Raw genomic sequence first — 69,985 nt, forward strand, 5'->3', positions numbered from 1 at the left:
TTAGCATAAATTATATGGGTCCCACACAAACAGCAAATTGAGTTTTAATATTACAAAACATGTTGTTTATGCGATTTGCTTTGAAATTTAAAGCTGCTGTGTAAACAAACACCCTCTAAGGTGCCATTTAGAACGGTGTTTTATGAAAAAAAAAATTAAATTGCTTAAATTTTTTTTTTTTTTGAAATGTTAATGTAAAAAATATTTTTTAAAAAATAAAAATATATTATTTTAATACATTTTCAAACAAAAAATATTTTAAAAAATAACCATTAAGATACTCTTATATACTTTTTTATAAAGCTTGATCCTTTTTTATGTTTTCATTTTTATTTTTATGCGACTCCCCTTCCGTCCTCTCATCTCCTTCACTCGCTAGGAGCAAGGAGATCCTTGATAACAGGGTGAGAGTTTTGTCAAGGGGGCATGTAAGAATTATAATTAAACTTGATGAACATTATTAAGATTTTAATTTTTTTGAGGGGGCCTATTAATAAATTTTAAGAGACAAATAAGAAAATGAACCTGAAATGTAGGTACTATAGTGGATTTTAAAAAATCCAGGGGTGGATCTAGTGATGGAATTTGTTTTGAAGCGGTAATTTGATAAATTGAATTGTAAAATTATAAGAAATTATAGTTTAAGGACTTATTTGAGATATATATTGTGAATAGAGGACTTAGTTGTAAGTTGCCTTTTATTTCAAATATTTGAAGGTGGTGATTAATGCTGGTTGTCACTGTTTGAATATTTATCGGTGGATAGGATCGACGTTTAAGAAAAAGGAAAAGGAAAAATTAATGCATAGAAATTCTCTGTTACTATTACGGTGACGTGTAAGGTTGTTTTATTTTTTTTTGAATGAAACGAATATTTTTGCCCGTGCCGTATCGTTTTCTTTGGTCTTTTTGGCATGGACGGCGTCAACGACGCTCCCTGTAGACGCGTAGTCTTTCATGGCTGGCTCGATTCTAGTTTTTGTGCCATGGTCAACTCGTTATGAGGCGGTGACTGTTTGACCGTAATATGTCGTCGTTTTACCTTTATTTCCTTGGAAATAAAGAAGAATAACAGTGAGTTTGTAATGTTTTTAAATTTGGAAAGTACGGTTTTTTTAAAAAAAATTCATATATAAAAAAATAGATTTAATATCTTTCCTATTAAACAACTAAATAGTATCTGGTTATTTTTTCTATTTTTTTTTTAATATAAAATGCCTAATAAGTAGTGTAGTATATTAGAAATACTCTAGAAATATATTTTATTTATATTAAATGATCTGTGATTTCTTAAGTTCATATGACATACGTGTGTAATTACTAGAATGATTCTTAAAAAAAAAAAGAAGAAAAAAAAGGATGATGCTACACACACTCTCACTCGTATATACACATTATTTCAAAAAAATTTAACGATATACGAAATAAATTTGAAATAAAATTATGTAAAATACTTGCATATTTTGTATATGTAATTAAAGAAAAAGAAAAAAAAAGTTAAAAATATAAAATGACTAATAAGTACTATAACATATTAAAAAATAATCTAAAAATATATTTTACGTATATTAAATAATGTATGGTTTCTTAAATTTATACAACATGTGTATATGTTTGTTTTACTAGAGTAATCTTTATTATTATTATTATTTTAAAAAAAAAGATGATAACACACACAGAGTCAATATTTAAAAAACATCAATTATATACAAAAGAAAATTTGAAATACAGGAAGTAAAATACTAGCATATTTTTTACATGTAATTAAAAAAAATTAAAAAATATTATTTTAATTAAAATAAAATAATACCTAATAAGATGAGGCATCTTGCTTTGTTTAGAAAATAAAGCAATTTGTTTTTAAAGAAACACATGCTCTAGTTTTAAAGCAAAATAGACATTAATTTTAGACCGAAAGTATCTAAAAACAGCTATTCTAAAAAATATATAATAATATTAATACGAATTTAAAATCCTTAGAATCGCCATCCATTTAACTATGGTTTTTAGATCTGGTTCGGTGGCTAGCCCGATTTAAGACCTGAGTTTCAGGTTTTGACTGTGTCACTGGGTTGCTCGGGTAAATTTTTGTTTTTTTAAAAATTAAAATAATGTTGTTTTAATAAAAAAAATAAAAATCAACGGGTTACAATCAAGTTTTTGACTGGATCTTGCCAGGTGGCCGAGTCAACCCGTCGTGTTAACCGAGTCACACCGAGTTTTTTTCTTCCTCTATTTTTTCTTCAATTCGACATGGTTCCAGTCCTAAATCATCGAGTCTCAGGTTGACCTACTAGATTAGATGAAGTTTTAAAACTATGTCATTAATATTAATATTTCAATTTGATTTTGATTTTAACCCTCTCAATGTTATTAAATTGATAATGTAAATTGTCATTGACACCTTTTCCTAGATAATAAATTATTTTAATTGGCAAAGGAAAAATATTCTTGTTTTGACCGAAATTATGATCTCGTTTATATTTTAACAAAACTATGGCATTTTTTTAAAATAAAATAAAATAAAATATGTAAGAATAATAATGTAATATATTATATGGCGGGTGGATGAAATTGTAATATTTTAATATTGAACGTGGAAGAAATCTTTATAAATAGAATATTTTATTCATTTTGCATGTTTTTTTCTATTTGTTTGGCCTTTCTTTTTTAATACTAATCCGATAAATTAAAAAAAAAACTGATTTTTAGTCAATTAAATAAAAAAAACCCTTCAAAAATAAAAAAAAGAAATGCATGAAAAGCACGTGCACTGCCCTTCTTCTTTTTTTTTTTTAGATTTTTGTAGCCTAATAAAATAGCTAGCCCATCCAATAACCGACCTTGGCTAGCGTGAAGCTACAGACCAAAAGCACATGCAGCCCACCAAAAAAACCGGACCAACTTTAGCCACCCACCGGAACTCACCGCCCCCCAAAAAACTACCGATCACAACATGAGCAGATTCAACCGGCGAGTCCAAATCCCCGATTTACAACTCCCCAAATACGACAATGCAGAAGAAGAAGGAGATTATAGTGATAATTATGGAGTAGCGCGATTAACAGCAACAGGGAGCAATGTGAGTGACGATCAAGAACCAGTCATGGGTGTTAAAGTTCTAAGACAAGCTTCGCGTCATAGAGATATTAAAGGGGATTATCTTGATGTTCCTTCTCATTCGTACTTGATGAAGATTTTTCAGAAACAAGGTCAGTCTATCAGTCCTTTTCAAGTTCTTATAACTTTTCTGGGTATTTTTTTTTGTTTTTTATCTGATAATTGATTTCTGGGTCTTCATTGTTTTTGGCCATTAATCTGTTTAAAGTAGTCCTAGAGGTCTTGCTTTGTAAATGGCCAGTGGGTTTGTGATTATTTTTTTGTTTTATTTATTTGATTTTGCTCTGTTTTTTTTTGTTTTTCTTGTTGATATTGTATAGTTAGAGAATGCAAAATATTTTATGTGAGAACATTTAGTTTAGAAATCAACTATGTTGAATCTTGTATTTATCAGGATTGGTTTCGTGTTTTAGAAATACTTCAAGTGAATTTAATAAGCTTGTGTGCTTAGCTAGTTGAGGTTGATGACGGGCAGTCGCAGATATTCTTCGTTGATTGCACAATGTTTAAGGCCATATATTCAAAGCTTTCGTGCTGAATTAGTTGGATCGGTTCCTGTAAGTGTCAAAATAGTGATAATTTTTGTTGAAACAACATTGTTTTGTTGACTTGGAAAGAATGGTTCTAGATTGTTGGAAATTCTTGGATTGAAGAATGGTCTGAGCTTTCTTGCTGGTAAAAGTTGTTGCCTGCAGTTTATGACTTGAGTATTTACAAGTCTTGGGGCTTCTCTGTTCTCCTTTTCAAGAATAGTTTCATTACTGTTCATAAACATTTTTTTTTTCATGGAAATTTTTATATTTCATTTCAATTTCAATAAAAAGAGAAAATCAGAAAATACTCATATGGTATGCATTTGTGTTTTCCTTAATATTGATTCCACGCACCATCTTAGAATATATCATTGGTTAGAGACAAATACCAAATTACAATTTATTTTATGTTCAAGTAGGCTGGGGAGGAATAAGCAGCTAATTTGGCTGCATCTGATCCATGTACTGGCCCGAAACATTCGGGGTTCATAAGCATTAATGATAAAATTAAGTCCTTCAACCCCCCAAAAACCAACACAAAGTAGCGAGCATTGATTCTGGAATGAAAGGATTCTGCTCAGAAATTGACTTGGAGCTTTGGTGTCCTTTAAACCTCAATCCCATCTCAGAGTTCAGGGAAGACTTGTTAATCTGATACATATTTAAACACTCTTCCTAGCTTAATATATCTTTAAACTTTCATCATTTTTATTTTTTCAGGTGATAAGCAAGTTCTCTTTGCTGATAAAGTTTTGAAATTCACTGCTTCAGGAAAGATGAAACACCGCATATTGTTAATAACTGACTTTGCCCTTTACATTATTGACCCGGAGACTAATGCGCTTAAACGACGAATAGCTTTGGCAGCTGTAGAAAAGACATGTTTGAGTGAATTAAGTGATAATTTCCTTGCAATTATCATTCCAACAGAGTATGATCTTCTCATGGCCAGCACTCGAAAGACTGAAATAGTTGCAGTGTTAGTTGAAGCTACCAAGAGTGCTTCTGACTTTGAACTTGAGGTGGTTTTTTCCAATAGGTAAAATCGATGAACTGATATATTTCACTGTTCTTGCATTGGTATTCAATGTTTTACTTTTCCTTTGATTTCTTAGAAGATCCTAAACAGATACTTTATTGAAGGATAATTAAGGTTTAATTTTATAATCCATTTATCCATGCGACATCCAGATTTTGGTTTGTTGTAATAGATGCTCATTGCTTTATCATAAATGAATCTTTGGTACTGTCCTTTGTATAATGCCTATGCCATTGATTTTCAAAGCCAGTTTGTTAAATGCAAACATGTGCATAACCGGGGAATTTAGCTTATAAAAACAGTCAAGTGACTGGATATGATATGTTTGTCCTTCTGTAATCAGAGGTGACAGAGAGGTTTTCTGACTAATTTTAGAGGAAGAGAAGACTGTTAGCACTGTGAATAGTAGTGCTTTGGCCTTTTAGTGTATGCAAGTTATAAGATATCTGCAAACATGAGATTGCTTAAAGATCAATGTTAGGAAGGCTATCAGTTAGTTGATATCTCCTCCACCACCACTTTCTTTTCCCTGCTCCATGCAGGCTGAGTTGCTTTTGAAATTTGTTTTGTAGGATGCTCTCACTGAAATCTGACTTGATTAGGCCCTTTACCTTTGCAGCTTTGAGTATAATGCAGATGCTGAATTGGTAAAGGAAATCCAGTTCGAGGAAGTTGAAGGTCCGTGCTTCTATAACCTGAAACTATTTTTTATCTTATAGGCTAATTGTTCTATAACAACTGTCATACAGGTACCCACTATTACATAGTAATCGGGTAAATCAGTTGCATGTGCTCGTGAGGCCTTCTGTTCATATCCCTTTTTATGTGCATTTCAGGTGGTGTTAAAACCAGAATCACGAGGAAATGAGTAGCGGTCCACATATGTTTTCATTTGTTTATAGACTACACAGGACATTCATACTGTTCATTGTAAAGCGGGAAGGTCATTGCATTGGCCCATTGCGTTGGGAGGTTCCACACAGCATCAGGGTTGATATATTGTTTTGTTGACGTTGATTTTTTTTGTGTCTAATCCCATTAGTAAAAGAATTGAAGTTTTTCTCTGCGGAACTGGTTTCGGTTGTATGAAATGAGGTTATTTTTTATGTTCAAAAGCATAAATTGCTTTCTCCAAGAGACATCACCAGTTTCAGTTTGATTCTGCAAGTTTTTTGGGGGCACGCAGCCGATTCATTTGCTATATGCACAGGATTCAAAGGTGTTGATTGCTCAGCTGAGTGCATAAACAGGCTCTGCAGGGATAATAAACTAGTGGATCACCATTGACTAGTCTCTGCAAGGCAACTTGACCTGATTTTCTTCTCATATTAAATTACACAGGACTGGAGATTAGGAGAAGATGCATGTGGTCATGATTCTTGAAAGCATCTAGTTAGGTCTATCCACTTATTATTTAAAGGGGCAGTTTATATGGTTCCACACCACTGATTAGGTAGGTTTTGGCACGTGAAGGTATCAATGTAGAGCCACGAGTCAAGGATCCTGGACCCGCTCATGTACATTGAGAGATTGAGTTACATCATGCTGCAAAAACTACATAAACCCATAGGCATAACATTGAAGTTCTGACTAAATAATACAACAGAAAAGAACCCATCTTGTCTTTGCCTTCAGTTGGGGGCTTTAGAGCAGGTGGCTAAAAACTAATTCTATGACAAAATTTGCCACGGAAATATGAGGATATACAAATAAACTCAATTAATTGAAACCAACAGCCCAATTCAATTAATGAAAAACAAAAATTGTATTGCAACTAATAGCAAGAAGAAACAATCTCACTGTTGAGCTGAAGAGGTAGAAGCTACTTCAGCTGCCTGTGGTGATGGGGTTGCGACTGCAATTTCTAATTTACTTTCAGTGGATGGCCGGTCGTCGGTGCTCAGTCTCCGAATTTCCTCCACCATTTTCACCACATCAGGCATTTTGGGTCTCTGCTCTGGCATCCTCACCACACAAGCCATTCCTATTTGTAACATCTCTACCATTTCCTCCTCGATATTGGGATACCTTAAGAGCTCTAAATCAAATACTTCAGCAGTCCACTCCTCTCTTACCACAGAATTCACCCACCTCACCAAGTGAACAACTTCATCACCACCTGTGGCGTGCATGGGAGATTTTCCTGTGAGAAGCTCAAGTAGCAAGACCCCATAGCTGTAGACATCAGATGCATGGGCTGCTTTCCTACTGTCTGTAACTTCTGGGGCTCGATAGCCTGCAGCCCTCATCATTGGTGGGGGAATTGGGCTCATCAGTGATGCCAAACCGATATCGGACACACAGCCATATCCTTGGGAATTGAGGAAAATGTTTGAGGATTTTATGTTTCCATGGACAAGTTTGCCACCATTCTGCGTGTGGACATGAGCAATGCCCCTTGCTGCACCAATTGCGATCTTCAGCCTTGTTTCCCAGTCTATAGGAGTGTGGCCCTCCCCTCTCTTTCCTGCAAAATGTAACATTTATCCATGAGTAATATCCCTGAAAGCTGGAAAACAGAGTGTATCACTGTAAAAGGTTTTTGACATACCATGTAGCATTGAAGACACACTGCCCTGTTCATAGAAATCATAGACCATAAGTCTCTCATCCTTGGAATAGTAATATGCCCTCAGTGGAGACACATTCGCATGCCTAATACTCCCAGCCACAATCATTTGCTGCTCAAACTCCTTTTTTGGAACAGTCACTTCCTTCAACCTCTTCACCACCACTGTGGATGCATCCTCGAGCGCGGCCTTATAAGCTATTCCAAACGTTCCCTTCCCAAGCACCTCTGCAGATGCTCTCAACAAGTCCTCCAAGTCAAATGCAAGACTACAATGCTCGAAGAAAAATAGCCTGTTGTTCTGCTCTTGGCTCTTTGAGGCTGTTTTCTTCAAAGAGGACTCTTTCTTCTTTGTTGCGAACCCACCTTCCCTGTTTTTCTTAAAGCGGCACAAAACCATCAACACAGCAATAACCACAAACCCAAGTACACAGCCACCTAGAGCAATCCCCAGGATTGCAGGTTCCCTTAGTTTTGAGGATTTTTTTGATGGTTGAGAACTTGGTGGATGAACTGGAAGAGCAGGGGGGAGGGCATTTTCTGATGAAAGATTGTTACCAGATAATGCAGAACTTGGAAATCTTTGAAGAGACTTGGGCACACTTCCAGTAAAATTATTGTTGGCTAATTCTAGCTGTTGCAAACTAGAGACATTTATATCAGGAATATTGCCTGAAAGGAAGTTGTTAGCAAGGTTCAAAGATGAGAGGTGAGTCAAATTTGATATTGAAGGAGGAAAGCTCCCATTGAAGCCATTATTGGAAAGATTAAGAATTGTGAGATCATTCCAAACTGAGAAATCTGAAGGCAATGGGCCAGAAAAGTTGTTGGATTGAAGAAAAAGGATGGTTAAGTTCTTGAGTTTGGAGAGTTCATCATAAGGGAAAGAACCTGATATACCATTAGATCCGAGGTTCAGGATCTGAATTGCTGACAAACGCCTAAGAGTGTTGGGTGGAATTGGGCCACGAAATCCTACTCCTGGCAACACGAGAGCTGTAACTCTAGAGCGATCATTGCTACAGGACACTCCAGTCCAGTTATTGCACACAGAAGTGCTCTCCTTCCAATTGACAGGGCGAGAGAGATGAATATTGTGAAGGAAATATAGTAAAGCTTCCTTATCTTCAACCGGGTCAGCGGTGGTTGGCAAGAAAACTGCTCCAAAGAAGAGAAAAGCAGATAAAATGAAGAACAGGCCCTTGTTCATGTTCATTCTCTCTCAGAACCAAACTGTTGAGCACATTTGCAACTGAACAGCAAAGTTTCTACACAAATCACGGTCACATCCACATAAATTTGGTTAAAAGATGTACTATAATTAGAAACAGAAACAGATATGGCCTTCGCTAGGATATGCTGGTTGACATAATTATGAAGCAGATAAATGTCTTAGAAATTGTCTAGAAAGATGACGACTAATAGCCAAGACTTTTAGTATTAGGACACATCTAGTCAAAATTAGCAGCTAAAGCATGATTAGGAGACCTACTAGACACTATCATGGTTCTTTATTGACTTTTGCAGCTCTCTTCACCGAACATCCTTGGACGCTGTGAAAGTGTGAGTAAATAGAAGAAATCAAGATTCAGAATCCCAAACACTGGCACAACTATCCCTTGTCATTTTCCTTTGCTTTCCTTCATATTTTTTTCTCGGAAACCAAGCAGGCAGCATTAAAGGACAGAAAACAGAAAGCAAGATATTGAAAAGGGGGGGTTCAGTTCTAAAGAAACGAAACTTACTGATTGAATGAAGAACACTTCAAAACTTGCCAAAGATCCACCACATCTACAACTAGTCCGCTTTACTGTTAGTCCCCCTGTCTTCCCCGTAAAACAATCTTAGCAATCCCCATGAATATTCAATACCAAGAAGCTAAAGAAGAAGAAGAAGAAGACAGAATCAGTTACATCCTTGGGAAATCAGACTACAGCGAGAAAAGCAAAAGTACTAGATGACAATGATAAGTGAAGATGATTATTAATGATGGCGAGGACTGATGAATATGAGCTGTTTTTGCTTGAGAGAGCAGCATCACATGCAAGAAACTAATTATATAATAATTGAGAAAGCAAAGTCCATGCGCACGAACAGGAGGGTGCATGTGGAGACAAAGAGAGACAACGTTTCATTAAGGATGCAAATAACCTAATAATAACTAGTCACAACCCTAGCCACTCTAACCATAGCCAATCAATATATATATATATAGGGTGAAGCTAAAATCAATACAGGGATCTACTATATATATTAAAAGGTATCTGCAGTGGTACCATGCTATGCTAGAGTCCGTCCACAGGCGGTGGCAGAGACACAGTAGATGGATGATAGGATCCAAGTGTGGATACCACCACCAGCTCCAACCTTTATCAGCCAGCTTCCTGCAGTGGAACCCGACAGAATTGTCACTTCCAAGATTTAAAATCACCCATCCACTCACGCACAGTCCTTTCAGAAAACCACCAAATGCGGTGCCTACCCTATTCCATGCTACTATGCTACAAGTTAATTTCTACCCAAACTCTTTTGTTCTCGAGTTAAAGGTGTTTTTATTTAAAAATATATTTGTATAATACTTAAAATAATTTAAAATAAAAAAATTCATTTCTTTCAAACTATTTTTAAAATGCAAAAATTAACATGCTCTAAACTTATCTTTATGTGTGTTTTAAAATTATATTTGGTTTGAAAAATATTAAATTGATATTTTTTTAATAATTTTATATATTAATGTTAAAAATAAATTATTTAAATATATTTTTAAATAAAAATAATATGAGTACAAAAACCACACCAAGCACTCATAGAATTATTAAACTGGCATTGTTTGTTTTTAGCTTAACCATTCAGACTCCATAACTCCATGATATTTTGTTTTGATCATAAATCAATTTATTTTGCATACATTTATATATATCTGAATAAAAGATTATATAAAAAGCTTCTATACTCATATATTTTTGAAAATTGAGATCAAGATTTTAAATATTTTTATAAAGAAGACTAGTTTAACATAGATATATGTATTTAAAAAAAAAGAATGACAAAATACAAATTTGAGACCTTTATACCGATGTATTTCTCTTTAATTTATCGTCTCATGGCTAGTACCGATGTGTTTCTCTTTAATTTACCGATGGGTGTAAATTAAATTGATAAATTCCTTTTCATAAATTAAATTGAGCTGATAAAAAAATTAAATTTGAAACACAAGCACCTGCGACAGCCTTTAATATCGTTGATAAAAAATTAAAAAAAAAAAAAAAAAACTTTCATAAATTTGAAACACAAAGCACCGGTGACAGCCTTTAATATCGCTGATCAATGATCAATGAAAAAAAGAAAGAACCAATCAATGGTGACTGTTATATCGGTGGCCTGACAGTGTTGCACTTAATGATTACCACGTGTATTTATTACCTCTACCTTCCAAATTTAGCTTCCTTAGGATGGCATTCTGACGTGGCTCCTAGTTTTAGAGATCCCACGTGGTCACTGCGACAGGTCAGAGACGCTCTTCTCTGCTTTCACTTTCACAGACCCATTAACGTGTCATTTTTACGGATTAATGCTTACATCGTTGTATTTTTTATTCTGTACTAGAAAGTCCTTTTATTATTATTTTTCATTTCATCATCTTTTTGTATCCTTCTAGTAGCTAGTATTACTATTGTGATTAAAAATTGATATGTGTGGTGTGCTCTCTAATATATATTTTTATCATTATATTTTCTTAAAAAAAATATTTGGTCCATTTAGTATATGTTTTACAAATAAATCCTTAATTGAACGTTTTTCTCATTGTATTTTTTAGTTGTATACAATTTAGTCCTTTAACAATTCTCTTAAAACTAAATCCCTCAATGTCAAATTTTAATTTTTTTTTAAAAAAAATAGTATAATAATCAAAACGGAGTGATGGATAAAGTAAACGTTGAGTGAATTTAAATAGGTTTACCATTTTTTTTAATTTTTTTTTATAATATCATGTATCTATTGTTATGTTTTTTAAATTTTTTTGAATTTTAATTCATTTTCTTGAATCAAATCTAAAAAAATTCACCATTTATATTTGACATATGATATGAGAATACTTATTTACTTCCTTTTTTATTAATTTAAATAGTTATACCTATTTAAATCCACTGTACTCTTATCTTACCAACCCATTTAAATTATTTAACTAATTTTTACTAACTTTATTAGTAAACTGTACTCTTTTTAAAATAAATTGGATTTACTATATATGACTTTATTAGTAAGTATACTATTAGTGTACACACACACATTAATATATAGTATATCTTTTAAAATTAAAAATATAAATACATACATACACTAATGGTATATTAGTTCTGAAATTGATACATTAAATTCTCCTTAGAAGAAACGAGAGAGAAAAAAAGAATCTTGCCATGCAAAAATAAACAAGCAGACATGAGAAACTCCCATAGGTTTATTTAGATTATTGACATTTTTTTAGAAGTAAATTATTGATATAACGGGAAAAGGATATTTCCTCATTGATAGGTTCTCTATGAAATCTCAATAATCTATTATATTATAGCATGCACGAAGCACGACCTAAGTGCCTTGCGGACAACCGATGAGAGAGTAATAGGCAGGGGTGAATGAAAATAATTAAAAAACTAATTAAATCAAGAAAATTAAAAAAAATAACTGAAAAAAGTTGACATATAAAAGAAAATAAATTAAAATTTTAAAAAAACCAGCCAGTTTAATTTGATTTTATAAACTTAAAACCAAACCAAATATAATATGGTATCAACAATGATGGGTTCAGATATTAGATGCCAGTTCTTTTAATGAAGGGAACACGGTTTGAATATTTACGAGGTATTTGAAAGTTTGACAATAGTTATTCTTTAAAATATTTTTTATTTTAAAATATATAAAAATAATATATTTTAATATTATCATATTAAAATAATTTTAAAATAAAAAAATAAAAATTTTAAAATCTTTTGAAATGCAAAACAGGTATTACTTATAATAAAACTTGTTTTAAAATGTTTGGCGTTACTATGAAAAGGATCGGTCTCCTAATCTGAAAGGGGTGAAGAATACCCTTACATATATATAAATAATAATAATTATATAATACATTATATAAGCAAATTCAACCGTGTTGCAATTCCAGGGGCATAAAAACAACGACACAACACGTAGACCACCCAAGGCCAATGAGATGTGATTTTTTTTTCCTGTTTTAATTGGGTTTTTTTTTTAGTTATTTGGTAAAATTCTCTTGCTCTTGAGGCTGCCAGCAGCCCGAGCCTAATAGTGACAAATAGACTAGGACGCGAGAGACGAGGCAAGGAATGGATTGAAAATGGGTCGAGAATCAAAATTTGTTAAAAGTCAATCGCTAGACCTAGTTAGGTAGATTAATCAACGATCCCTTTGGACTTTTTGGAGGGTTTGGCGATGAACTTTGATTCCCATTTTTTCATAATAATAATAAATAAAAAAAAACACCTCCTCCAATAATAACATTATATTTATTAAATATGAAAGGTGTATTGATTAGATTTTAGATTTGCTTTCAGGTCAACAGTTCGAGTCTCACATAACTTATGGTTGTTAAAAACTTATATGATTGTTAATTTCAGTACCCGTGTGATTAGTCGAGATGCACGCAAGCTGGCTTGAATATCCACGTTAATCTAAAAAAAAACATTATATTTAATGGAGTTCGTATAGCTCAGCTAGTTAAGTATTGAGCTTGTTCCATAAAGATTACTAGTTTGAGTCCCATAAAATTTAAAATCATTGAAGACTTACTTGATCGTTAACTTAAAGGCTTTGAAGAATTAGTCAAAATATACATAAATTGACCCAAACATCTATAATATTTTTTAAAAATACATTATGCTTAGCGGTTCACATGGTGCACCAAGGGGATAGTGAAATTCTTGGGCCGCATGAAATCAATTATATTTTTTAATACTTAGTGTATCTTGAATCAGCTTACATCTATCAAATTAGATTTTTATACCCATGATTTGTAAAGCATGATTTACACTCTAAAGCCCACCATAACCATCAATATTAATAGGATGAAAAAAATCAAACAGAACACATGAAAAACATATATCTTGCTCCCATTCACCCTACCAACTCAACCACCCACAGTGGTTAGATCATTGCTTCTCTCTTGCTCTCTTCCCTTCCCTGACCTGTAAACAGGGGCCAAATTTACGATGCCGTAAATTTCGCATAATTACTGTTTAAATAAACTATTGTGGATACTACACTCAACAGATCAGAGTGGCGCAGCGGAAGCGTGGTGGGCCCATAACCCACAGGTCCCTGGATCGAAACCAGGCTCTGATAAAAAGAGTGGCTTCCAGCGTTGCATTTTTAACGACTTGAAACTGACGTGTCGAGATACGGGTGGAACACGGTGTCAACGATATATCGCCAATGAAGGAAAAAAACCCAATACGAGAAATAAAAAATACTCTCACCAAACATATAGTAAAACGAGAAGAGAGACGACAAACCAGGAGCGAACAGCTTGGCAGAAGAAGAGAAGGAAAATGAAAGAAGAAAGATGATAAAACCTAAATCTTTTAGTATAACCGTGTTTTAAAAACAATTTTTTTTTAAGTTTTAGCTTCTTTTTTTTCAGTTTTAGTATTAATATCAAAAATAAATTTAAAAAATTATTATTTTAATATATTTTTAAATAAAAACACTTTAAAACACCTTAAAAAAAAAACACTTATAAAAAGACCCTAGTAGCAAAGTCCAAAATATCACATGATAAATAAAAAGAAAAGAGAAAAATCCCAAATCTGCAACCTCGGATTATCTCTCCGTCGACTCTCCCCTGACTCTCGTTGTAAGCTTCTCTTGGTTCTCCTCTTCTTTCAATTATTTCTCTCCTCCTTTCCCTTTTAATTATTTATTTATTTAATAATTAATTTCCATTTCAAAAAATTCTCTCTATTTTTTGTTTGGTTATTGGGAAATGATGTCCCTACTAAGTTCTTGAAGCCTTTCTATTCATACAATATCATTTAAGGAAAAAAAATGTAAATCAAACAATTATAAAATAAGTTGAGTATTAAGGGATGGATTTTAATGCAAAATTTCAACTTGTTATATTAGAATTGGAATTCTAGATTAATTTTATTATTTATATTGCTTAGTTACATCAATGATTATTTAAAATTATTTACAAATGCATTGATAGTAATAATATTGCCATTTATCATAAATATTTTCTATTCCTTTGAATTTGAATGAATAAATGCTAATTTTTTTGTTTATTTTTTTAGTTGACTACAAATTTTCTAGTTAATCAGAAAGTTAAATAAACATTATTTTTATTGTTAATCTAGTCTATCTCTTAAAATAGTTAAAAAAATAAAATAGTTATTATTAAATAATTATATTAAATCGGGCTTGATTTAATAATTATGTTTGTATTATTATTTTTATTTCAAAAATTGATGATAAATAATAATAATAATAATAATAATCATGATGATGATAATTTCTCATTCATGAATGATGGAGATTTCCTATCTAATGTTCGAGAATAAGAGAATTTACTCTTTGTGGGTAGAAGTTACCGGCAAACAAAAATTAAAAAAAAAAGAAGCAATATTCTTTATTTTAATGTTGGACCTTAGTTAAACTTATTTAGTTGATAATTTCAAAAAGTGAAGGTCAATGGGCTTCAACAAGCTCAAAAGTTAAAGCAAATACGCCCAGTGTTGAACCACAAAAAGCCCACCAATAACATAATTTCTCAACCCATCTTAGAATAATCTTAACCTTCAAAACAAACTAACCTCAAACACGTCATCCTCCCCCTCCTCCATTTTCTTCTTCGCTTCCTCCCCCCCCCCCCCCTTCACTTCTCTCTCTCAACAATGGACTACGATTTCAGAAACAGGAAAGGCTCACCGTACGACACACCATCGACGATGCACAGATCATCGACGCCGTCAACAGCACCACAACATAGCCATCCGATGTACGGACCACCTTCTCTCTATCCAACAGTGAATCAACCTGGTCACACCGTAATCCCTCACGCACCCCGCCACCATTCTTTCACTCAACAAACCCCCTCTTCTCCTTCCTGTAAGTAAACTTACATGATCTTGATAACCAGTATTTGATTATTTTAATCAATCAATTAGTTAATTTGTAAATTTGATTTGTTGATTGATTGATTGATTGCAGCAGGATTAGGGATTCGGGTTATGATTAAACCGGAATACCGCATCACTCCTCCAGTAATGTTTTTCTTTCTTTCTTTTTTTAATTAATTGATGATTATTTTTTTTATATTTTTGTTAATCTGTTATTTAATGTGATTAACTTGATTTGCGTTATAGCCACAATTGACACCACAAATAGTGGAGATTCCGCGGAGTAGTTTTCAGTTTGATTTTGAGCTTGAGAGACAGATTTTAGCGGAAGCGGAGAAGGATAGCCCGAATTGGAGTAGGCTGCTTGGTTTGGAAAATTCGCCTCCCAAACCGTTACAGTCGACCTCTTCAATAGTAAGTCTTTTATATATATATATATATATATATATATATATATATATTTTTACGTGGAGTTGATTGAGAGAATTTGGTTGTTTTTGGAAACATGATGAGTAATTTGTTAATGCTGTTGTTTTTTATTAGTAATTCTCATGTTGGATGAAGAAGGAGAAATTTGTATAATTTCCTGGTACAGTGGACTTCACTGTTTATTATTGTTTAGAGGGAGTCTGGATAATTTGATTGATTTTTGTGATGATTACCTATGAAATAGGTAAGATAGAATTGTTGTTGTTTAACTTGAAATTGGAAACTTATGGAGTTGTAAAAACTAAGAGTGGTGATTGAGAATTTTATATACATTTGATTAGGTATTAGTATAAGAAAATCAGGAGGATGAGAAATGGAGGGAATAACGTGTACTAGGAGATGGCTAATTTGAAGCCTCTCTTTGTCACAATCCATGCTACTTTCCTCAGAATTGTCTTCTCTTCCTTTTATGTTTTCTCTGCACATACTCTGCCAAGTCCTCCAATTCTTGGTTCCTCTCTCATTGTTGGAAAATGTGCATCCAAAGCTGATAGCATCAACTCCTCTGTTGGTGATATTATATGTGTTTGAGATATTTATAGTTTCAGTACCGACTTAATACTATCCTAAGCTGGTTGACATTTTGATTGAGTGGGTTTTGGATGTGTTTGGAAATGAACCTTGAGATATTTAAGCAGGTTTTCCCTTGGGATTTATGTGAATGAAGTAGGAGGGGTTGTCTATAGGCTTGGTGCATGTAGACCAGATTAATTAAATTGAATGGTGTAGTGAACTCCACTGTTATATTTGGTTAGACTCCAGATAAATTTGTTGTTACTGGCAATTATTACTCATGAAGTAGGAAAGAATCCTTTTTGTGATGTTTGATGATTGTATGTTAGTTTATTTTATGCATTTGAGAAACGCATGTGTGGACTTGATTAGTTAACGAGGCAAGTTTTCTGCTGATGAGTTGTGAAATGGATATTATTGATAATGCAGGGTCCAACTGCAGATCCTGTGGTGAGAAAGTACGTTGCATTGGGACTCAATCGAGATGCTGTTCCTCATGCAGTTGCAAACTATGGAGATAATCCACCAAAGGTATTTTCCTGGGTTTAGTTTTGCACTTGTTAATGCAAATAGATGTTAGGGAATCAGATAGCTGCTATGGTTTTATTATTAACTGATAATGAGTTCTTTCTTCTTTGAGGGTATATCAAACAGTGAATCGTGGTTTTTGTGAGGGTCTAGTCATGGCAATTGCTTTACCTCTCATTTCTATCTTGAGATTATTCATTCCTGCGCCTTCATGTGTGTGTGGCTGTGCTAGTCTTGGTATTTACCTCTCCTTGTGATTATCTTAGCCAATTCCTATAGAACACCATTCAAAGAGCAGGGTTTTTTTCCATGCTTCAATGCATCCGTACATTAACACACTCACGTGAGGGGGGGACAGATGGTTGCAACTGGCTTATAAGAAAATCTTCCTGCAAGCAGTTTAAATGAACGAATACTTTTATGCTCCTTTCCTCCAGGTTCAGGAATTTGTCAACGGCTACACCCTTCTACAAGAAATGGGATTTCCATCAAACAAGGTAGCTGAAGCTTTACTCATGTACGACAACAACACGGACGAGGCATTGGCACATTTCCTTAACAGTTCATAACAAGCATGCCTTAACTAGACGTTTGTGTGCCATGTAAAATTGACGCTACAAGATTCTAGTATTGTAGCCATGTTTGCCAGACTGCAATATGATTGTAAAAAAGATACCAGATCGGTTTTTTCTGGTCATTTGCTTGTATGTAATACCCTCTTTTGTTTTTGTATCTTGTAATATTTTAGGAACCCATGTTGAATTATCTTCACTGAAATCTCATTCAAGGATGAACACACTCCCTCCTATTTCATCAACGAAAGAATCATCAGCATGCATGTTGCATTCTTCATATGGGTACGGAACACTATCTCTTCTTACTAACTCGTATAAATGATACAAGATTCAAACCAAAGAAAAAGAAGCAGCAGCCTCTCTGTAGCCAGTTTGTGTGGATCCTCAAGTCCTCCCTATCTGAAGTCTATCAAAACCCGACAAGCATAAAATCCTGAGGGCCTAGATTCCTGAAAGTGATTCTAAAAAGATCAACCCCTTCTATCACATTCACCTTCAGAGAACTTAAACCAGCAGCAAGAGCAACTCCATCTGTCTATTCATATTTGCTTCTTCCAATTCCGGAAACAAATCAAACCCCAGAACAAATCGCTCCTGAAAAGGGAAATAGTAACTGTCCCATAAGAAGAAAAAAAATTTCAATCTGGAAAAAACAATATTCAAATTTCTATTTATTTATCCCAACAAATTTGAACACCAAAAATTCTGGTATTTTTCCTTTCCAACACAACTTTTGGCCAAATAACACTGCCAAAAAAACATCTAGAAAATAACACAGTTTTAACAAAGATGTAATTGAGAATAGCGACGACTTTCACAAAAAAAAAAAAGTCAAACCGCAAACTAACCCCAACTCCAAGCCCAACCTTACCCCAAATACAAATTTTAAACAATACCTGAACCCTAAATCATAATCCTAAATCTAAAAAACAAACCATAAACACCAACACTAATTACTATCCTTAAAAACAAACACTAATTAATAACCCTAAAAACAAACCCTAACTACAATAAATTTTTTTGGCTTTTTTGACACTTTTTTTTATCTTTTGATTTTTTTAGGGTTTACCATTAACCCAATACTAGAGAGTAAAATTCAATAAAAACACCACACTAAATGATGGAATTGAAAAAAGACAACCCAAAAGATTTTTTTTAAAAAAAAGGCCAAAAAAACCAAAAATATTTTATTATATTTAGTAAGGGTTTGTTTTTAGGTTTTATTGATTAGTGTTTGTTTTCAAGGTTAATAATTAGTAATAGTGTTTAGGGTTTGTTTTTGAGATTTAGTGATTAGTGTTAGTGTTTAGGGTTTGTTTTTGAGATTTAAGGTTAGTGTATTGTTTAGAGTTTGTATTTAGGGTTAGTTTGGGGTTAGAAGTTTGCGGTTTTATTTTTTTGGTCAAACTCGATATTCCGAATCACGTTTGTATTAAAGTCACTATTCTCAATCGTATCTTTGTTAAAATTGTACTATTTTTCAAATATTTTTTTAGCACATGCTACTTTGTCAATATTTTGGTCAAATGTGCTAATTTTAAAAAAAATCCCCAAAAATTCTTCGAAGGCAAGCTAAATCTGGTGTGTGTGTGTGTGAGAGAGAGAGAGAGAGAGAGACCTGATGACCATGATGAGCAGCAAAACTTCCCTTCATCAACATGTAGGACATTAAGCCCAAGAAACCAGGATCCAGCAGTGACATCATCATGTGCATAGGTTCGAAGAATAGATCTGCACTCAATAATTTCGGATTCAGACATTGCTCCATGCTGGTCACTGGTCACGTAACAGATGCAACAGAAGAAGAAAAGACTTTACCTATTTATTGACACAAATTTTGCTAAAGCTCGTGATATGACATACATCTCGCCTGAAGCATGGCGAAAATACCTGTTGAGTGGAAGAAAGAATGTTATATTTAAAAAGACAAGCTTGGAGTAGTAAAACTAAACAAAAACCTAACAAGCCTCTTATCCTAAATTCTGCAGCATTGCATGTGTAATTGATGCAGATAGATTACAATAGCACACATTCAAATTATTCGAGTATTGACTGGTTATTAAAAAAAATAGCTTGTATTGATGTGAATTTCAAACCAAGAGTGCTCGATCAACTTGAAGGTTGGTGTTACTTGCAGCCAGGTACCAAGTTTCAATTTTTATAATCATGCACTACAACCAAGCTTAATGACATTTAGTTTTCGACATGATTTCACAGGGTTAGTTAATGGTGAGAAACAGATCAAAAGGAGAGAACCACTTCCTCATTTCAAACAGTTGTTCACAACGCACAGGTTTAGGTATGCTGCGAGTTTATTAAGAAGATTATGAACAATGTTGATGCCCACTAAAATAAAATTGAGAGAAATTCATTATATTTATATCTTGCAAAGATGTAAGAAACAGCTTTATAAGTTGGAGGTGTCAGAATCTTGGTATGTCGAGAACTTCCATGTACTTGAATATACATTTCGTTAAGGTATAACTTACGATTTCTTATCACCAAACTTCCACCAATCTGGTTCATACCATTTATGACTCCTGCCAAATCTCAACAGTAGAGTTTGAAAATAAGAAATTAAATGATAAAGAGTCACAAATCCAATTCCACTTAAGTCGTTAATTGACTTTTAAGGAGAAACTCACGGTTCAGAGAAAACTTGGCCTGATTTCATACAACCAATATAAGCACGAGGCTTGTCAAAATGAGCTGCCAGTGCAGTTCCTAAAGCATCTGTGAAGAAGGAGAAGTGATAAGACAAGTGCTTTCATAACAATACTTTCCTAATGTCTGAAGGCCTTATCAATTTTCCTAATGTCTTTTCAGATTAAAAATGAAGAATGCTGACAATACTTTTAGTATGTGACTATCTATAATCAGTGTTGCTAAAAGGACTGCGCACAATAAATCCACAATATCTCTTGGAGCCTAGATGCAAGGTGCAAATCACAGAGGTGTGCCTAAGCAAAATTAGGCATGTATTTGAAATATAACAGATAACTATTTTCACAGTTTTTTATTTGCCAAAAAATAATTTAAAATAAAGAAAACATAAAGAACTGCAAATTTGCCCGGAAGAGAGAGAGCGAATAAAAGGAAATAAAAACAAAGGCAGACATTTCCCCGTGAAAGAAATGAATTGCTTAAGTGCTTCTCATATTGCGTGCCTAATTTACTGGTTCAGAAGCACATCAACCCTGAGTCAAAGTGCCTTGCATGCCTAAGGTTCATTTTCAACAACACTGGATATTGATTTATATTGTACTTTTGCGAGAGAGAAAAAAAAGGTTTACTTCATCCTTCCCTGCCCAAAAATGACATAAATCATCAGGTTGGGTTTTGCACTAGAATCCATGCCTTAGAAACTGTAGATTTGCAATTCAAAAGGAAGTGTATCTCTGAACCTCTAAAAACTCCAAGTACCAGCATAGAATCTTCAACATGAAAACATGTCTTAATCTTGGTAAACAGCAGTTCTACACCCTGGTGATTAAAAAATCATCCTCTATTTTGTAATGGTTATACCATGCCATACTCAAGTCAGTTTTCCATGCTAAAATTATCATTCAAATGTGTGTGTAAATATACATGCTTATTGATAGACTGATATTGACTGATAAAGTTGTTTAGCGTAGCATATAAGCTTATTGAGTAAACAAAGAAAAAAATAAATTATTTGGTCATGCAAACTATGCAACAGAGAACCAAAACTCAGAAGGCCATGATGTATTAATTCATCTTTGATGATACTAACCAATAGTCACATAGATATTGTCATTAACTTTAGCATAAAACTCCGCATCCCATTTATCTGCAGCATATGCGAAGAACAATCTAGCCTTTTTTGGAAGGTCCTCTGTTCCCTCCACAAGGTCATCCTGTGAACAAAAAGCACCAAGTGGTTGAGCCTATATAAGAAAGGGCTATATGTAACAACGAGATGAGTCCATATATACAAGGGTTGCTTCTATGTTTTTGGACCTTGCATACTTGTGGTATTTTTATTATATGTTATGACTTCTTATCTCTGCTTATTTACTCACAAAAAAATATTCAGTTGGCCTATGGATCATATATTCAAAAAGTTAAGCACCTTATACAATGGCTTGAAAACATCCTTATTCAATGGGTTTTTTTTCTCTTTTGATGAATAATTCAATGGGTCTGTTAAATTATAAAGGGAAAGAGTAAGAATAAGAATCATAAAATCATGGCATTCTAAAATCACCACATATCTCATGAACATACAAGAATGATGAAGTCATTAGACTGCCTGTTTTCATTGTCAATACCACGATCCAAATTGTCCCCATGATTTGCACTGCAAGAGAACACAGAGAACCATTTTTTATGTTTTCATCATGGTCCATGATAGTGGAAATGAGTACTGAAAGGAAATATAATACGAAAACATCAACAACAATTATGCATGGATACCTTTTACCAATGACAAAGCGTGCAACTATTCCCTTCTCATTCTCCATTTTTTTCAACATTGCACCTGAAAGGATGGACGTTGACTTTGAGATTCCCAAAGAAAATCAAAATACAGAAACACCATTGCATGTTTCATACTGTGTTTATACGAATATGATTCACAGGTTAATAAATCCTAGTACAATATATCAATCTTAAGAAGAGAAGGTTAATCAAATAATTTAATGACAGTGGCCGTAGCAAAATTCACTGATGCAGTCAAGAGTTCCATGAACAACCACTATTATTCTGCAAGGGTACTGTACTTCTTATTGGAACATGTCTATTACTTGCTTTACTGCTGCGATTGCCAACTCTATACCTCCATTTCTCATTTTGAGTCCTCAACTACCCAAACTATGGCTGCCGCTTTTGTTGTTATTATTGTTTTTTTTCCTACATGTCTACTTTCCAAATGATGCCCACAGTACATTCAAAGGTTATAGTTATACTGTCTACGACTCCATCTACAGTTCAAAATTTGGTCCATTTAAAATGTCATTTACATATTTGGAAACATGTCTCCGGTTGATTGCTGCCATGAATATAAAAAATTGTTTTACACCATTTAGGGTTTTTATTTATTTGGTTAAAAAGAATAGCTACTTATATAATTACCATGAATCCTAGCACTGCAGCATCACTATGAAAATTCTTCCCATCATTCCTCTCTTATTCATTTTCTGAGTGCACCCCAAAAACCCATAATTTTTCAAAAGAACTTGAGCAAGATGACTTCCATTTTCCAACCTAAGCAAGCGAAATCTCACTGAACCAATACGAACAACAAAAGCAAAACCATGAGACCACACAATATCCTACCAGTTCCCATCCATGCCTTTCGGACTGCATCCCGATTGTTCTTATTGCCGAACCTTGTCATTATCCCAATCACAACAAGATGCCTTTTCTTTGCATGAGCCCCATCATTCCCTGTTAAGAACTTTGAAGTAAAACCCTCTTGCTTAGCTGCGGCCAATTCTGTCTCAAGAGCTGATAACTTCTTCTGTTGTTCCCTAAACAAACCATCGACCCATTCAATAAACCACAAAACAGGCAAAAGATATTGCGTATATCAAACCAAACTATCAATCAAATTACCTGCAGGCTATTATTTTCAATGTATCATCCACTGATATTGCAGATTGGCCCTAAAATGAAGAAATCAATATTACTCTATATAAATTTCAAACACAATACACCAAGATCACTACTTTGTAATCAAAACCCAATCTAAAAAATTGATCAAGAATCCAAAATCAACAAATTACAAGGAAAAAAAAACACAAAGGAAATATCATTCAAAGCCACTAAATAACAGCAAAATTGAAAACCCACCTGCCCAGTTATCCTATCAAGCTCTTTAATCAAATAAACCCTGTTTTGTGATTCCTGCCATAACCTATAATCCCACATCAAACCCAGCACACAGTTCAGACTAAAACAAGAACACACTAAATAAAGTTTCGATCTTTCATTAGTCAAAACACAAAAAGTTTCAATATTTCTTAGTGATTGAAATGTCGGTCAATGATCAAGATAGTAAGATTAGAGGAGGAAAAAAAAATACCTGCCAGAAACATAAATGGAAGCAAAAGTAGCAAACATTGAGAGTAACAAAGTGGAGATTCTTGATCCAGAAGCCATACTTGATGATGCCCTGTTAGTATTAAATCCTTTACTCCCACCAAGCATCTTTAATGCCTTCGATTGTCAGGATTTGATGGGATTATTGCGAAAGACTTTTATGTTATTACAAAGTAAAGCAAGGAAAGATTAAAAATGCAAATGTGGGTTTTGTAATTAGAGACAAGATCGAGTGAGTGAGTGAGGGAGGGAGTTGAGTTGATAGATTAGTTGGTGATCTGTTCGTTGGAACTAGCCAGCTGTTGGTGTTTTTGAGTCTGTCTAGAGTCTAGCGTATCGTGGGGGAGTTTCATTTCTACGAGGATGCTTGATTTTGCGGGTAAGGAAATGTTTTTGATTTTTTTAAAAAAAAACAAATATTTTAAATTATTTGTTATATTTTAAATTATTTTAATGTGTTTAAATTAAAAAAAAAATTTTAAAAATTAAAAAAAGTATTATTTGATATATTTTTAAATAATTTTTTTAAAAATAATTGTTACTACAATCTTAAATACTATCTTCAAGAGCAACAATACTTTTTTTTTTTTTTCATGGGTGTGTGAGTTTCATTTTAATACCAAAGATAGTTTTGTTTTTGCTTTTAGACTAATTTTTTTAAAATAAATTTTTTGGTTTTAAATTTATTTTATTTTTTAATGTGTTGGTATTAAAAATAATTTTTTAAAAAATAAAAATAAAACTATTATTTTGATTTTTCAAATAAAAATTATTTTAAAAAGTAATATTTATCACAATCTTAAATACATCCTCAACATACCATTCCACTATTTATTACCTGTATGTTTGACATAATACTATTTTATGCGGTTGTGGTAAAATTTTAAAAAATATATTTTAATTGTGATTTTTTTTTTAATAAATGTTCGGTTAAAACTATTATGAGATGAATTTTTACATGAAAAATAAATAAAAAAAATAAATTATTTTAACTTTTATAAAAATTAAGATTTGAAACACAAATAAAAAAACAAAAACTATTTAACTAATAAAATAATTTTTTTTATATAATTTGGTAAAAAAAATGGAAGCTATCATAATACAGACTCTAAATTATGAATCTATTTATTTTATTAATTTTATGCCGAATATCACTCAATCCATTCATCATTAGTAATTAAATAAATTATTCAATTTTATACTCTTTTAAGTGATTGTACTTTTGGAAGATAATTTGAACATCAAATAATGGGAAATTTCCCCTTTTTTCCATTTTAATGGCTCGTATAATAGGAAATCTTACTATGATTCAGCACTAAAATTTCGTTACCTCATTTTGGAATTTATTTTAATACTTTTAGGCCCCGTTTATTTGCAGGAAAGTGGTTTCCTTTTGGAAAGTGAATTCTGGGAAAAGTGAATTCCTGGAAAGTGAATTCCGGGAAAGTATTTTCTGATGTTTGGTAGTGTTATGGAAAATGAACTGGAAAATACTTTCCAGTGTTTGGTTGTGTTATGGAAAATGAATTGGAAAATAATTTATTAATGAATTAAATTTTTTTTCAAGTTTATCTAATATATATAAAATATTTAATCACTTACAATTGTCATAACCCAATTTTTGACCTTTTTTTATTTTTTATTATTAAATAAAAGATGATGAAAAATAAAATTTGGTTAAGGGCAACATGATTGGAAGTTTAAGATTTTAATTAAGCTCTTGACTAGTTTAATTAATTAAATCAAGGGTTTAATTGGAGAATTGATTTAATTAAAATTTAGATTATTTTAATTAATAAAATCAAGAATTTAATTGAAGAATTAATGAGTTTGAGGAATTAATTAAACTTTGATTTAATCAAAAACCCAGGACTTAAATAAAATAAATCGAGAGAACCGGCTTCGTCTTCAAGCAGCAAACCACAAATAATCCCTCCTTTGCATTTTAATTCACTGCTACAGTAGCAAGTGAATTATATCACTTGCTACTGTAGCAAGTAATAGCAATAATACAAGTTATTAATTTCCTTCGAAATATTACCATTTTTCCTTTTTGTTGCCAAACATAGGAAAAGCAGGAAAGTAATGTTTTGAAAAATTAATGGAAACCAGTTTGATGGTCTGAAGAATGACATTATCTAAAGTCTATTGCATTTGAAGCAAAAATCAGTTCGAAACTTCATAGGGGAAATCCAGTTTGATAGGGTAAGAAAAAACTCAATGTGATCAGGCGAGTTGACCTATCAAGACCTGTTCAAAAATCTAATTACAACCCGTTGAATTTTCTTATTAAAACGACGTCGTTTTTTTTTTTAAAAAAAAAATTGATCCAAGTAACCCAGTTAAAATTTAGTGACCCGATCAAAATTTGGAACCCGAGCTAGATTTAAAAACAATGATATTAGGGGCTAAATTAATATTTCTTCTTTAATTTTTTTAATTTGTTTTTTTGAGAGTGATATATTGGATGGTCACATAAACTTATGAGTAAACTCTAACTAAAGGGGATGAATTTGCACTTTCATTTTTAAACCTTAAAAGATATCAACTCAATGAAGATCTTGGTTAGTTGTTTTGTGTACAAGATACCAAAAATATTTAATAGAATTCGTTGGAAAAGATTAAATTTCAAAATACCTATTTTTTAATAATTTCAAAATATTTCCTTTTTACCTTTTTTTTTCCTTTGTTTTTTTAATTTCCCTTCATTATTATAGTATATCCTTGTATCATTATTAATTTATGTGAAATTTCTATTCCAGTATATATATATATATATATATATATCCACTAGAATCAACATGTAAAATAATTATATTTTTGCCTCTAATTTCCCTTCCTGTAAAAAGCCCTTTGCAGTTTGCACCATGGGTTCCAGAAACCTCGTGCAAGTTTCTTCTCCTTCACCAACAAGGCCTGCTTATGTGGTTTGGGCCTCAGGATTAGAGTAAAGTGAGTGATTTTTTTTTTTTGGCATTGAAGGCTCAATGAGTTTCCATATAGCTTTATTATTATTATTATTATATCATAAAAGATATTTTAAAATTAGTTTTTATACACCAATTGGAATTAAATTTAATCTTCAAGGGATATTAAAAGCTCGGTGAAAACTGATTTAATAAACAAAATTTATCACGAATAATTTTGGTGCACCAAGTTAGTGATCAAAATGAGAGTAAAAAATAACATTATTCAAATAACTTGATAAATGGAATTTAAGTATGCTATCTAAATGAAATTTAAAAAATAAATTAATAATCCTAATGATAATAAATATGTTGAGTCAAAGGTACAAATTGCTTGATTAAAAAGGGCCCATCCCTTGGTAGGATTTTCAGGTAAAAGTAAAAGCACGTGCCTCATTAAATTGCTTTTCAGATGCCATCACTTTCACTACTTGAATGATTGACTGGGGCAATTGTCCTTTTCATAGATTTCTAAGGTCATGTATTATTGTCCGATTTAACACACACAAAAAAACCTTTAGTCATGATCCACATGTTACATTTTATTTTTTAATTTCTTTTTGTTAAAAAATATATAAATAATTTTTTTTATTTTTAAAATTTACTTTAATATCATCACATTTAAACTATTAAAAAAAATACAAAAAAAATAATTTTAACAAATTCTTAAAAATACAATTGAATCACAATAATAAACACAAAAACAGACTTACTAATTATATGTTTTAGTAGGACTTTAAGTTTCATTTTTACTAGAATTTCCTCTCAAATTAAGTGTAAGGGTTTTTTTTTTTTAGTTTAATGTGGGTGTCCGGGCTAGCTTGCGCGCACCTCGACTAATCCCACGGGCCCTGAAGTTAACGACCATGTAAGCCTCCAGTGGCCATCATATGAGCAACCTAGGACTCGAACCTGAGACCACAGAGAGAGCAAACCTCTTGGTTTCAAACTCTTACCACTAGGCCACCACCTAGATGGTTAAGTGTAAGGGTTTCTTGATCATGATTCATGTAGTATTACTTATTATAGTTCCATGCCTATTTTTTGAGTGTTATTTTTATTTGTAGTATTTAATTCCTTCTATAATACAATAATAAAAATAAAAATAAGGGTTTGTTTGGAAAGGATGTTGCATCAACATGCGACCTTATTTTTTGGATTTATTTATTTTTGTGTTATAAAAGTATTTTTAAAAAAATTTAATTTTTTTTATTTTAAAATTTTTTTTTGATGATTTTAGATTTTTTTGATATGCTAATATTAAAAAAAAATATTTTTTAAAAATAATAATATTTTAATATATTTATAAATAAAAAAATATTCTTTTAAACAATTATCCTTACACCATCAAATGAACTCTTCATAAAAAGCATCATTTTAATACTATTTAAAAAAACCTTTTTTATTTTTTAATGGATTGGTAACCTGTCATTGTCCACCTATTGCAACCCCAAGGCAATTTCGATGATAAAGTTAAAGAATAAAATGACTCTATAAAAAACACGTGGCGAATGCCCATATAACTCAACTAGTAGTAAGGTCTTTAGAGAACTCTTTACGTGCCAAAACGAGATTAAATAGATAAATTAGAGAGAGATTAATTTGAAGTTTACTAATAATAAAAGAAAAGAAAACAAACACTAACATCGGAACATCTAATATATATGTTTATAAACTCGATCAACAGGTTCAAATTTAATAATAAATAATTGAATAAAACAAATAAATTTACTAACAAAAATAAATATAATTTTTATTTTATTTGTTAAATCATATTAAAATTTTACAAGCATATTTAGTGGCCAGTGTTATAAGTTTTTGGCTTGTATTTCTTGTTATTTATGAATTATTTTTTTTTCCTAATTAGGTTTGAGCAAAGTCAAATTACTATTTTAGTATATTATGGTATTTTTCATTTTTTAAAATATTTTTTATTTAAAAATATATCAAAATAATATATTTTTTTATTTTAAATTTATTTTTAGATCAGCATCTCAAAACAGTTAGACAACATTAAAAAAAATTATTTTAAAAAAAATTAAATAAATATATTTTAAAAAATAAAAAATAGACATAATTATAATCTAGATTTTATCACTCATTTCAATTTATTTCATAGGATGTTTGTTTACAACGTAACTTTAACTTTTAAAGCAAACTGCATATACAATATATTTGGTAATATATAAACTCAATTTATTGTTTGTACGGGATTCATATATTTTATTACGTTGAAACTACTGATTTGTCCAAAGCAGCTGAAAGTTATTTATACCTCTGCCATGTCTGTACCAAGTGAATTAATTCACCTGAATATTGTTTACTTTCATAAAATGATTTTTTTAAAATAACAATTATAAAAACTATCACAACACTATATTTACTATTAAAATACTTTATATGGTTATTAAATTGGAATTTTGTATATAATTTTAGAAAATGGGAACCAGAAGCACGGCTTCGTTGGACAACCAAAAATAAGCAAAAGACACACACAGGAGTCAAAATGATCGGAGATCGTCCGTGAGCCATGACGACACACACTCTCTTCCACAGTCCACACCACAGCTCCGCTCACTCTCTTTCACGGCCACATGTATTTTTATATTTTTCAACCGCATTTTCAAATTACATCTCATGTGCGAATATATTATGGAAGAATAATAAATGTCTCATCGACAAAATCCTGAAAAATTAAAGTTCCTGTGGTGATAATTTATAACCCAACAATTGAGAAAAATATTATATATGATTCAAAAATACTAAAAAAAATTTAATTTTTACAAAAAACAATATGCTAAATCGAGACTGCAAAGGCCACTGTAATTTGCCCCCCTTCTTTCCAAGTATAACCTGATATCTTGATTAAAGTGATTTTATAAATGATTTGGCTGTTGTTTTTCTAAAATAGCATGCCTTGATTGGATTTTAAATTAAGAAGAAGAAGAAGTCCTTCCTTGGATGTCCCTGTTTCTCATTGAAGATAAATGAAAATTTTTTAAATATTTTGGGAACATTTTAATGTATTTTAAAACAAAATATTTTAAATCATCATCACTACTATAATCTCATATACACTTAAAAATTCTTACAAGGATGAGAACAAAAATTTAATTTTTAAAAAACATATTTATTAAAAGGAATAACAAACCAAATTAATCTTACATTTTTAAAATGTGGAAGGATATTTAGATAATAAAAAAAGACACCGAAAAGCATGTGAGACTCTGGTGGGAGGGGCCTACCATCATCTTCGGCGCCCGAGCAAGGTGCTATTCTTTTTTAATGGGGTGGCGACCACCTGTAAGTGATCTTTCCATTTCAATCCACTGGCAAATTTCTATGAAAAAGTCAGGCTTTTTTCATATTAAAAAGCATAGCACGCCGTTGCATGGCCTCGTTTTGTGAGAGTGATTTCTAGCAAACTTCAGTCACAAGAAGGATCGAATCTAACCCAGAAAGTTCTAACGCACCGATATATCCACTAGCAAAGCAAATTATTGTACTAATTCTGCTGGTTGCTTGGAGATTGGCTTTCCACTACTCTCCTAGAATCTCCTCCTCTCAAGGTATATATGCTTTCATGTGGTCGTAATAAACTTAAAACAATAAATTTTGTTACCAAAGTTCTCCTTTATGGCGAGGCCGAGTGCTTTTTTTAATGCAAAAATCAAAAGTTGACGGAGCCAATCTGATGGGAAGGAATTCTGATGCAAGGATAGAAGTGTGTCTGTGACAAAAACAAGGAATTTAACCACAGAAAGTGTAAAGTAGATCGCCATGGAAAACAAAACGGGCGTGGAGCATCTAGTATTTTTTTAAACGAGGCAACTCAGAAATTGCTGGACAATATTATTCAACGTGCGAAGATTGAGTGAGGAGATGATCAAAGATATGATAATCAACGTGTGATTGCCTGTGCTGATTTCTTTCCGACAGCAGCACCATTATTGCTAACAGATGGATTGGCTTTCCTTCGATAGTGCTGCAATAATCAATAATAAATTAAGCTTTCCTTGTATAGCTTTCCCTGTACATAAAGCTTTCCTTTGATACGCTGTAATAATATGTTAAATAACCATTTCAACCCAAAAGCTTAAGCTGTTTGATAAGGTCTCAGAATATAATTTATATTATTCTCTAACACACCTCTTCAAATGAAAGCTTTTTGAACTTGAAACTTGCACAGACCCTAAGCTGTTTGATGAGGTCTCAGAATATAATTTATATTATTCTCTAACACACCACTTCAAGTGAAAGCTTTTTGGACTTGAAACTTACACAGACCCACATTATCTTGTGCTTAATTTTTATTAAATAAATGAAGGATAGTGAGATTCAAACTCGTGATTGCTAGGTCATCAAGACTTTGATACCATATTAAAAAACCATCTCAGCCTAAAAACTTATGTTTTTAAATAAGGTCTCAAGATATGATTTATATTATTCACTAACATCATCAAGAATAAAACTTTTCCTGTATAGCTTTCCCTGTACATAAAGATTTCCTTTGATCTGCTGCAATAATCAAGAATAAAACTTTCCTTGTATAGCTTTCCCTGTGCATAAAGCTTTCCATGTAAATCTTGTTCATTGTGCTGTATAAAACGTATAATGAATAGAGATTGGTGTTAGCAACGTTTTTACAACACCCTTTCTTTGTATTCTTTCAGTATGTATGTTTATCAACTAAATCTATATGTCCAATTTTTTTTATAAAAAAAAATAGACGAGATAAATAAGTTTGCCAATGAAATTAAGTATAATTTTTAATTTAATTGTTGAAATTTAAAAAACATGTGCTGATGTTTGGAGAAGAACTAAGAAGAGAAAAGGGGTAATATGTGCACGAGAAATCCATGGCTTCGTTGGACAGCGAAAAAGAAGCAAAAGACACCCTCATGAGTCAAATTGATCGGAGAAGCCACTATGACTCTCTTCCATAGACCACAGCTTCTCTCTCTCTCTCTCTCTCTCTCTCACTCTCTCTCTCATTTTCGATTGATTGAGAGAGCTCTAAAGCTTCATGTTTGTGTATTCTGCATGCTGATAATGTTTTCCCTTTTCCTTTGCATTCTAATCATGGAGTGCACATTATTTAATGCTTTTGATCTGTGTGCACTAGCTACTTTGTGGGTGTCGTTTGCAAGCTATGTTGATTGTATTCTTAAAAATTTTAACTTTTATTTTTTATTTTAAATTAAATTTTTTTAATATTTTAAAATTATTTTGAATTGTCACTGCTATTATAATTAATAAAGTGATGTAAACCATATTCTATATAAAATTATGATATATATTAAGTAACAAAATACCAGAATTGTGATAGTAATTATGATATATATTAAGTAACAAAATACCAGAATTGTGATAGTAATAAAACAAAGTTGAAAGTATCGCACTACTCTCACTTGAATAGAAGTAAATGAGCCAAATTTAATTATAAAAGGTAATTTAATTGGTTCTGTTTTTAGTTTTTTTTATAATAATAACAAGTTCAGGATATACTGAAAAATTTATATAATTATTTATTTTAAAATTCATAAAAATACAGACATGCTGCTTTGAATACTTAAAATTAATAATAATAATAATAAAAGCCAAATCTGACGGGAAGGATACAAGAATCTGACGCAGGGATAAAAGTTGTCCCCCCAGGAGACTCATTCAAACTTTGATGGCATATTTTATGAGTGCTGTGCACAAATTCTTCCATGACAATGATCAATTCTGTCACAAAGACACGCAATGAATTTAACCAGAGAATGTGTTAATCATGATGCAATGCACTAAGACCAATTCTTACTATGATTAACTTGCTAATCATGCATTTTTCTTGGGGTTATGGAGTTTTATCACTTAAAAACACTCAAATCCAAAATCCAGGCTTGCTTTCAAGTTTTCAGACCCTTCTGTAACCCAAGAATAAAAAAAGTTAAAGGATCCCTTTGGAAGAATTTATAACAGCAAGGCTGTTTAAGCAAGAAAATTGTGCATCTAGTGTAGGTCCCAGAAGAAAAGAAAAAAGAAAAACATATTTAATGCTAACCCTAGAATTTAAATAATCTCATCCTCTAAATATAATAATCGACATGAAGGATCCTACACCAGAGATACTGTGGAGTAAGTAAAGCATATCTTATTTTATTGATGTGGGTAATAAATGATTTGGTTACTTCATTATTTTTTATTTTTTCCTTTTTCTTTGGATTCGGAAATCTGATTGCCTGGAAGGAAAAACAGAAATTTATTACATGATGTGGAGTCAACAAAAAAATAAATAAATTTGATGTCCCCATATGCTAAATCATACAACTACTTTTATAGATAATTTATTAAGTACAATTATTTCACTTGAAACCACATGGGAATGCGGTATTATTTGTTTTCTAGTGCCTTTGAAGAATATATTTATCTTAAAAAAATATTCATTTCAATAATTTTGATTTTTTAATATAAAAAATTAAAAAAATTTATTCATATCCTATGCTACAGTACAAAAGATGCTTGATTAAAAGAATCTTGTTTGTTTTTGTGTTTTAAAAAATATTTTTATTAAAAATTAATTTTTTTATATTTTTTTTATTTTAAATTAATATTTTTTTTATGTTTTTATATCAATTTTATGTGTTGATATTAAAAATAATTTAAAAAAAATTATTATTTTTTATATATTTTTAAATAAAAAATATTTAAAAAAATAACTACAATTATACTTTTAAATAGAACTTTAATAGCCAACAATAAAGATAAAAGATTGTTAAAGAGGAATGGCCTTTTCAATTGAATATAAAAAGGATTAGTAAATATTTTAATTTTAATTTAATGAATCAACAAGCAAAAACTATTTTAAGATTCTGTCAAAATCACATGCTTTGCTTTGGAATTAATACGTTAGGTAAGAACAAATGGTGGAGGTGCATTTTGTGCATGCATAGATTTCAATAATTTATACATCCAGTCTAAAATACCGTCTGTCTACATCTATTTAAATCATATATTCCATGTCTTACAAGTCTTCGCAAAAAAATTATATTTTTATAATGTATTATTTTTTACTTATTTTTGTCAAATATTCCCAATTTTGTTTAAAAAATAAATTTTATCAATTTCTTCTTCAATGCATTAGAAGTTTCATGATAATAGCGTGTGAGAAGTGTTATTTTGTTGTATAAAATAATATTTTTTATTTAAAAATATATTAAAATATTCTTTTTAATTTTTTTTTTAAAATTTGATTTTCATATTACCACATTATAGCAATTGAAAAACATTAAAATAATTAATTTAAAAATAAATAAATCTTTTTTAAAACATTTTGACTTCACAAACAAAACAAAACCATGGAGAAGCCAATTGGAATATGAATTTGAAACGAAAGTAGAATAAAGATGAGCAGTAGAAAGGAAAGAGACTACTGGTCGGTCAGCGAGATCGGCCTCTTTGTTCGAAAGCCAAAACAAGACGGGTACATGTCAACAGACAGATCTTACGTGAGCCATGACGATTGACGACACCGGACTCTGTTCTGTCCCATGCATGCCTAGCAACATCACAATTCCCCTCTCCTTTTCCTTTCCTGCAACACCACTAATATATCCAAGTATTCAACAACACTGCAAGCATCACTTTCTCTCTGAAACTCTGGTTCCATTCCGTGTCTTTCTCTCTGAAACTGTGGTCTAAACTCTTAACACAGCGGGAGAGACCTCAAAAACTCTGAAATGAAACATTAAGAAATACAGGAAGTTCATTGGCTGACACCAAAAGGGGTGATTTTTATTTTTTGGCTTATAAAATATGGGGTTTGGTGCAATTTTCAGGTTAGTCTTCTTATTCTTTTAAATGTTATCCAGGTTTGCCATACTGCTGGTTGAATGAAAGCAAACCTGAATTTCTTTTATTTCTTATGAACTCAAGATTGGCTGACAAGCTTGTTTTCTTTAATTTAATTATTTTAATTATGATGTTAAGGTTCGGTTTTTTAAAATATCTTTAGCAAGATTTGCTTGTTAGATATTTTTGAGGATCTCACATTGTCTGTTGGTCATTAAGAAATACTATTTTAGCAAGATTTGCTTGTTAAATATTTTTGAGGATCTCACCTTGTCTGTTGGTCATTAAGAAATACTATTTTATCTTGTATTAAACGTAGACTTTTTTTTTTTTTTGCCCCAAAAAGAATTGGTAATGAACTAATGATGAAGTTTTTATCTTTTCGAAGGATTACTTCTCTACCTTTTGTTTCTCCTTTCTTTTTATGATCACATTTTCTTTAATCTTCTTTAGTTCTTTGTGAGTGATGGTACTTATCATTGTGGGGTGTGTGTGAAAAATGCTTCTTCTTCTTCATTAAAAAATCACTGATAATTAACAACTAATTATTGTTAGGTGGTTTTGAAAGATTTGATTAATTGATGATTTTTCTTGTAACACAGAGCATTGTTTTCTTACATTGTATTCCAAAGCAGGAGTTGAAAAGTAAGCAGGAAAGGAAAGCTAATGGAAGACCTGTGGACGTTGTTTTGTGGGGAATCTGTCAACTCGGATACAAGTGGAAAGCCATCTGGTTCAAGCTTGGTATTTCAACCATCTTCATGTATCAATCACGCGCTAATCATTTGCTTCGATGTTTTGCTTCTAATCGTGCTCTTATGCACTTTCATGCGAATATCTTCAGCATCTTCAAAAATATATAAAATAACACCTCGATTTAGAGGCTATTCGAGTCTGCAGATAGTTTCTGTTATACTCAATGGTGGTATCGGATTTGTGTACTTGTGCTTGGGCACATGGATCTTGGAAGAGAAGTTGAGGAAAAACCAGACTGCCTTACCATTGAGAAGTTGGTTAGTGGTGCTGTTTCAGGGATTTACATGGCTTTTGGTGGGTTTGACCATAAGCCTTCGAGGGAAGCATCTTCAAAGAACGCCATTGCGGCTATTGTCCATTCTTGCTTCCTTGCTTGCTGGTATTGTCTGTGCTTTGTCCATATACAGCGCCATTTTAGGTGAAGGAATGTTGGTTAAGATAGCTTTGGATGTCTTCTCCTTTCCAGGAGCAATATTGTTATTGTTATGTGTTTACAAGGTTTATAAACACGAGGGGAATGAAGAAAGGGACCTGTATGCTCCATTGAATGGCGAGGCCAATGGTATAAGTAAAACCGATTCCGCTGACCAAGTTACTCCATTTGCTAAAGCAGGATTCCTCAATAAAATGTCATTTTGGTGGTTGAATCCACTGATGAGAAAGGGTAAGGAGAAAACTCTAGAGGATGAGGATATACCAAAGTTGCGAGAGGCAGAACGAGCAGAAAGCTGTTATATGGAGTTTTTAGAGCAACTGAACAAACAAAAACAAGCTGAATCATCTCAGCCATCTCTCTTGTGGACAATTGTATTTTGCCACTGGAAAGACATTGTAATTTCAGGATTCTTTGCCATGCTAAAGATACTTACTTTGTCAGCTGGGCCTCTGCTTCTGAATGCCTTCATTTTGGTCGCTGAAGGAAAAGCAGGTTTTAAATATGAAGGCTATGTACTGGTTCTGACACTCTTCTTTTCAAAGAGCTTAGAGTCCTTATCACAAAGGCAATGGTATTTTAGGAGCAGGCTTGTTGGTTTGAAAGTCAGGTCCTTGCTCATGGCTGCAATATATAAGAAGCAACAGAGGTTATCCAATGTTGGCAGGTTGATGCACTCGGGTGGTGAGATCATGAACTATGTTACTGTGGATGCTTACAGGATAGGCGAGTTTCCCTTCTGGTTTCATCAGACATGGACAACAAGCTTTCAGCTTTGTCTCTCTCTTGTAATTCTTTTCCGTGCAGTGGGGCTAGCAACACTTGCTGCCTTAGTGGTTATAATAATTACTGTGCTAGGCAACGCTCCACTTGCAAAGCTACAGCATAAGTTTCAGTCTAAGCTTATGGTGGCACAAGATGCGAGATTGAAGGCTTGTAATGAGGCTCTGGTTAACATGAAGGTATTGAAATTATATGCTTGGGAAACGCATTTTAAGAATGCCATAGAAAATTTGAGAAATGTAGAGTATAAATGGTTGTCAGCAGTGCAAACGAGCAAATCATATAATGGTTTTCTCTTCTGGTCTTCTCCTGTTTTGGTCTCTGCTGCTACCTTTGGAGCATGCTATTTCCTGAAAATTCCTCTGCATGCTAATAATGTTTTCACTTTTGTGGCGACTTTGCGTCTTGTTCAAGACCCAATTAGATCAATCCCTGATGTTATTGGAGTGGTTATTCAAGCAAAGGTAGCTTTTGCACGTATTGTGAAGTTTCTTGAAGCGCCAGAGTTGCAGAATGGAAATGTTCTGCACAAGAGCAACATGGGGAGTGTGGACAATGCTGTTTTAATCAAGTCAGCTAATTTTTCATGGGAAGAGAATTCTTCAAAGCCTACATTGAGAAATGTGAGTTTTGGAATCCGGCCTGGTGAAAAGGTGGCCATATGTGGAGAAGTTGGCTCTGGCAAGTCGACCCTTTTAGCAGCAATTCTTGGAGAAGTTCCACATACACAGGGAACTGTGAGTGTATCCTTTTAGAACTTCCAGTTTAATCTTCTTAAATGTATCTTGCCATGCTCTTCCAGTCCTTAACTTTTTGGAGTTTCTTAAGAACAAATGTGCCTTAATGCAAATTTTATTTCCTATTTCATAAGTGAGCCTTTTTTTGGTCTTTATGACCTGCAGATTCAGGTTTGTGGCAGGATTGCCTATGTTTCGCAAACAGCTTGGATCCAGACGGGATCGATAAAAGAGAACATTGTATTCGGTTCGGAAATGGATAGGCAACGATACCATGACACACTTGAGCGATGCTCTTTGGTAAAGGACCTTGAGTTGCTTCCTTATGGTGATCTTACTGAAATAGGTGAAAGAGGAGTCAATTTGAGTGGTGGTCAAAAGCAGCGAATTCAACTTGCCCGGGCTCTCTATCAGAATGCAGATATATATCTCTTGGATGATCCATTCAGCGCTGTGGATGCACACACAGCTACAAGTTTATTCAATGTAATCAAATTTTCCTGATAGAAACCTCTGTCTCCACTCCTAGTTGCTAGCCTTCCCTCAATTCTGACTTGATTCTTTACAGGAATATATCATGGGAGCACTTTCAAGGAAAACAGTCTTGCTTGTGACTCATCAAGTTGATTTCCTGCCAGCGTTTGACTCTGTTATGGTTAGCATCCTTTGATTCAATCACTTTTAGGAAATAATTAGTTACTTGTTACAATTCTATGGCTGATTAAACTTCATTTTCACGTTAAAGCAATTTTTCCATAAAATTTGTTTGTTAAAGCTTTCACAAAAGAAGTACCTTGAGACAGCTCATCTTTGTAAACAGCTGATGTCAGATGGAGAAATCCTACAAGCCGCTCCTTATCATCAGTTATTGTCGTCAAGCCAAGAATTTCTGGACCTTGTCAATGCACACAAAGAAACAGCTGGTTCTGAAAGGCATACCGAGGTCGATGCTCCGCAGAGACAGGGATCATCTGTTAGGGAGATCAAGAAGAGTTATGTAGAGAGTCAGATTAAAACCTCTCAAGGAGATCAACTGATTAAGCAGGAAGAAAAGGAAGTGGGAGACACAGGGTTTAAGCCTTATGTGCAGTATTTAAATCAAAACAAAGGATACTTGTACTTCTCCATCGCTGCTTTCTGTCACCTGTTGTTTGTCATTGGTCAGATAACACAGAACTCCTGGATGGCAGCTAATGTTGATGATCCTCATGTTAGCACATTGCGTTTAATTGCGGTCTATCTGTGTATCGGAGTTACCTCAACACTTTTCTTGCTATGTAGATCAATCTCTATAGTTGTTTTGGGTCTTCAATCATCCAAGTCATTATTTTCCCAGCTACTAAATTCTCTTTTTCGTGCACCCATGTCTTTCTATGACTCCACGCCTCTTGGAAGAATACTGAGTCGGGTAAGCATCCCACCCAGAAAATGTTGTTTCCTTCATGAGGAATGGTGTGTAACTGTTGATCTGGAACTGTTTTTATTTTATGTCTCATAGGTCACGTCAGATTTGAGCATTGTCGATCTTGATGTTCCATTCACTTTGATCTTGGCCGTTGGTGCAACCACAAATGCTTATAGTAACCTGGGAGTACTGGCTGTTGTGACCTGGCAAGTCCTGTTTGTCTCCATACCAATGGTTTATTTGGCTATTCGCTTACAGGTAATTATGTTATCCTCTTACATAAGTGGTTTGGAATTGTGAGAGGCTTGGCAATGGCCCAATCTAAATAATTCAAGAATAATAATTATAAAAAAAGGCTAAAAACAATTCTTACAATGAGCTGTTCAATTCACCCAAACTGCCTGGAGTGTGGTTCTTCTGAAACCACAGGATACCGTCTCCTCTACATTTTTTTTTAAAATTCCTTACAACTTGTGACCATGTAATAACTTCAATGAAATGAAACGTAACTAATAGAATAATTTGATGTTTAATGTCTTAAATTGCCACATGTAGGAATGTAGATTGTAGGCTTAAAAAAAAGGCTAAAAGTTTTCTTGCAGTGAGCTTCAAATTGACCAAACTGCCTGGAGTTCGTAATTTTCTGAAACTGGTTATCATCCCAACGATTTTTCAGAACAACTTTCTTACTACCTGTGAAGAATCAATGCAATGCAACACAAGTAATCATCGTGTACAATCTAAAGATTACAGTAGTATTGGCATAACTTCTACAAGAATGGACGCCTTAGTTAGTCTAACAAAGGTGAACTGCTCAAATATAATGCATAAATTGATTATATGGCTGGAAGTGGCAGTATGCTGTTATGATCGCTTTCTTTTGAGGACCACTACCGTTGAAGATTGATTTACATTTATAAAGTGGATTTAAGGATTGTCTCATTCTTATCTGCAGGCATATTACTTTGCCTCTGCTAAGGAATTGATGCGGATCAATGGCACAACCAAGTCTTTAGTGTCAAATCATGTTGCTGAATCTGTAGCAGGAGCCATGACAATAAGGGCCTTTGAGGAGGAAGAACGTTTCTTCAAAAAAACCCTTAACCTCATTGACATAAATGCAAGTCCTTTCTTCCACAGTTTTGCTGCAAATGAGTGGTTGATTCAACGGCTTGAAATAGTTAGTGCAACTGTTCTTGCCTCTGCAGCACTCTGCATGGTTTTACTACCTACTGGAACTTTTAACTCTGGTGAGCATTTATGCTTTACTTTTCTTCAACTTTTTTTGAACACATAATATTACGAGCTTCCCAATTCTGACTCGTTGTAATACTTACTTCCATTACTGTAGGATTTATTGGAATGGCACTTTCTTATGGACTTTCATTAAATATGTCGCTGGTGTTTTCGATTCAAAACCAGTGCACATTAGCAAATTACATCATTTCTGTTGAAAGGCTTAATCAATACATGCACATACCAAGTGAAGCCCCTGAGGTGATTAAAGATAACCGACCTCCATCGAATTGGCCGGAAAAGGGTAAAGTGGATATTTGTGATTTGCAGGTTAGTCTTACTCGTATGATTTATTGGTGTTTAATGAGACAATTGGTGAAGGCTAGCAGACTGAAAAAGTTTAGTATCAAACAGATTAGATACAGGCCTAACGCACCACTAGTTCTTCGAGGAATCAGCTGCACATTTGAAGGAGGGCACAAGATTGGAATCGTTGGTCGAACCGGCAGTGGGAAGACTACACTTATAGGTGCTCTATTTCGACTTGTTGAACCAGCTGGAGGAAAGATCATCGTAGATGGAATTGACATCTCTAAGATTGGACTTCATGATCTGCGGTCACGACTCGGAATAATACCTCAAGATCCTACTCTCTTTAACGGGACTGTGAGATACAATTTGGACCCCTTATCCCAGCATACTGACCAGGAGATATGGGAGGTAACTTTTCAAGATCATTTGACATTTTAATCTAGTAATCATTGTCTATAAACCAGCGGAACCGTTGTTTTCTACCTTCATGCTTTCTAACTTGAAAGTTTGCTCCTTATTTTCAAGGTTCTCGGAAAATGTCAGCTTCGGGAGGCTGTACAGGAGAAAGAGCAGGGTCTAGACTCTTTAGGTATGCTTTCTTCCCCTACATGGAAAATAATGAGCGTATGCTTTCGATTGTAATAGTCAGTAAATGATTAATAAGCTGCAACACAGTTGTGGAAGATGGATCGAATTGGAGCATGGGGCAGAGACAGTTATTTTGCTTGGGACGTGCCCTTTTGAGGAGGAGTAGGGTACTGGTGCTTGATGAAGCAACCGCATCAATTGATAATGCAACTGACTTGGTTTTGCAAAAGACTATTCGGACTGAATTTTCAGATTGCACTGTAATCACAGTAGCTCACAGGATACCAACAGTGATGGATTGCACAATGGTACTTTCCATTAGCGATGGTAAGTTTCATTTCTTTAATTCTTATCTAAAAAATGCACTTATCTGTATCCTGCACATCGTGACTTTGCGGATTTGCACTGATTTGTCGCCACTCCAAGATAATCTCATGTAGCTGATCATTCATCCAAGCCATCCAACATCTTAGCAGAGGCTTATTTTTCTGGAGTGACCCCAAAATACCAGAGCTACAAGGCGATCTACTGCCAAACCTTGGTTTCCATTTGCAAAAAAAAGAGAGAGAAGAACACAGCCTAACACTTGAGAACGAGAGACGACTGAAGCTGCAACTTCATGCAGATAAATCTCAGAAGAAATTCCAAGATGTATCACTGAGCTGTTTTTGTTCTATTTCAGGAAAACTAGTCGAGTTCGACGAGCCGGAGAAGTTAATGAAGACGGAAGGTTCACTTTTTGGACAACTTGTGAATGAGTACTGGTCTCATTTACACGCTGCAGAGTCACATTGAAGCTGAATATTATGTATCGTGTATCCCACTTCTCATTTCACCCTAGCTTTGCAGCAAGGAAAAGGATGCCAGGACCAGGTAGGAAGTATGATTTATGATATTGCAACAATACTATAGGGCTAGGGAGGAGAAATGGAGAAGAGGAATATCAGTTCCTATCCTTAGTTTTGCACCTGTATTCAAACATCAAGCTTGCTAATATCTACTGGGAATAGTCAGCCATTTTTCACTAGTGTCAAGAGCTTAGTTTTTGTTAATCTTAGTTGGTGAAAATTGGAAAAATAATCATCAACAAATTTAATCCATCCTTTACATCATCCTCGGGTTGTATTTCACCAGCAATCAAGTTAAAACTTGCTTTGATCTTTCTTCTTGAGTTTTTATTAAAATAATATCTTTTTAAAAAATAATTAAACGACATTTTAGATTAATCTTGTTCTTTCAAGATTACTATGCTCGACTTGTAACAGGATGATGGATGCAAATTATTTTAATAGTTATAACTTTTTTTTGGCAATGCTATTTGTTCTTTATTAGAAGTTTTTAAACGATATGTTGCAGATATACACAAATAACAATTCTTTTTTTATTCAATAGTAACCTTATTTTTAATTGAGACAAAATCCCTTCCAGTAATTTTAAAATTACATTTTTATATTATTTTCATGTGTTTGAAAAGAAATTCATAAATTTTCATAGCTATTGGCCTCAAAATATAAACTTAAAAATTAAGGAACATGGTTAATCTCCTTAACTATCATATCAACCTATGCCCATGGGGATTATGAACTTAGCAACATGATCATATATGGTAGCAAGTTACTAGTTAATAATATATACCAAATATAAGAAAATTGTAAAATTAATGAGATGGAAATATTAAGCTGTACATAAAAAAATTGGCAAACCTCAAATATACCATAAACTATTCGGGTAATATCAATTTATATACATGCATGCATAGATTTCAATAAGATTTTGTGTGGGAGTGTAGTTTTGATTACGGTTTAAAGTATTTTTTGTTTAAAAATATATTAAATAATATATTTTTTTTAATTTTTATAAAAATTAGATTTTATATTAGCACATCAAAAACAATTCTAAAATATAAAAAAATTTTAATTTTTAATAAAAAAAATTTAATTAAAAAAAATACAAATTCAATAATGTTCCAAGCAGGCCTAATTTATACTTTTAGTCTAAAATGTCGTCTGTCTTATCTATCTAAATTATGCATTCCATGTCTTACAAGTCTTCTCAAAATAATTATTATTAACAATACTTTAAAACACGTAGGTTTTTCACGGTAGCTGTTTTTTTGCTTGCTTTTGTTTCTTTTTTTTTTTTTACATGTTTTTTTTTCCTTCTTTTTTTCCTAAAGTTGACTTCTTCTTCTTCTTCTTTTTTATTTTTTTTCAAAATTATCTTTTCTAATTTTTTTAAATATTGAGCTGATTGAAAATTTAACTATGTAGTTTTTTTACATTAAAACATTATGGATTGCTATAATATTCTCATACATTGTTTTTTTTTTCTTTTTATGATTTTTTTTTCAAAATGGTCTTTGTAGATTTTATTTTTATATATTAAGTTAGTTCAGAATTTAGCTTTGTATTTTTTTTTTTTAAAAATAATATGGATTGCTATAGTGTTTCTCCTACATAGTTTTTGTTTTGCTGCAGTATTTCCCCACATATTTTTTTTAAAAAATTATCTTTATCGAATTTATTTTTTCAATATTGAGTTGGCTGATAATCTAACTTTAACTTTCCTCACATGTTTTTTTTTTTATATTTTTTTTATTTGTTTTTCTTTTTTTCCAAAATTGTCATTTTTTACATTTTTTTTTTGTTTTTTTAGACTTATTTTTGTTGATTTTATTTTTTTACTATTGAGCTGGTTGAAAATTTAGTTTTTTGGTTTTTTTTCTTTAAAACACTGTAGCTTTCCCAACGTGTTTTTTTTTCTTTGTTTCCTTTTTTTTTTTTTCATTTTTTTTTACCCAAAATTGACTTTTTTTTTTATATAAAAAATATAGTCTTTGTCAGTTTTTTTATATATTGAGTTGGTTGAGAACTTAGCTTTGTAGCTTTTTTCAAAAAATAAAAAAAAAAACACTATGGATTGCTACAGTGTTTTTCCTTACATAGTTTTTGTTTGGCTGCAGTGTTTCCCTCACATGTTTTTTTTTTTAAATTATCTTTGTCGAATTTATTTTTTCAATATTAAGTTGGTTGAGAATTTAGCCTTAACTTTGACTTTCCCCATGTTGTTTTTTTCATTTTTTTAAATTTTTCTTGAAATTGTCTTTGTTTTTTATATTTTCTCTTTTCTTTTCATAATTATTTTTGTTGATTTTATTTTTTTTACTATTGAGTTGATTGAGAATTTAGTTTTTTAATTTTTTTCTTTAAAACACTAGATTACTATAGTGTTTCTCTACATGGTTTTTTTTATTAAATAATTTTTTTTTTCAGATTTATCTTTGTCAATTTTATCTTTTTCAAATTAAGCTGATTGAGAATTTAGCTTTTTAGTTATTTAAAACACTTTAGATTGCTACAGTGTTTTCCCACATGATTTTTGTCTTGTTACAGTGTTTCCCCACATGTTTTTTTTTATTGATATTTTTTTCCAAATTTATTTTTGTCAAATTTATTTTTTTCCATACTGAGCCAGTTGACAATTTAGCTTTTTTTCCCTTAAAACATCGTTGATTACTACAATGTTTTCCCATATGATTTTTTTTTGTTATGTTTTTTTTTTTTAATTTTCTTTATTGTTTTTATTGTTTTTAATATTGAGTTGGTTAAAAATTACAACTGTAGATTTTTTCCATGAAACACTATAGATTGTTATAGTGTTTCCCTGCATGTTTTTTTTTCCTTTCGTTTTTTTATATTTGTCAAAATTATCTTTGTTGTTTTTTTTTTTAATTTTGAGAATTATAATTGTATATTTCCTCACAAAACATTTTAGATTGCTACAGTGTTTTCTTAAACGATTTTAATATTGAGCTGGTTGAAAATTTAGCTTTAACTTTCCCCACATGTTTTTTTTTTCATTTTTTTATTATTTGCTTTTTGCTTTTTTTTCCTTCCAAAATTGTCTTCTTTTTTTCATTTTTTTTTTGTGTTTTTTTTCATAATTGTTTTTGTCAATTTTATTTTTTTAATATTGAGCTGGTTGAGAATATAGCTTTGTAGTTTGTTCCTTTAAAATATTGTGGATGATAACAGTTTTTTTTATATGATTTTTTTCACAAATCCATGATAATGCCCCAAGCTCGCGGCATCGCGCGTGCATGTCAGCTTTTACTAATATATTTAGTTATTAATATTATATTATATTATATTATATTATATTATATTATATTATATAACTGTTTTTTTCTTTTAATTTTTTTAATGAATTTTTTTTTGTTTGATTTAGTTTGTTAATGTTAATTTTTTTTTATTTAGTTATCAGATTTTCATGATACGAATCTCGGGTTTGATGAATTAACCTGATTTAACGAGTTATTTTTTTCATTTAGTTTAGTTTGTTAAAGTTAATTTTCTTTCTATTTAATTATTAGACTTTCATAATTTCATAACACGTATCTTTGAGCTTGACGGGTTAACTTGGTTTAATGGGTTAACCCAGTTAATTCTGGGTAAACCCGTTATTTTTTTTTTCTATTTAGTTATTAAACTTTCATGACGTGAATCCCAGGTTTTACGGGATAACCTGATTTAAAGGGTTAACTCAATTAATTCAATTTTTTTTCTTTTTCTTCATTAGTTTTTTCCTTCATGTTGATTTTTTTTTCTTTGTTTTTTTAATTAATCTATTTAATTATCATACTTTTATGACATGACCTTATAGCTAGACCCACATCCAATATTCTTGGGTCCGGTGTTGCAGTTAGTCTCACTTAAACTTGGGTCATGCAAGTTTAATGTTATTATTAATATTATAAATATTACTTTTAGATCAGGCGTTGCAACTAAACTCAAGATTCTTGGGTATAGCTTTGCAGAAAAACCCAAGATTTTTAAATTTTTATTTTTTTAATATTTTTTATGCAAAAAAAAAAATAACACACGGCATCGCGCGGGTCATGTATTTAGTAGAATATTCTAAAAGGCGCGGGGAAGGCATTGTAGCTGTCCCACGCCTTTTATGCATAAGAGTTTCACTGTGCACAGGGAAACTCTTAACTGTTATTTTTTTTTTGTTTTTTAAATTTTTTTCGTGAGTAGTACAAAGGTTCCATTATTATTATTATTATTATTATTATAACATATCCTAAAAGTACTATAGCTGTCTTTTTTTTAGTTTTTATTTTTTTTATTTTTCTTCTAATGATTTTTTTTTTAATTTAGTTTGTTAATGTTAAATTTTTTTTATTTAGTTATCAAAGTTTCATGACATGGATCCCGAGTTTGATGAGTTAACCTGGTTTGACGAGTTAACCCGGAATTGTTTTTATTTTTAATTAATTTTTTCGTTTAGTTTAGTTTGTTAATGTTAAATTTCTTTTTATTTAATTATCAGATTTTCATGACACGTATGCCGGACTTGACGTGTTAACTTGGTTTGACGAGTTAACCTGTTAAATTTTTTTTCTATTTAGTTAACAAACTTTCATGAGGCAGATCCAAGGTTTGACGGGTTAACTTGGTTTGAAAGGTTAACTAAGTTAATTCAGATTTTTTTCTTTTTTTTCATTAGTTTTTTTCTTTTTGTTGGTTTTTTTTTAATTACTATATTTTTATGACACGATCTTATAGCCAAACCCACATCCAGTGCTCTTGGGTCCGGTGTTGCAACCAGACTCACTTAAACTTAAGTCATGTAAGTTTAATATTATTATTAATATTATAAATATTACTCTTGGGTCAAGTGTTGCAGCAAAACTCAAGACTCCTGGATATAACTTTGCAGAAAAACCTAACACTTTTAAATCTTATTTTTTTAAAATATTTTTTTATGTTAAAAAAATTAACCTGCAAACATCGCGCGGGTCATGTAACTAGGGGTGTTCACGGTTCGGTTCGGTCCGGTTTTAACATAAAAATTCAACCGAACCGGAAAATACCATTTCTTGTTAATACAAACCGAACCGAACCGAAAACCGATTCAAACCGAACCGGTTTTGTTCGGTTCGGGTCGGTTTTTTAGCCTTAGAAACCAGAAAAACCGAAACTAATTAAGTAAAAAAAAAACTTGGCCGAATCATATTCAAAAAATCCTTGTTGAAAACTTTGAATCCAAGCTCTTCGGTTGAGATCAATTGAATCAAAATCACTGGATCTATCTTTAAGCCTTGTGCACAGAGGAGAGGGAGAGAGGGAGGGGCAGGGCCAGGGCCACTGGAAAAGGGGAAGGGGGGAAAGAGAGCGGGGAGGGAGGGATGGGGTTGCTGGAAAGGGAAGGGGGAAGGGGGAAGGTGAGCAACTCGAAAGGTTTTGGGAGGGAGAGAGAGTGGGGAGGGAGGGGTTGCTGGAAGGGGGAAAAGGGAAGGGGGAGGGTGAGTGAGGTGGAAAGGTTTTGGGGAAAAGGGAAGGGGGAGGGTGAGTGGGCTGGAAAAGTTACGGGGAAAAGGGAAGGGAGAGGGTGAGTGGGGTGGAAAAGTTTTGGGGAAAAGGGAAGGTTTTGGGGAAAATTTATTTTGTTTTAGATTTAATTAAACCGGTTCGGTTTGGTCCGGTTTAATCGGTTTAAGCTTTTTAAAACCGGAACCGAACCGGACCGGGTGGTTTTTTAAAATTTTTAATCGGTTTATTCGGTTTTTTTCTCGGTTCGGTTTTTTCGGTTAATTTTTTCTCGGTTTTCTCGGTTTAATCGGTTGGTCGGTTTTTTTGAACACCCCTACATGTAACTAGTTAAGTAATACTCTAAAAGGCGTGGAGAAAGCACTGTAGCTTTCCCCCCACCTTTTTAACTTTCTCCATTATTAATATATTATTATTATTATTATATTATTATATTATATTATAACATATCCTGAAAAGTATTGTAGCTGTCTTTTTTGTTATATTTTTTTTTCTTTTAATGAATTTTTTTTGTTTAATTTAGTTTGTTAATGTTAAATTTTTTTTATTTAGTTATCAGTTTTTCATGACACAATTTTCGGGTTTGACGGATTAATCTAGTTTGACGAGTTAACTCAGATTTTTTTTCTTTTTAATTTTGTTTTGTTTTATTTAGTTTGTTAATGTTAAATTTCTTTCTATTTAATTATCAGACTTTCATGACACGTATTCCAGGCTTGATGGGTTAACCCAGTTAATTCTGGGTAAACTCGTCAATTTTTTTTTTCTATTTAGTTATCAAAATTTCATGACACAGATCCCAAGTTTGACGGGTTAACCTGGTTTGAAGGGTTAACCCGGTTAATTCAGATTTTTTTTTCTTCATTAGTTTTTTTCTTTATATTGGTTTTTTTCTTTGTTTTTTTCTTTTTAATTAATCTATTTAGTTATCACACTTTTATAACACGACTTTATAGCCAGATCCACATCCAATGCTCTTGGGTTCGGTATTGCAACCAGACTCACTTAAACTTAAATTATGTAAGTATAATATTATTATTAATATTATAAATATTACTCTTGGGTCAAGCGTTGCAGCTAGACCCAAGGCTTTTGGGTATATCTTTGTAGAAAGACCTAACACTTTTAGATCTTAGCTTTTTTTTGATATTTTTTATACACGAAAAAAAATTAACCCGTGGAATATGTTTTTGGTTTTTTTTTTTTTCTTTTTAAGCCTTTTACTGTAGACTGCACAGTACAGTCCACAATGAAAAATCTTATGCCTTTAGTTTATTTTTTTCTATAGTTTCTTAATATTAATTTTTTTCTTTATTAGTTTTAGCCCAATTGATTCAGATTTTTTTTTCTTTTTCTTCATTAGTTTTTGTCTTCCTATAGGTTTTTTTTCTCGTTGCTTTTTTCCTTTTTAATTAATATATTTTTTAAAAAAAATTAGTTTCATTAATATTAAATCTTTTTTCTATTTAGTTATCACACTTTCATGACACGGATCCCAGGTTTGACGGGTTAACCCAGTTGATTCAGATTTTTTTTTCCGCATTAGTTTTTTCTTTCGATTTCATCTTTTAATATTGCATGCAGTCAACAGTAAAAAGGCTGATGCCTTGAGTTTTTTTTTTTTTTGATGCCTTTCACTGTGGACTGCACAGTGCAATCCACGGCGAAAAGGTTGATGCCTTCTTTTTTTCTTTTTAATTAATTTTTTTTATTTAGTTTGTTGATATTAGATGTTTTTCTATTTAGTTATCAAACTTTCATGACATGGATTCTGGGTTTGACTGGTTAACCTGATTTGACGGGTTAATCCAATTAATTATGGGTAACCCATCAATTTTTTTTTTTCTATTTAGTTATCAAACTTTTACGACGCAAATCAAAGGTTTGACGGATTAACCTGCTTTGAACCCAGTTCATTCAGATTTTTGTTCTTTTTCTTCATTAGTTTTTTAAAGAAAAACTTATGGATTACTACAATGTTTCCATACATGGCTTTTTTTATGATTTTTTTTCCCAAAATAGTCTTTGTCGATTTTGCTTCATAGTTTTTTTTTTTTTTTCTGTAAAACACTGTGAATTGTTATAATATTTCCCCACATTGTTTTTTGTTTTACTACAGTGTTTCCCCACATGTTTTTTTTTAAAAAAAATTATCTTTGTCGATTTTTTTTTTTAATATTGAGTTGGTTGAGAATTCAGCTATAATTTTCCCCACATGTTTTTTTTCCTATTTTTTTTTCATTTTTTTATTTCTTTTTTTTTTTTCAAAATTGTCGTCTTCTCTTTTTTGGGTTTTTTTTTATTTTATTTTTTAAATATCGAACTGGTTGAGAATTTAGCTTTGTAGTTTTTTCTTTAAAATATTATAGATTGCTATAGTGTTTCTCCACATGTTTTTTTTTTCTCTTTTTTTTATGGTTTTTTTTTGTTTTTTTTTTTCCAGAATAGTCTTTGTTGATTTTATTTTTTTTTTTTCATATGGAGCTGGTTAAGAATTTAGCTTCGTGGTTTTTTTTTCTTAAAAACACTATGGATTGCTATAGTGTCCCCCAACATGATTTTTTTTTTTTTTATGATTTTTTTTCAAAATTGTCTTTATCGATTTTATTATTTTAAATATTGAGTTGGTTGAGAATTATAATTGTAGATTTTCTCATGCAACACTATAGATCCCTGCATGTTTTTTTCCCCTTTCGATTTTTTTATGATTTTTTTTTAAAATTTTCTTTGTTTAATTTTTTAAATATTAATCTGGTTGAGAATTTAGCCTTGTAGCTTTTTCCTTGAAAACATTGTGGATTGCAACAGTTTTTCCACATATAATTTTTCAAGACTATTGGGTCTGGTATTGCAGGTAAACCCACTTAAACTTAGGTCATGCAAGTTTAATGTTATTATTAATATTATAAATATTACTCTTAGATCATGCGTTACAGTCAAACTCAAGATTTTTTAGGTATAACTTCGCAGAAAGACCTAATACTTTTTGATTTGAGCTTTTTTTTAATATTTTTTATGCAAAACAAATTGACCAGCGACATCGTAGAGATCATGTAACTAGTATATTTCTATAATTGATGGTTTAGATAGGACAATCATGATAAGGCTAACAGTTTCTCTATACAATCTTTTATTGTGTATTATTTTTTACTTATTTTTGCCATAGATTCTTAATTTTATTTTATTTTTTTTATCGATTTCTTCATCAATGCATTAGAAACTTCATGATAATAGCATGCGAGAAGTGTTATTTTGTTGTATGAAATAATATTTTTTATTTAAAAATATATTAATTTTTTTTTTAAGTTTTTAAAATTTATTTTTGATATTAACATATTATAATAATCTAAAAAAATTGAAATAATTAATTTTTTAAAAATAAATCTTTTTTAAAACATTTTTACTTCACAAATAAAACAAAACCATGGAGAAGCCAATTGGAATATGATATTGAAACAAAAGTAGAATAAAGAGGACGAGTAACAGAAAGGAAGGAGACTGGTCGGCCAGCAAGATCGGCCTCTTTGTTCGAAAGCCGAAACAAGCCAAAACAAGACGGGTACATGTCAACAGACCGATCTTACGTGAGCCATGACGATTAAAGAAAAAAACAGAGATCCTTTTTCTTATTTCTTTCCTGTATATCGATATTCATAGAAATTGAATTCGTATCATAATCATGAAATAATAGAATATTTAATTATTTTTCGTAATCGAAAATGATTGGTAGAAGTATTTATTGGTATTTCTACAAGAAGGACGACACAGGACTCTGTTCCATCCCATGCATGCCTAGCAACATCACAATTCCTCCCTCCTTTTCCTATCTTGCAACACTACTAATATATCCAAGTATTTGTTAGTGGAAGCTCGACAGGTTATATTTTGAATTTACTTTTATTTTAACCACTAAAAATTAATTTTAAAGTCTGTTAAATTAATCGAAATTCATGTAAGTGGGCTAAATATTCATATTAATAATAATAAAATAAAGTATTTAACAACACTACAGCGTCACTCTCTCTCTGAAATTCTGGTTCCACTCCGTGTCCTAAACACTTAACACAGAGGGAGAGACCTCAAAAACTCTGAAATGGAACATTAATAAATCTTGGCTTGTAAAATTTGAGGTTTGGTGCAATTTTCAGGTTAGTCTTCTTATTCTTTTAAATGTTATCCAGGTGTGCCCTACTGCTGTTTGAATGAATGCAAACCTGAACTCTTTTATTTCTTATGAACTCAAGATTGGCTGACAAGCTTGTTTTCTTTAATTTAATTATGATAATAAGGTTCGATTTTTTATAATATCTATAGCAAGATTTGCTTGTTAAATATTTTTGAGGATCTCACATCGTCTGTTGGTCATTAAGAAATACTATTTTGTCGTGTATTAAAGGTAGACCTTTTGTTTTGCCCAAAAAGAATAGGTAATGAACTAATGATGAAGTTTTTATCTTTTCGTAGGATTACTTCTCTACCTTTTGTTTCTCCTTTCTTGCTTTTTTATTATCACATTTTCTTTAATCTTCTTTAGTTCTTTGTGAGTGATGGTACTTATCATTGTGGGGTGTGTGTGAAAAATGCTTCTTCTTCTTCATTAAAAAATCACTGATAATTGACAACAAGATATTGTTAAGTGGTTTTAAAGATTTGATTAATTGATGATTTTTCTTGTAACACGGAGCATTGTTTTCTTACATTGTATACCAAAGCAGGAGTTGAAAAGTAAGCAGGAAAGGAAAGATAATGGAAGACCTGTGGACGTTGTTTTGTGGGGAATCTGTCGATTCGGATACAAGTGGAAAGCCATCTGGTTCTAGCTTGGTATTTCAACCAACTTCATGTATCAATCACGCGCTGATCATTTGCTTCGATGTTTTGCTTCTAATCGTGCTCTTGTTCACTTTCATGCGAATATCTTCAGCATCTTCAAAAATATATAAAATAATGTCAATGTATATGGCAAGAATATCAACAATATATGGCAACCAAATTGTAACAGAATATATTGTATTTATTGTATTTATTATAGACTACAAATCAGGGATTATAGACTACAAATTAGGGATTATTTACATGTATTTATAGGACTGAATTCTTCCTTTCAGAATCAAGGAAAATACAGAGAACTTTACATTGAAATCTGATAATTGTGACATGGTATCAGAGCCGGTTATTCTCTAATCTAGATCTTTTGTTCTTTTCTTAAGTCTATAGACTGAATTCATCAGTATTTGGTGATATTTTTCTTGAGATTCCTAGGATGTCTGGAGAGGCTTTTCTTACTCGATTCAATGGCAAAAACTATGCCAGTTGGGAGTTTCAGTTTCGTATGTTTGTTAAAGGGAAGGAATTATGGGGGCATCTTGATGGATCTTCACCAGCACCAACCGAACCACAGGAGCTGGGTATATGGACTACCAAGGATGCGAAAATTGTCTCCTGGATACTGGGGTCTGTTGAACCCCATATGATCAACAATCTTCGATCGTTTGGCACAGGGAAGGAGATTTGGGACTATTTCAGACGAATTTATTCCCAGAACAATTCGGCTCAAAAATTTCAGGTCGAAATGGGTATTGCCAATTACAAACAAGGTAATCTTTCAATTGAACAATTCTATGCTGGATTTCTAAACCTATGGAGTGAATATACTGGCATAATTTACTCTAAAATACCGAAGGATAGTTTAGAAGCACTATACCTTGTTTATGCCGAGAGCCAGAGGGACCAGTTCTTGATGAAGCTCCGGCCAGAATTTGAGGCTGTGAGAGCTAGCTTGATCAACCGAAGTCCAGTACCCACCTTGGATGAATGTTTGGGGGAACTGTTACGGGAAGAACAACGACTCGCCACTCAACACGAGTTGACCCAGGACACTGTCACCGAGATAAATGTGGCTTACATGGCTCAAGGAAGGGGACGACAGAGGGGTGGGAGCGTGCAGTGTTTCAATTGCAAGGAGTTAGGGCACATTGCCAGAAATTGCAGTAAGAAATTCTGCAATTATTGTAAGAAGGAGGGGCATGTAATCAGGGAGTGTCGTCTGCGACCACAGAATCGCCAAGGGTTTACTGTGCAGTCAAAATTGGGGGCTACTTCTATGGCTGCCGCAGCCGTGTCCTCACCGTTGGCACCAGAATCTTCATCGTCGGTGAGCTCTTCGTCGGGCACGATCACTCCCGAGATGGTGCAGCAGATGATCATCTCTGCCTTCTCTGCACTTGGAATTTCTGGTAATAAACTTAACATTTCTTTGGATTCGACATATAATAAACCGTGGTTAATGGATTCGGCAGCGTCGAATCATATGACCAGCAGTAAAAATGGTTTGTGTAATGTGCGAAAATACATGGGTAATCAACATATACAGGTTGCAAATGGTGATAATCTGCCGATTTTATCAATTGGTAATTTGGGGTCTTATTTCAACAATATTTTTGTGTCACCGAAATTATCAACAAGTTTACTCTCTGTTGGTCAAATGGTAGAAAATAACTGTGAAATTCTCTTTAATCGTCATGGTTGTTGTGTGCAGGATCAAGTGTCGGGGAAGGTGATCGCGAAGGGGCCTAAAGTGGGACGTTTATTTCCAATACAATTTTCTATTCCTAGTATTAATTCTTGTGCTTATTCTACTGTCATTAATAATCCTCATTTTTGGCATAAGAAATTGGGACATCCCAATTCTAATGTATTGACTCATCTTATGAAACATGGATATTTGGGGAATAAAAATTCTTTTTCCACAGAATTTTTGGACTGTAGTTCTTGCAAATTGGGTAAAAGCAAAGCATTATCATTTCCTTCACATGGTAGTCGTGCTTCTAAATGTTTTGAAATTATTCATACTGATGTATGGGGTATAAGTCCTGTTATCTCTCATGCTCAGTATAAATATTTTGTCACGTTTATTGATGATTTCAGTCGTTTCACTTGGATATATTTTCTCCGATCTAAAGCTGATGTATTCTCAACATTTCAGACTTTCGTAGTATTTGTTGAAAATCAATTTTCTGCTCATATTAAAATACTTCGTTCTGACTCCGGGGGGGAATATGTGTCCAAAGAATTTCAAGAATATCTCAAAAACAAAGGGATTCTCTCTCAAAGATCTTGTCCTTACACTCCTCAACAAAATGGACTTGCTGAGCGTAAGAATCGTCATCTTTTAGATGTTGTTCGCACTTTATTAATTGATTCTTCAGTTCCTACTCGATTTTGGGTAGAAGCTCTATCCACAGCCGTTCATCTAATCAATCGTTTGCCTTCCCAAGTTCTAAACTTTGCATCTCCATACTCTATTTTATTTGGTGTTCTTCCTGAGTATGATTCTCTCCATGTTTTTGGGTGTGTTTGTTTTGTTCACTTACCATTTACTGAACGTAACAAACTCTCAGCCCAAGCTGCTCGTTGTGCTTTTCTAGGATATAGTAATTCTCATAAAGGGTTTGTATGTTATGATGCAAATGCTCATAAAATTCGTATCTCTCGAAATGTGATTTTCTTTGAAAATCAGAATTTTTTCCCGTCTTGTCCTTCTACAGAATCCACTCCTATCCAGCTTCCTACATTTGATGATGATAGTCCATCTTATATCTTTGAACGTTTTAAGCCAGGAATTGTATATCAAAGACGTCATCCACCATCCACTTTGCCCCTTCCGGACACGGAACCGACATCTGATCATTCCACTCAACTAAGACGATCAACTAGAGTTTCACGTGCCCCAAACAGGTATGGATACTCAGCAACCACTATTGATAGTACTTTTGTGCCTAAGACTTATGCGCAGGCTTGTACCCAAGAATGTTGGCAACAGGCCATGAAAGAGGAACTTCAGGCTCTTCAGGATAATCACACATGGGATATTGTTTCTTGTCCTACCAGTATTAAACCTATTGGCTTGCAAATGGGTATACACTATTAAATTCCAACCTGATGGATCTGTGGAACGATATAAAGCACGGTTGGTGGCTCTTGGAAATTGTCAGGCATATGGTATTAATTATGAGGAGACTTTTGCACCTGTGGCTAAAATGACTACCATACGCACCATTATGGCAATTGCTGCTTCCAAGAGATGGCCACTTCGTCAAATGGATGTAAAAAATGCATTTTTACATGGAGATCTGAAAGAGAATATTTATATGACTCCTCCTCCTGGTATGTTTACTCACCCATCTGATAAAGTCTGCTGGTTGAAACGGTCCCTGTATGGTCTAAAACAGGCACCCCGGGCATGGTTTTGAAAAATTTCGCACTACTCTTCTGAAACTTAAATTTATTCAGAGCCAATATGATTCCTCTCTGTTTCTTCAGCAAACTACTACTGGTATTGTTGCTCTTCTGGTATATGTGGATGATATTATCATTACAGGATCTGACATTCCACTCATTGAGGATTTACAGCGTTCTCTTAACAGTGAGTTTCATATGAAGGATCTGGGACATCTTCACTATTTCCTTGGTCTCCAGGTGCACTCTATGTCTAATGGGATTTCTCTACATCAGCACAAATACACCCAAGAGATTCTTCTCTTGGGCGGTCTTGAATCAGGGAATAGCGTTCTTACACCTCTTGAGCTTAATTTAAAGCTTTGTCAGAATGATGGTGACCTGTTACCTGATCCCTCCATATATCGGCAATTAGTGGGCAGTTTGAATTATCTAACCATTACTCGGCCAGATATTTCTTTTGCAGTACAACAAGTCAGTCAGTTTCTACAGGCTCCTCGTCAACCTCATTTAGCTGCTGTTCGAAGAATTCTTCGCTATCTTAAAGGCACATCTGGGCGAGGATTATTTTTTCCTGCTGATAATTCATTACAATTAACAGGTTATAGTGATGCAGATTGGGCAGGGTGCATGGATACACGTCGGTCTGTTACTGGGTGGTGTATGTTTCTTGGAAATGCTTTAATTTCATGGAAAAGCAAAAAGCAAGACCGAATCTCAAAATCTTCCACAGAATCTGAGTATCGAGCTATGTCCTCCGCATGTTCTGAAATTGTGTGGCTCCAGGGTTTGCTACGTGAACTTGGTTTTCCTCAGCACACTCCTACACCTCTTCATGCTGATAACACAAGTGCTATTCAGATTGCTACTAATCCTGTGTTTCATGAACGCACCAAACATATTGAAGTCGATTGTCACTATATTCGTGAAGCTGTTGATCATAATATTCTTACACTACCTCATATTTCCACCGAGCATCAGACCGCTGATGTCTTTACGAAGGCCTTGTCTCGGCCTCGACATCAACTCATGATTGACAAATTGATGCTTCTTGATCGACCAGCATCAATTTGAGGGGGGATGTCAATGTATATGGCAAGAATATCAACAATATATGGCAACCAAATTGTAACAGAATATATTGTATTTATTGTATTTATTATAGACTACAAATCAGGGATTATAGACTACAAATTAGGGATTATTTACATGTATTTATAGGACTGAATTCTTCCTTTCAGAATCAAGGAAAATACAGAGAACTTTACATTGAAATCTGATAATTGTGACAAATAACACCTCGATTTAGAGGCTATTCGAGTCTGCAGATAGTTTCTGTTATACTCAATGGTGGTATCGGATTTGTGTACTTGTGCTTGGGCATATGGATTTTGGAAGAGAAGTTGAGGAAAAACCAGACTGCCTTGCCATTGAGAAGTTGGCTAGTGGTGCTGTTTCAGGGATTTACATGGCTTTTGGTGGGTTTGACCATAAGCCTTCGAGGGAAGCATCTTCAAAGAACGCCATTGCGGCTATTGTCCATTCTTGCTTCCTTGCTTGCTGGTATTGTCTGTGCTTTGTCCATATACAGCGCCATTTTAGGTGAAGGAATGTTGGTTAAGATAGCTTTGGATGTCATCTCCTTTCCAGGAGCAATATTGTTATTGTTATGTGTTTACAAGGTTTATAAACACGAGGGGAATGAAGATAGGGACCTGTATGCTCCATTGAATGCTGAGGCCGATGGTGTAAGTAAAATCGATTCCGCTGACCAAGTTACTCCATTTGCTAAAGCAGGATTCTTCAATAAAATGTCATTTTGGTGGTTGAATCCACTGATGCGAAAGGGTAAGGAGAAAACTCTAGAGGATGAGGATGTACCAAAGTTGCGAGAGGCAGAACGAGCAGAAAGCTGTTATATGGAGTTTTTGGAGCAACTGAACAAACAAAAACAAGCTGAATCATCTCAGCCATCTCTCTTGTGGACAATTGTATTTTGCCACTGGAAAGACATTGTAATTTCAGGATTCTTTGCCATGCTAAAGATACTTACTTTGTCAGCTGGGCCTCTGCTTCTGAATGCCTTCATTTTGGTTGCTGAAGGAAAAGCAGGTTTTAAATATGAAGGTTATGTACTGGTTCTGACGCTCTTCTTTTCAAAGAGCTTAGAGTCCTTGTCACAAAGGCAATGGTATTTTAGGAGCAGGCTTGTTGGTTTGAAAGTCAGGTCCTTGCTCACGGCTGCAATATATAAGAAGCAACAGAGGTTATCCAATGTTGGTAGGTTGATGCACTCGGGTGGTGAGATCATGAACTATGTTACTGTGGATGCTTACAGGATAGGCGAGTTTCCCTTCTGGTTTCATCAGACATGGACAACAAGCTTTCAGCTTTGTCTCTCTCTAGTAATTCTTTTCCGTGCTGTGGGGCTAGCAACACTTGCTGCCTTAGTGGTTATAATAATTACTGTGCTATGCAACACTCCACTTGCAAAGTTACAGCATAAGTTTCAGTCTAAGCTTATGGTGGCACAAGATGCGAGATTGAAGGCTTGTAATGAGGCTCTGGTTAACATGAAGGTACTGAAATTATATGCTTGGGAAACGCATTTTAAGAATGCCATAGAAAATTTGAGAAATGTAGAGTATAAATGGTTGTCAGCAGTGCAAACGCACAAAGCATATAATGGTTTTCTCTTCTGGTCTTCTCCTGTTTTGGTCTCTGCTGCTACCTTTGGAGCATGCTATTTCCTGAAAATTCCTCTGCATGCTAATAATGTTTTCACTTTTTTGGCGACTTTGGGTCTTGTTCAAGACCCAATTAGATCAATCCCTGATGTTATTGGAGTGGTTATTCAAGCAAAGGTAGCTTTTGCACGTATTGTGAAGTTTCTTGAAGCGCCAGAGTTGCAGAATGGAAATGTTCTGCACAAGCGCAACATGGGGAGTGTGGACAATGCTGTTTTAATCAAGTCAGCTAATTTTTCATGGGAAGAGAATTCTTCAAAGCCTACATTGAGAAATGTGAGTTTTGGAATTCGGCCTGGTGAAAAGGTGGCCATATGTGGAGAAGTTGGCTCTGGCAAGTCAACCCTTTTAGCAGCAATTCTTGGAGAAGTTCCACATACACAGGGAACTGTGAGTGTATCCTTTTAGAACTTCCAGTTTAATCTTCTTGCCAAGCTCTTCCAGTCCTTAACCTTTTGGAGTTTCTTATGAACAAATGTGCCTTAATGTAAATTTTTTTTCCTATTTCATAAGCAAGCCTTTTTTTGGTTATGACCTGCAGATTCAGGTTTGTGGTAGGATTGCCTATGTTTCGCAAACAGCTTGGATCCAGACGGGATCGATACAAGAGAACATTCTATTCGGTTCGGAAATGGATAGGCAACGATACCATGACACACTTGAGCGATGCTCTTTGGTAAAGGACCTTGAGTTGCTTCCTTATGGTGATCTTACTGAAATAGGTGAAAGAGGAGTCAATTTGAGTGGTGGTCAAAAGCAGCGAATTCAACTTGCCCGGGCTCTCTATCAGAATGCAGATATGTATCTCTTGGATGATCCATTCAGCGCTGTGGATGCACACACAGCTACAAGTTTATTCAATGTAATCAAATTTTCCTGATAGAAACCTCTGTCTCCACTCTTAGTTGCTAGCCTTCCCTCAATTCTGACTTGATTCTTTACAGGAATATATCATGGGAGCACTTTCAAGGAAAACAGTCTTGCTTGTGACTCATCAAGTTGATTTCCTGCCAGCATTTGACTCTGTTATGGTTAGCATCCTTTGATTCAATCACTTTTAGGAAATACTTAGTTACTTGCTACAATTCTATGGCTGATTAAACTTCATTTTCACGTTAAAGCAATTTTTCCATAAAATTTGTTTGTTAAAGCTTTCACAAAAGAAGTACCTTGAGACAGCTTATCTTTGTAAACAGGTGATGTCAGATGGAGAAATCCTACAAGCCGCTCCTTATCATCAGTTATTGTCGTCAAGCCAAGAATTTCTGGACCTTGTCAATGCACACAAAGAAACAGCTGGTTCTGAAAGGCATACCGAGGCTGATGCTCCACAGAGACAGGGATCATCTGTTAGGGAGATCCAGAAGAGTTATGTAGACGGTCAGATTAAAACCTCTCAAGGAGATCAACTGATTAAGCAGGAAGAAAAGGAAGTGGGAGACACAGGGTTTAAGCCTTATGTGCTGTATCTAAATCAAAACAAAGGATACTTGTACTTCTCCATCGCTGCTTTCAGTCACCTGTTGTTTGTCATTGGTCAGATAACACAGAACTCCTGGATGGCAGCTAATGTTGATGATCCTCATGTTAGCACATTGCGTTTAATTGCGGTCTATCTGTGTATCGAAGTTACCTCAACACTTTTCTTGCTATGTAGATCAATCTCTATAGTTGTTTTGGGTCTTCAATCATCCAAGTCATTATTTTCCCAGCTACTAAATTCTCTTTTTCGTGCACCCATGTCTTTCCATGACTCCACACCTCTTGGAAGAATACTGAGTCGGGTAAGCATCTCACCCAGAAAATGTTGTTTCCTTCATGAGGAATGATTTGTAACTGTTGATCTGGACCTGTGTTTATTTTATGTCTCATAGGTCACGTCAGATTTGAGCATTGTCGATCTTGATGTTCCTTTCGCTTTGATCTTCACCGTTGGTGTAACCACAAATGCTTATAGTAACCTGGGAGTGCTGGCTGTTGTGACCTGGCAAGTCCTGTTTGTCTCCATACCAATGGTTTATTTGGCTATTCGCTTACAGGTAATTATGTTATCCTCTTACATGAATGGTTTGGAATTGTGAGAAGCTTGGCAATGGCCCAATCTAAATAATCAGGAAAGCAGACTTGGGGCTTCAAGAATAATAAGAAAAAAAAGCTAAAAACAATTCTTAATTTCTTACAATGAGCTGTTCAATTCACCCAAACTGCCTGGAGTGTGGTTCTTCTGAAACCACAGGATAGCGTCTCCTCTACATTTAAAAAAAAAATTCGTTACAACTTGTGACCATGTAATAAGTTCAATGTAATGAAACGTAATTAATCATTTTTTATAGAATAATTTGATGTTTAATGTCTTCCATTGCCACATGTAGGAATGTAGACCGTAGGCTTAAAAAAAAGGCTAAAAGTTTTCTTGCAGTGAGCTTCAAATTGACCAAACTGCCTGGAGTTTGTAATTCTTCTGAAACTGGTTATCATCCCAACTTTTTTTTAGAACAACTTTCTTACTACTTGTGATGAATCAATGCAATGGAACGCAAGTAATCATCGTGTACAATTTAACACATGAACTTTCAATTGTATTAGTAATGTTTATATGATAGGTAACCAGTTTAACAAATCAAGGCATGTATAGTGTACAAATTCACGAGGGAAATCTTGTTTTCAAGCTGAGAACAAATCTAAAGATTACAGTAGTATTGGCATAACTTCTACAAGAATGGACGCCTTAGTTAGTCTAACAAAGTTGAACTGCTCAAATATAATGCATAAATTGATTATATGGCTGGAAGTGGCAGTATGCTGTTATGATCTCCTTCTTTTGAGGACCGTACTACCATTGAAGATGATTTTACGTTTATAAAGTGGATTTAAGGATTATCTCATTCTTATCTGCAGGCAAATTACTTTGCCTCTGCTAAGGAATTGATGCGGATCAATGGCACAACCAAGTCTTTAGTGTCAAATCATCTGGCTGAATCTGTAGCAGGAGCCATGACAATAAGGGCCTTTGAGGAGGAAGAACGTTTCTTCAAAAAAACCCTTAACCTCATTGACATAAATGCTAGTCCTTTCTTCCACAGTTTTGCTGCAAATGAGTGGTTGATTCAACGGCTTGAAATATTTAGTGCAACTGTTCTTGCCTCTGCAGCACTCTGCATGGTTTTACTACCTCCTGGAACTTTTAACTCTGGTGAGCATTTATGTTTACTTTTCTTCAACTTTTTTTGAACACATAATATTACGAGCTTCCCAATTCTGACTCGTTGTAATACTTCCATTACTGTAGGATTTATTGGAATGGCACTTTCTTATGGACTTTCATTAAATATGTCGCTGGTGTTTTCGATTCAAAGCCAGTGCACATTAGCAAATTACATGATTTCTGTTGAAAGGCTTAATCAATACATGCACATACCAAGTGAAGCCCCTGAGGCGATTAAAGATAACCGACCTCCATCGAATTGGCCGGAAAAGGGTAAAGTGGATATTTGTGATTTGCAGGTTAGTCTTACTCGTATGATTTATTGGTATTTAATGAGACAATTGGTGAAGGCTAGCAGACTGAAAAAGTTTAGTATCAATCAGATTAGATACAGGCCTGACGCACCACTAGTTCTTCGAGGAATCAGTTGCACCTTTGAAGGAGGGCACAAGATTGCAATTGTTGGACGAACCGGCTGTGGGAAGACTACACTTATAGGTGCTCTATTTCGACTGGTGGAACCAGCTGGAGGAAAGATCATCGTAGATGGAATTGACATCTCTAAGATTGGACTTCATGATCTGCGGTCACGACTCGGAATAATACCTCAAGATCCTACTCTCTTTAACGGGACTGTGAGATACAATTTGGACCCCTTATCCCAGCACACTGACCAGGAGATATGGGAGGTAACTTTTCCAGTTCATTAGACATTTTAATCTAGTAATCATTGTCTATAAACCAGCGCAACTGTTGTTTTCTACCTTCATGCTTTCTAACTTGAAAGTTTGTTCTGTATTGTCAAGGTTCTCGGAAAGTGTCAGCTTCGAGAGGCTGTACAGGAGAAAGAGCAGGGTCTAGACTCTTTAGGTATGCTTTCTTCCCCTACATGGAAAATAATGAGTGTATGCTTTCGATTGTAATAGTCAGTAAATGATTAACAACCTGCAACACAGTTGTGGAAGATGGATCGAATTGGAGCATGGGGCAGAGACAATTATTTTGCTTGGGCCGTGCCATTTTGAGGAGGAGTAGGGTACTGGTGCTTGATGAAGCAACCGCATCAATTGATAATGCAACTGACTTGGTTTTGCAAAAGACTATCCGGACTGAATTTTCAGATTGCACTGTAATCACAGTAGCTCACAGGATACCAACAGTGATGGATTGCACAATGGTACTTTCTATTAGCGATGGTAAGTTTCATTTCTTTAATTCTTATCTAAAAAATGCACTTATCTGTATCCTGCACATCGTGACTTCGCGGATTTGCCACTCCAAGATAATCTCATGTAGCTGATCATTCATCCAAGCTATAAGTGCATTTTTCTGGAGTGACCCCAAAATACCAGAGCTATAAGGCGATCTATTGCCAAACCTTGGTTTCCATTTGAAAAAAAAAGACAAAAACACAGTCTAACACTTGAGAACGAGAGACGACTGTAGCTGCAACTTCATGTAGATAAATCTCAGAAGAAATTCCAAGATGTATCACTGAGCTGTTTTTGTTCTATTTCAGGAAAACTAGTCGAGTTCGATGAGCCGGAGAAGTTAATGAAGACGGAAGGTTCACTTTTTGGACAACTTGTGAAGGAGTACTGGTCTCATTTACACGCTGCAGAATCACATTGAAGCTGAATATTATTTATCGTGTATCCCACTTCTGATTTCACCCTAGCTTTGCAGCGAGGAAAAGGATGCTAGGACCAGGTAGGAAGTATGATGTATGATATTGCAACAATATTACAGGGCTAGAGAGGAAAAATGGAGAAGAGGAATATCAGTTCCTATCCTTAGTATTGCACCTGTATTTAAACATCAAGCTTGCTAATATCTACTGGGAAATTGACTTGTAACCAGGATGATGGATGCATGTAAATCAGTGGATGCAAATTATTTTAATAGCAATAATTTTTCTTTTGGCAATGCTATGTTCTTTATTAGAAGTTTCTAAGCGATATGCTGCAGACATATGCACAAATAACAACTTTTATTTATTCAATAGTAACCTTATTTTTAGATTAGTTTTCGATTCAATTGAGACAAAATCCCTTCCAGTAATTTTAAAATTACAGTTTTATATTATACATGAAATGAAATTCATAAATTTTCATAGCTATTGGCCTCAAAATATAAACTTAAGAAATTAAGGAACATGGTTAATCTCCTTAACTATCATATCAACCTATGCCCATAGGGATTATGAACTTAGAAACATGATCATATATAGTAGCAAGTTACTAGTTAATAATATATACCAAATATAAGAAAATTGTAAAATTAATGAGATGGGAATATTAAGCTGTACATAAAAAAATTGGCAAACCTCAAATATACCATAAACTATTAGGGTAATATCAATTTACCTTAAAATTATTTTTTATATCAATTTTATTTTGACGTATTTTGATTTCTCAATTAATAACTTTTGGAGAGAATAAGAGAAATCTTTTAAGCAAGAGAACATTAAATCAATTTTCTTAGAGTATGTTTGTATATGCTTGTTAAAGTATTTGCATCCAAAATGTTAAAATGAATTCCAAATTGTCCTAAAACATAACTTAAAATTATAATAAATTCCCCACTAAAATGGATTGGTGAGGTAAAGGGAAATTTTGTATACTGAAATTGTCGTTTAGGGTAGACTGACAATTGATGAAGGCAAGCAGGGCTGAAAAGGTATGAAACAGATTAGAAATATACCTGACACACCACTAGTTCTTCGAGGGATTAGTTTGGTATTGTTGGTCGAACTGGAAGTGGAAACACTACTCTTATCGGTGCTCTATTTCGGCTGGTGGAACCAGAGGGAGGAAAGATCGTAGTGGATGGCGCTGACATTTCTGAGATTGGACTTGATGATTTGAGGTCACGATTTGGAATAATACCTCAAGATCCTACTCTCTCTAAAGGGACAGTGAGATGCATTTTGGACCCCTTTTCTCAGCATACTGACCAGGAGATGTGGAAGGTGTTTTCCAATTCTTGCTCATATATAGTTTTTAATCTGTATATAATCATCATCTAACCAATGGATGAAAAACACTTTCTACCCCCATGCTTTTTGTACTTGTATTAGTATAAGTAGGTCGTATAGTATTGCAACAATACAGTAGGTCTAGGGAGGGAGAAATGTGGAGGAGGAACTGAAGTTCCTAACATCAGTTTTGAACTAGATTCAAATATCAAGTTCCGCAAATTCTTCTTGGCAATTCAATGAAATTGGCCACTTTTTGCAAGAGCATCAGGTTGCAGGCCTGTTGCCACTCCACTGTGATTTCCCTGTATCTATCCACACTCCTGCAGCTAACTCCTTAGTGTGGATAGATACTGGGAAATCACACTGTCAAAATCATCAGTGATAACTATCATCTGGAGTTGAATCCAGGAGCTCTACGAAGAATACAAAAGGTGGTGCTACTGAAACTTGAACTATAGGCTTTTTGCTTCCTTCCTCTTTTGCTGCTTCTTTTGTCCTGAAAAATGATGCAGAAGCTGTAGATTCTGATAGCGTAAAAGCATGTTCCTCTGTTTTCCAATGATGAATGGTGAAGCAAAAAGAGAGCATGCTTGATCAAGACCAGAGACCAAAGACGGGTGCACTTATCAATCGTCAAAGCCCATTGACAAGGAATTGGACAACTTGGGATACATCTAAAGAATTTTATTTTTTATTTTTTAAAAAAGGAGAGCGTATGCTCAGAATGAGGATATAGAATGAACACCATGCAAGTCCTATGAGATATTCCCATGAATAAACAGTGAGACCATTCAAAAGATGAAATGATCACTTTCATTTTCTTTATGGTCCTCCAAGAGTAGCGTTTTCTATATCTTCTCTGCTCAATGCGTAACTGAATCTCCTCTCCACATCCTTTTCAAGATTCCCTGGTCCATTCTTCAAGTACCTGCATCACAAGATACAGTCTGTTTAGCCAAGCAATAAATCTAAAAGGATAAATAGTGTAACTGAGTATAAGACTTATTTCCTCCCTTTTACGTCAAATTAGCATTTCAGAATCCATCTCCAATGGTAAAATCTAACTACCCTGGATAAACAATGATATCTTAATTTGTGCAATTTCATAAATTAATCGATTAGTCCTAGCAGGTTGAGAATTCAAAATTTGAATAGCAAGGGAGAATACGGAAGAGTGAACTCTCAGGCAAGCTGCAGAACCAATTAAACCTTGTTTCCCACTTGAAGTTATCCAGCTTTCTCCACCATTCCTTTCCTTTTATTGAATCCCAACCAAGATTCAATGAGCACAATGTCATCATTGCATTGGTCTTACTCTTGAATAGGTGCCATCATCTTCATATTTTAGAAGATTGATGGTAGAGAAACTTCAATTGTACATAGTTCAAAGAAGGTCTGCGCAAACCATTACAATAGTAAAAAAATACATATATAAAATATGGAAGCTGCTGTTTAAAATGAGAAATCATCTTCTTAAAGAACAGAACATGATATGAAAACCATAGCTTATGTCCCAAATTTCAGAAGGGCACTGACTAGCCCAAACTGAATCAATCTTAACCAATTGATCTGCAGGCTATGAGCCTATGAGCTAGTCCCAAATTTCTGCACCAATGACATTAGGCCCATTGATATTTGCTGGACAGGGCTAACCTTTCTGTTAACTTTCCTATTGTCATTGATCACACGATCTCCAACTTCCCACATATTGGTACCAATTTCCTTCACGCAATCACTAATCCATCTTGACTTTTGATCATGCTTAAATACTTTTATTTACATGATCTATTAGCATGAAACTGTTTTTCTATATGATCATGAAGAAGAAGCTTGTGATGGTCCCATAACTTCTCTGCATTGTGTAGGTATATGCCATGCAATCATCTATCTAACTCCATCTCCAGTAGCACTGTACCTTTCAATTCCCGCACACACTATTTATCCAAATCAACACAAACTCATCACGTTTATGTGTCTCTGTCATCAATCATTCCCTAGCTACTTCCACTGAAAAGTGAATAGATACTCTTACAATTGCTAATTCTGAAACTCTAATTTATACATAGCTGCAGCATTTCTGATCTTATCAAACCAACTACAATTTATTAATTCAAATCGTCCATAAACTACTAATATTTTGATAATATTGCTCCACACCATATTACTCTTCTTCCCCAAATGCAAACCTCATATGAGCACAAACCTCTTGACACACTTGCTAGATTACTTCTCTAGTGGACAACATGACTAATTGAGGAAATATGGATGTGCTCTTTTTTTAGATAAAATGGAAAGGTATTAATACTGATTCTTCAGCCTTTTGCTGGTCTAGAAAGGTTATCGTTACATCAACCAAAATTATCATATCATAGAAGCTCATCTATTCATCGAACCTTGCTAAATCCCTATATTCAAACTAGTTGGGATCAGCTAGATCCTTTTTATCAATTCTTTCTGATCAGCAGAGTTCCCATCACTAACAAGAATAATCTCACTTCCATCATTATACAAATATTTTCAATCGGGATTGTGTAGCCAAAGATTGACAAACAAACTTCGAGCAATAGCTATAACAAAGCACACTTGACTTGTCAGATTACAGCAAACGCCATTAAAAACTCTCCAGCATAATTTAATGGAAGCTATAATACATCTAACAGCAATATTATCTGTTGTTCACTAATTCAAATGACCAATTTTTCCTTGCCAGCTCAAGTTTCCTTCTTTTCTAAAAATTCCAAATTACATGTAGAAACCACTCAACCTAATAATAAAAATAAATCCAAATAATGAACATAATACAAAAACACAGTAATCATTCACAGTAAAAGATAACTCAAACAGACTACATCATGACCACACCAGTTGCAATTCACCAAACCACAATGATCGTATGCAAAGTTGAAAACTTGACAGAAATTACTCACATGCACTAACAAACAAAACAACAAAAACCCAGATGCTAAAACACCAATAAAGAACCAAACTTTACCTTATATAAAGATCAGTGACATCAAGTGATAACTGAGCATGCCAATCAGGTTTCTCAACAAACCAAATAGCACGGCTCTCCTTGCTTTGGTAAAACCCCAAACCCTTCAACCAAGCTTCAATGCAAGGCAAACTATGAGAGTACAAAGGCTTTTTCTTGTCAGGGAGTGTTTGTAGCCACTCATCTCCTGTTGATGATATCTCCTCTGCTTCTGATGATTTTAAAGAAACTATTCTTTTGGGTTTTCTTGGAAAGTTACATAGAGGATAAGGACATGAAGGAGATTTAGAGAAAAGGGATCGATGCAACGAGGAAAAGTGAGAGACTTTGGAAGCATGAGTAGAAGTTGAAGGGTGCGAGGAGAGGGGGGTGTAAGTAGTGGCAAGTAAGGAAGAAATGGTGGTCATGTTCTTGTTCTATTTGGGTCCTAATCTTATGGATTCATTTAATTTTTGTTGGGATGGATTGGAGAGGGAAGGTTTTGGTGAAGCTTGGAGGGTGTTAGGGTGGAGAGAGAGTGCTTTGAATGCGCAGAGGAGACATTCATTATCTTCGTCTTTGGAGTCGAGGGAATGATAAGAAGTGTGATAGCAGCAGGTTTTGAAAGTGATTTTTATTTATAAATATATTAAAATAATTTATTTTTTATTTTTTAAAATTTATTTTTAATGTTAATATTTAAAACAATTCAAAAATATAAAAAAAAATTAACCGCATAGTTTAAAAAGAAAGTTTAAGGTGAGGGCATTTCAACCGGGTTTATAACAAGATTGTCAATTTTATTTTGATAGGTTTTTTTGTTTTTTTAATTGGAATGAAATGTTTCAGTTTCATAGTATTTCGGTATACCGTTTCAAGATTGTACTATATATATATTCAACAAATATAATTCAAATTCAAGATAAATTAATTATAAATTATGCAATACAAACATAATATCAAATAAATATAATTTTAAAATTTAAAATATTTCTAAATACTCAAGATTAAATAGATCTTTAACTTAAAGTAATTCAATTTAAACAAAATATCAAAATATTATGAAAGTAAAATGTTTTAACACAAATATTTTAAATAAAAAGTTAGGTCAAGGTTATCAAGGCTAATGAAATCTAAAACATTTCTTGTTTTGCTCAAATTCCTACAAAGTATAAACATGAAAAAAAATAACATGAATATAAACCATATATATTAGTGATAAATCTAATTTTAAAAAATTAATATCATTATTAATGAAAATAGTAACAATAATTTTCAATATTATTATTAATATCATTGTTATTGAAAATAGTAATGAAAAAGAGTTTTTTATATTTGGGTGGTTTAATTAATCAAATTGAACAAGGTTCAATTTGATTCAATGGCTTTTCAAGAGCGGAGCGGAACATGTGAATTGAAACCAGAACGTTTCGGCCGAAATTTAGCCGAAAAATCCGGAACGGACCGAGATTTAAAATGAGATGAAAATTGTTCCGTTTTGTTCTGTTTTTTGAATTGGTAAGGAATATTTCAGCCATTCCGAACAAAACAGAACAAAATTGACAAGTTTGGCTTATAAAATTAGCCGCACAATACATGGCTCCGCTATTCATAGATTTTTTCAGTACAAGAAGCAGCTTTTTGCTACTTTTAAAGCATTACCAAACAATAATATTTATGGTTGCAGGTGAACCTCACCCACAACCACAACACCAAACGGCACGTTATTTGTTTGGCAATTTTTCTTTCTTTCACATTTTGCCTTTGAAAATGTCAGCAAATTAATATATCAAGGGATTTGCATTCATGGATCGAGTGGAAAAATTTAGACACCCCAGTTGAGTTTTGAAGACTCTTAGAAGGCATAAAGTTACTCCACAACCACAAGACTTCTGTTGAGCTTCATGAAAAAGAAGAAAACAAAACACTAAGGAATTCACTGGTAAATTGATTATATTTTCCTTGACAGGGAACTATAATTTCGTTTTATTTAGCTTGAAACATAATATTTTGATCGCCGCATACACTCCTTAGAACAAACATGCTGTGGCATGTATATATATATATATATATATATATATATAACATTATTCAGGAATCAGGAGCATACAGCAGGGGGAAGAGCAGGGCTGAAAACAATCTAGACACTGCCCTTTATAGCTGCACTATACCCATTGTCATACTGCTTGCTCCAGAGCATAACGCCTCCATACTTTGGTGAACCCTTGATAGATGGAAGGACCTGAGAAATGAGCACATCAGCAGGGATGAATCCACCACTGGGGGCTGCCTCCGGAGCAGCTGGTAGTCCCAGGAATATTTGATTGGATTGAACTGTGGTCCATTGGTTCCATGCACTCAAGAGACCGGTAGCATCATTTACGTATTGACATGGAGGATTGTTATAGAATTGAACCCACACGTAATCAAACAGGCCAGTTTTGATTGCAGTGTCTAGATTAGCATCAGGGAAGATGCATTGTGGAGCTGCAGCCAAGTATACCTTCCTTTGTTGGCTAAAGCCATTAAGTGCCCTAGCAAGATCATCCCAGAACTGGCCTGAACCTGACTCGATGTCAAAATCAACCCCGTCTAAGATGGCATCGCCCAGCGGACGTGAGCTGGACTGGCCACCAAGGAAGTTATTCCAGATATAGTTTGCAACTTGCCCTGCATCGTCGGCCGATGAAAGGGAGTAGCTGCCTGCACCACCTCCAATGGAAAGTAGCACCTTGATTCCTTGATTTTGACAAGATCTAATGTCATTGCTTATGCCGGTGCAAGTACCGGCGTTGGGGTCACAATGGCCTGCTAGGTTCAGCACCGGAGATTGGCCATTGCCGAAACTAGATAGGAAAGCTACGTTCACAAATTGATAGTTTCCTGAGTTACA

At 33.5% G+C, this 69,985-nt stretch overlaps 7 protein-coding genes, 1 long non-coding RNA gene and 1 other non-coding gene across 17 annotated transcripts in view; 5 read left to right on the forward strand and 4 right to left on the reverse strand.

Annotated features, from left to right (window-relative positions):
- The first annotated feature begins 2,834 nt into the window (after positions 1–2,834).
- On the forward strand, positions 2,835–5,827 carry LOC118057150 (uncharacterized). 3 transcript variants are annotated; one of them, XM_035069656.2, is made up of 4 exons: positions 2,835–3,212; positions 4,374–4,692; positions 5,312–5,370; positions 5,529–5,827. In XM_035069656.2, the coding sequence occupies exons 1-4, from the start codon at positions 2,957–2,959 to the stop codon at positions 5,558–5,560; spliced, it is 666 nt and encodes a 221-aa protein (XP_034925547.1). In that variant the 5' UTR covers positions 2,835–2,956; the 3' UTR covers positions 5,561–5,827. The 3 variants fall into 3 exon arrangements, with proteins under 3 accessions (XP_034925547.1, XP_034925549.1, XP_034925548.1); XM_035069658.2 differs by having other exon boundaries at positions 4,425–4,692; XM_035069657.2 differs by having other exon boundaries at positions 5,265–5,370; positions 5,529–5,543.
- Positions 5,828–6,227: 400 nt separating this feature from the next.
- Positions 6,228–9,694, reverse strand: LOC118057149 (probable inactive receptor kinase At5g53320). Of its 6 annotated transcripts, none has more exons than XM_073404896.1 (4): positions 9,007–9,467; positions 8,754–8,814; positions 7,244–8,419; positions 6,228–7,159 (listed from the first exon to the last, which is right to left on the reverse strand). In XM_073404896.1, the coding sequence occupies exons 2-4, from the start codon at positions 8,764–8,766 to the stop codon at positions 6,489–6,491; spliced, it is 1,860 nt and encodes a 619-aa protein (XP_073260997.1). In that variant the 5' UTR covers positions 8,767–8,814; positions 9,007–9,467; the 3' UTR covers positions 6,228–6,488. The 6 variants fall into 6 exon arrangements, with proteins under 6 accessions (XP_073260997.1, XP_073260995.1, XP_073260994.1 ...); XM_073404894.1 differs by having other exon boundaries at positions 7,244–8,529; XM_073404893.1 differs by adding an exon at positions 9,538–9,694 and having other exon boundaries at positions 7,244–9,139.
- A 3,855-nt stretch (positions 9,695–13,549) lies between these two features.
- TRNAM-CAU (transfer RNA methionine (anticodon CAU)) lies at positions 13,550–13,621 on the forward strand. The gene has a single exon. It is a non-coding gene; the product is annotated as a tRNA-Met (tRNA).
- Positions 13,622–15,094: 1,473 nt separating this feature from the next.
- On the forward strand, positions 15,095–17,658 carry LOC118057195 (uncharacterized). Its single transcript, XM_035069696.2, has 5 exons — positions 15,095–15,385; positions 15,488–15,540; positions 15,643–15,810; positions 16,828–16,929; positions 17,364–17,658. The coding sequence occupies exons 1-5, from the start codon at positions 15,172–15,174 to the stop codon at positions 17,493–17,495; spliced, it is 669 nt and encodes a 222-aa protein (XP_034925587.1). The 5' UTR covers positions 15,095–15,171; the 3' UTR covers positions 17,496–17,658.
- A 30-nt stretch (positions 17,659–17,688) lies between these two features.
- On the reverse strand, positions 17,689–23,928 carry LOC118057194 (hydroxyproline O-galactosyltransferase HPGT1). The gene is made up of 12 exons (XM_035069694.2): positions 23,548–23,928; positions 23,316–23,379; positions 23,079–23,128; positions 22,800–22,993; positions 21,939–22,002; positions 21,750–21,822; positions 21,256–21,379; positions 20,147–20,234; positions 19,991–20,041; positions 19,320–19,391; positions 19,120–19,232; positions 17,689–18,095 (listed from the first exon to the last, which is right to left on the reverse strand). Exons 1-12 carry the CDS (start codon positions 23,670–23,672, stop codon positions 18,073–18,075), a joined length of 1,041 nt encoding a protein of 346 aa, XP_034925585.1. The 5' UTR covers positions 23,673–23,928; the 3' UTR covers positions 17,689–18,072.
- Positions 23,929–33,953: 10,025 nt separating this feature from the next.
- LOC118057305 (ABC transporter C family member 10-like) lies at positions 33,954–41,650 on the forward strand. Its single transcript, XM_035069841.2, has 12 exons — positions 33,954–34,353; positions 35,002–37,075; positions 37,241–37,561; positions 37,644–37,730; positions 37,896–38,483; positions 38,574–38,738; positions 39,436–39,730; positions 39,832–40,046; positions 40,131–40,436; positions 40,554–40,617; positions 40,704–40,943; positions 41,299–41,650. Exons 2-12 carry the CDS (start codon positions 35,033–35,035, stop codon positions 41,409–41,411), a joined length of 4,437 nt encoding a protein of 1,478 aa, XP_034925732.1. The 5' UTR covers positions 33,954–34,353; positions 35,002–35,032; the 3' UTR covers positions 41,412–41,650.
- Positions 41,651–50,765: 9,115 nt separating this feature from the next.
- On the forward strand, positions 50,766–63,067 carry LOC118057304 (ABC transporter C family member 10-like). Of its 2 annotated transcripts, XM_073404731.1 has the most exons (13): positions 50,766–51,099; positions 51,667–51,887; positions 56,480–58,326; positions 58,478–58,798; positions 58,881–58,967; positions 59,133–59,720; positions 59,811–59,975; positions 60,835–61,129; positions 61,226–61,440; positions 61,525–61,830; positions 61,948–62,011; positions 62,098–62,337; positions 62,661–63,067. In XM_073404731.1, exons 2-13 carry the CDS (start codon positions 51,698–51,700, stop codon positions 62,771–62,773), a joined length of 4,431 nt encoding a protein of 1,476 aa, XP_073260832.1. In that variant the 5' UTR covers positions 50,766–51,099; positions 51,667–51,697; the 3' UTR covers positions 62,774–63,067. The 2 variants fall into 2 exon arrangements, with proteins under 2 accessions (XP_073260832.1, XP_034925730.2); XM_035069839.2 differs by lacking the exons at positions 50,766–51,099; positions 51,667–51,887 and having other exon boundaries at positions 56,491–58,326.
- A 1,221-nt stretch (positions 63,068–64,288) lies between these two features.
- On the reverse strand, positions 64,289–67,694 carry LOC118057236 (uncharacterized). The gene is made up of 2 exons (XR_012168031.1): positions 67,114–67,694; positions 64,289–65,049 (listed from the first exon to the last, which is right to left on the reverse strand). It is a non-coding gene; the product is annotated as an uncharacterized lncRNA (long non-coding RNA).
- Positions 67,695–68,873: 1,179 nt separating this feature from the next.
- The window catches only part of LOC118057238 (acidic endochitinase), a 1,273-nt gene continuing 161 nt past the window's right edge, over positions 68,874–69,985 (reverse strand). The window contains exon 1 of the mRNA XM_035069754.2: positions 68,874–69,985. This exon is cut by the window's right edge and continues 161 nt beyond it. Coding sequence (XP_034925645.1) covers positions 69,233–69,985 — 753 coding nt within the window. The 3' untranslated portion in view covers positions 68,874–69,232.

Source organism: Populus alba, chromosome 15 (assembly GCF_005239225.2).
Source record: "Populus alba chromosome 15, ASM523922v2, whole genome shotgun sequence".
Classification (NCBI taxonomy): domain Eukaryota; kingdom Viridiplantae; phylum Streptophyta; class Magnoliopsida; order Malpighiales; family Salicaceae; genus Populus; species Populus alba.

Coding starts and splice junctions, on each gene's coding strand:
- LOC118057195 (XM_035069696.2), top strand. CDS start 15,172: ATGGACTACGATTTCAGAAACAGGAAAGGCTCACCGTACGACACACCA. Junction 15,541..15,642: donor AATACCGCATCACTCCTCCA/GTAATGTTTTTC, acceptor TTTGCGTTATAG/CCACAATTGACACCACAAAT. Junction 15,811..16,827: donor TACAGTCGACCTCTTCAATA/GTAAGTCTTTTA, acceptor TTGATAATGCAG/GGTCCAACTGCAGATCCTGT.
- LOC118057304 (XM_073404731.1), top strand. CDS start 51,698: ATGGAAGACCTGTGGACGTTGTTTTGTGGGGAATCTGTCGATTCGGAT. Junction 51,888..56,479: donor ATCTTCAGCATCTTCAAAAA/TATATAAAATAA, acceptor GATAATTGTGAC/AAATAACACCTCGATTTAGA. Junction 62,012..62,097: donor GCAGGGTCTAGACTCTTTAG/GTATGCTTTCTT, acceptor CCTGCAACACAG/TTGTGGAAGATGGATCGAAT.
- LOC118057305 (XM_035069841.2), top strand. CDS start 35,033: ATGGAAGACCTGTGGACGTTGTTTTGTGGGGAATCTGTCAACTCGGAT. Junction 37,731..37,895: donor CAGCGTTTGACTCTGTTATG/GTTAGCATCCTT, acceptor CTTTGTAAACAG/CTGATGTCAGATGGAGAAAT. Junction 40,047..40,130: donor TGGATATTTGTGATTTGCAG/GTTAGTCTTACT, acceptor AGTATCAAACAG/ATTAGATACAGGCCTAACGC.
- LOC118057194 (XM_035069694.2), bottom strand. CDS start 23,672: ATGCTTGGTGGGAGTAAAGGATTTAATACTAACAGGGCATCATCAAGT. Junction 22,003..22,799: donor AAAGGCATGGATGGGAACTG/GTAGGATATTGT, acceptor CCATCCTTTCAG/GTGCAATGTTGAAAAAAATG. Junction 20,235..21,255: donor CAATATCTATGTGACTATTG/GTTAGTATCATC, acceptor CCTTCTTCACAG/ATGCTTTAGGAACTGCACTG.
- LOC118057150 (XM_035069656.2), top strand. CDS start 2,957: ATGAGCAGATTCAACCGGCGAGTCCAAATCCCCGATTTACAACTCCCC. Junction 3,213..4,373: donor GAAGATTTTTCAGAAACAAG/GTCAGTCTATCA, acceptor TTATTTTTTCAG/GTGATAAGCAAGTTCTCTTT. Junction 5,371..5,528: donor CCAGTTCGAGGAAGTTGAAG/GTCCGTGCTTCT, acceptor TGTGCATTTCAG/GTGGTGTTAAAACCAGAATC.
- LOC118057149 (XM_073404893.1), bottom strand. CDS start 8,477: ATGAACATGAACAAGGGCCTGTTCTTCATTTTATCTGCTTTTCTCTTC. Junction 7,160..7,243: donor TGTGTCTTCAATGCTACATG/GTATGTCAAAAA, acceptor TACATTTTGCAG/GAAAGAGAGGGGAGGGCCAC.